Source organism: Miniopterus schreibersii, assembly GCF_964146895.1.
Source record: "Miniopterus schreibersii genome assembly, chromosome: 19".
NCBI lineage: Eukaryota > Metazoa > Chordata > Mammalia > Chiroptera > Miniopteridae > Miniopterus > Miniopterus schreibersii.
The window spans coordinates 10,197,709-10,269,797 of NC_138119.1; the positions used below are offsets into that span (position 1 = coordinate 10,197,709).

A 72,089-nucleotide genomic window follows, 5' to 3' on the forward strand; every position below is an offset into this window, starting at 1 on the left:
ACTTGGGAATGTACTCGGGGTTTGCCCAGGATGAACTACTACTGCCCATTGCTGCCCTGGTTGCAAGCCTTGTGGGGTCCTCTAGAATTTAGGAGGTGCATTCCTATGGGGAAAGAAAAGAGGGAGAAGGAGGGGAAAGGCGAGGGCGTTTCTTCGAGGAGGTCTCGGGAGGGTCTCAATAGAATATCAGCTTTTCAGGAGGTCCTTTCAAGGTCATGGTCTTCACTGATTGGTCGGTGCCTGGGCAGGATTTATTAACCAACGCAGCTGGTCCCTATGTCTGCCAGGGTGTCTCCTGGAGCTGAAATACAACTGAGGCCTAGACGTTATATCCAGGGAGGTGACCTTCTGTCTCTGGTTGTAAATTGCTTGGCTAGTTTTTTCAGCTGTCTGTTTCCCTATTCCACTTGCCAAGGAATTTTCCTAGTTTCTTACTAACCTGCCTCAGGAAAATCAACTGAATGCCTGGAGTGTTTAGCAATAGCTCTCCATTCTGGATGGTCATAGCTTCATCTCTCAGCCCCGTGTGATCTGTTGAATATCCACTTAATTCAGCGATCCCTGAAGTTAATTTCTGCCAGGACTTGCAGAATCTCTCCATGTATACATTAGTATTCAGCCAAAACTCAAGGAGATCTTTATGTAGATTTCTAGAGTTCCTTTTCTGGATGGCTCCCTCCTTTAAAGATCTGCCCTGCAAATTTTGTCTGTCTCCTAACTTCAGTAAGATTACTGTGTTCTCTTTGGGATGTATTTTCCTGGGACACCATCTGGAAAGTGACTGTGGGCAGAAAGCTGGTGTGATTTGAAGCTCACCTCATTTATATCCTTTCAGAGATCATAGTCCTGCATTGCATGTGTTTCAGTATCTGCAAATTGTTTCATATATCTTGTGCACTTTTATAGCTATTTATAGGGGATAGCTAGTCTAATACTAATTCTTTTGCTTTAGTTGGAAGTGGAAGACCCTGTTTCCATAAAAGCTGAACAAATGCAAATTGTTAGGTCTTACCTACAAAGACCCTGATTAAATTTGTTTGTAAAGGGACCCAGTGCCTTCCCCTTTTCATGATAATTTTGATGTAGGTAGAGTGTCATACCGAGATAGAGTTAGGATAAGGGAAACAATACCTTCTGAAATTTATAGTTATTGTAATTAAAGTCAGATTGGAGGCCAAATGTCAGCATGGCCATAACTTGAGTAATTCAGATAAAAGTCAAGAAAGGAGGCCAGCAATGAGAGACACACAAGCCTTTTAGAAATTGGTGGGGTCTGATTAGAATCTGGGACCGCAGAAATAAAAATGCAGTTTGAAATATTAACTGGGAGTAACTGAAAACAGAAGAGGAGAATCTTCCTGCCAGATGGGGAAGATGCTGGTATATTCACAGATTAAGGAGGCTTTGTTCTAGATTTGGCCTCTGGTCACTCACGACATGGCCCTAGAGTGCAAACTAAAAGTACTCCTTCTGATCTCTGGTGCCACATTTCTCACCACAAAACTTTGCAGCCAAGTATTTCCCATGCTCTTAGGAGAACTCCAGATTTTTCTAAGCGGAGCTACCATGCTTCCTGGCAGATAGTACTGTTTATGTCAACCTGGTCTCAAGAGCTGCCTGAAGGAGCGAAGGGATTTACTGCTCAAAGGAGATGAAAGATTGGAAGAGGCCAAAGATCTTAGAGAGACCCATTAAAGATATTTTGCCTTGTCAGAGCCGGTCTGTATGCCAATTCTGTAAAAAAGAGCATATAAAGACAGAGATTTATAAAAAAACAGATTGGCAGGTAAAAAGGTGTTAGCAAAACTTGTTTTCCCCTAAAGATACAGATAGAATTCACACAGCTCTGTAGATTACTATACAATAATTGATTTTCTTTTTAGTCCTATCCTTACCATTCAGTATTGAGTTAACTATTTTTAGTAACTGATTTTTCTGAATGCTTGATTTTGTTGAGACTTCCACCTTCCCTTAAAGTCACCATACCCAACCTTAACTTATGTTTGGAAGACAAAGTTGAAGAGACAGGCCCTAAGTAATATTTTCTATGCTCTAAAACAGCAATTTTTCAACAGGTGGCCTCAAGAATTTTTAAAGCATGCAATACCTGACTCTTTAGTCAGGGGCACTGACCTCTTTCCCCTTAGATTGTCAAATAAAAAAATGACAACAGTCAACACAACAATAGCAATCGGGTGTGAATGAATCAAAATTATACCTATTTTTTTTGTCAGGTCAGCAAAAAAATATATATTTTTTGGTGTGCACAGAATTTTAGTAATTAGTTTATGTGTGCCATGAGATGAAAAAGGTACACAGAATGTCTATTCTTGCTTATCTGTGACTCCAGAGGTTAACCTTGGGCTTTAGCTCTCAAGTCCCTCTTGTCCATTTTAGGTTTTTTAGGTTAGTTCCTGTAAGAGCCATTTCCCAGTACATCATTGTCCTTTAGAGTGCTGCTATCAGATACCAGAAATGCTGGCATTACACTTTCCTTGTAGCATACCACCACCAACCCTGCCTTGAAATAGAGTTCTAGCTGCGAAATCTCACAACGGGGGACAAAGCAGGCAAAGGGGCACCAGGGTTGCTGTCATGCGGAATCACAAATGAAAGTATCAGGCAGCTTTAAAGGCATCAAATTATCTCCCTAGTTCAAATTGGCAGCCTCTGCCAAGGAGTGACATGGTGTTTCCTGATGTTTTGAAAGCAACACTGTGATGAAAGGAAGATAGTGCCCTTATCCAGCTGAAATTCTGAACTGGATACCCTGTGGGAGGTTTGTATACAGTTTTTGACTCATCATGATAAAGACTGGCTGCTGACAGCTCATCAACTTTGACTCCTGGCCAAAATTCCAACACCCAGCTAACTCCCTTTTTTCTTCCCCTCTAAACTCTCCCATCTCTCCTTTTTAAACTACTTCTACCCACCATTTAGAAAAGTTTCCCTGAGTCTGAAGGCAGCTCTGACCGTAAAGCAGTACTAGTCCACTGGCTCACTTGCCAAAGAATGCTAGTATTTGTAATGCATCTAATATTTACTGTTCACTCTGTTAGATGCAAGAGATACAGAAGAAACGTGGTTGCTGTTGTCATGGAAAACTTCTAAAAGTGTGTTCCTAGGGCCACCTACATCAGGATTACTTGGGAAAGTTTGTTAAAAATGCACATTTCTGGGTCCCAGTTAAAATTTATTGAGTGGAAATTTCTGAAGTTAGGTGCAAGAATCTACATTTTTAATGATCTCCCCAAGTGTTTCTTAAACACATTGCAGTTTGAGAACCACTAGTAGACACACAAATACAGATTTTAAATTTATGATAAAGTGACATGGGGAAGGTGAATTTAGATTGAAACACATAGGTTAAAAAGGGCCTAAGGAAGTGACATTTGAAACCAAGACTGGAGAGAGATAAGTGGAATTGTTTAGATGAAGGATGGGGAAAGACATTTTTCAAGCGGGAGGAAAACTTATGCAAAAGTTCTTAGGTGAAAACATCGATGTTTCCAAGCCCATATACATGCCTAGTGTCTTACCCTAAAGGAAATATCAGCATGTAAAGACTCAGACCTCGTAATCTGGGTTTAACTTCACTCTTTGCCTTATCTCTAGCCTAAAAAATTTTCCTGCTAGGACTGAGTTAAATTAGGTAGGAAACTTTATTCAATTTCAGCTTTACTAAAACAAAACTAGTGAAATTGAGTTTATAAAGTTTTATATAGGTACACATTCAAAAAGATAAATATTTATTTTCACATCACCCCTCATCTCATTCTTTTTCTTCTCAGTAATGAATTTGGTTTGTGAGCATGTAGAATTAAAAGAAAAAGATTGAATACTATATAGTTTACAGAGGCCCATGTGTATTTATATGTCAGTATTGCCAGTAGGAACTTTATAGTTAGATGTGAGAGGAGTCTTTTTTTATAAAAATATCTAATGATGAATTTCTAGAAAAATCCATTTCATGTGGAAATTTTATGCAGTCTGAACCCTGTAGGAATTTTGGAAATTCTGAGCAAGGTTCAATGAGTTATTGAACTAAATATTTGTGAAGAGAAATTAGCAACCTAATTATCAGACTGCTTTCCACTCCAGGATCTTGCTTTGCAAGGAATTCTTCCCCTCTGAAACCACTCAAGTTTCAGGACTCACTTCACATACCATCTTCTATATGAAGCCTTGCCTTCCACTTCTAAGTGGCATTGACTTTTTTCTCCTTCTGCATTTTTTCCATCATAGACTTAATCACAATTATTTTTTTGTATTTCCGCTCTTGAAGATTGTGAGGGCTGGTACTAATGTCATTTGTGTTTATTTGATAAGGACCTAAAACAGGAGCCTTTACTTACTTGAGTTCAATAAATATTTGTTGAATCAAATAATTGGATTTCTGCAATCTTCTACTCTCCTGTTATTTACATATCAATAATCACTATCGTATAATCTTAAGTTTATAAGTTTTATAAATGTTGTAAGTTTTGTAAGTTTTATAAATATTATATTCCCATATTCTTCTATCCCATTGCTGATCTTAGTGCCTCAAATATAACAAATATTCAGTAAACATTGGTTAATTAAAGCATTGTATTCCTCCAATACATGGCAATTTTAATTTAAAATATTCTTGAAACTATGCTATAAATAAAAATGTATTGTGCAGAATTTAATTTGCATACTATTTCAGAACAAGCCCAGATATAACATGAGGCACACTGCCTCACATATTAAAGTGTTGTTCTTTATTCTTTTGTGGAGCAGAGAATATGCATTTATTAGACACATAAGAGATCATTGTTCTTCCATTTTATGGTGTCATTTAGACTTGTACTCTAATATTAACTTCAACAAATGCATAGAATTTCTCATTTAGCTGCTAATTGACTCCCAGTCAGCTCTGTGGAAATTTTCTAGATTGGGACACACAGATGGAAAGGAACCAGAGAGGTTCTTCTTGCCCTTGCCATTTATGGAAGAGGATTTAAATCTCTTGATACAAATACATATAAATTCTCTTTGTGGGAGTTTAAAGGTACTCTTTCTCAGACCTTAGGACAGAAATACTTTACCTTGTGATAGTACCAGTGGTAAGCATGTTTATGATAAAGCAGTTAAAAAAAAATCATAATCCCAGTGATAGGTTAGGGAGTGGACTAACCCCAGGTCCCTAAAGTTTGACAGCTATACAGTAAATTCTCAGGTACATCTAGCAGCACAATGATGACAAGGGTTTATATAAGACTGAGGTAGGTTTCTTCTGGGTTGCATTCTATAGCCAGGAATTACGGAGAAACTTTGCCCTTGGTAATTAAGTCCTAATTGAGTAATTATTTGAATAGGAAAGGGTTAAAATCAATGACAGGCTTTGCATACTGCAGTTTTTCTATTTTCAGAACCTATCATCTTGGGGGGAAAAAAACACCAACACACAACTCAAATGCCCTTAGCAGATGGATCTGTATTATTGCAGAACAGGGACCTGGAAAGTCTCCATATACCAAGCTATAAATATTCCTTTGACATTTATTATCCTCACTTGAGTTCAGGTGCTTAAACACTTGGACTGAAGTCATGTTTGTAGCAGAAAAAGTTGATCTTTAAGCATACCTTGTCCCTGGCTAAATTATTAGCAACAGACAAAGATGGAGCATGAGTATGCCGGAACAAGGGAGTCTCCCACTTAAGAGAGGTCACAGAACCTTTAAGTCAAATTAGTTGAAGTTTAGATTCGCTTGTAGTACAAATTCCAAAACACCTCAGCTTAGACAATTTGATGGATCACATCCCAGCAACTCCCCACCAACCCCCAACTTGCCAAATATGTATCTACTAGTGTGGTATTCTGTGGTCTTGAATTTGCGTCCCAGCCCTGCCAGTTGCATAGGATTGTAAATTCAAACTCCTATGAATCTCAATTCATACTGCCTTAAGGGAAGTGTAGGATTATGTAAACCAGGAGATAACCCATATAAAATACTTACGATAAAATAAAATCAACCTGAAGGTGTCAGCATAGATTAACAGCCCTTTTCCATTTAGAAGTTTAGATTCCTCATGTGTGGTTATTTTATGGTTCATGCTAGGATTTAGCAATGTTGTTCTTAATTAGGGAATACTTAATTCCCTTGGGGATGATTACTGAGAGCCTGGGATAGGTTTCATTCTGAGAGGAAAAGATTCCATGCATGACTTTGCCTGGGATATTGCATAACAAAGTCTTGCAGATATATCCGTCCTAACGCTATTTCTAACCCTGCCCAGAGGACCCAGAACAGTGTGAAGCTGAAGATGACCATAGGTTTCCTCCTTCATCCTGTCTTTCCCCAGCATGAATGACCCCTCTGAGGCTGTCAAAAAAGCTGATCCAGTGGGATGCCATACCAGTACATTTATAGTGTCTGGAACAGGGCAACACATTTTAAAGGGACATTGTCAAATTGAATTGTCAGGAGAAGAGTGAGGGTCCTAGAAGTTATGAAATATAAATATAGTCAAAGAAGTTAGACTTCTTTTTTCCAAAGTAAACATCAATAAGGTATCAGTGGTAAGTGCATAGGCTCAGAGCCAGATTGTCTACTTTCAAATGTTGCTTTTTCCACCTAGTAACTGTGTGAACTTGGGCAAATTATTTAACTTTTATGTGCTTCATTTTCCTCATTTGTAAAAGGGGAAAAATAATAGTGCCTATCTTATAATGTAGCTATGAAGATTAAATGAGTTAATACTAAGGTGCTTAGAACAGTATTTGAACATAGTAATGGCTTTATCAGTGTTGTACAAATAGATGAAAGAATATAAAAGCTGTTTTCAAATATTTGAGGGGCTGTAATATAGAAGCGTAAGAAGGCTTTTATTCAAGCTGTTAACAGGTTAAAGGTTCTTAATTTCGGGGTTCATGGAAGGTCTCAAAGCAGCTCTCCAAACCTCTAAAATTACATGTGAGTTTTGTGCATATGCATTTGCTTTTGGGGAAAGGTTCATAACTATTCTTTATATTTCCAAAGAATACCATGACCTTCAAGAAGAAAAGCCATTAAGAAAAAAACTACAATCAGTAGATAAAAGTTTCAATGAGATTCACTTTGACTTAGAAAAGGAATTATTCTTAGGTTTTAATTGTCAAAGCCCAGTGGATCGTCTTGGGAACATCAAAAGTTCTATCTCAAGAATTGTTTCATCTGATGCTAGATGAACACATCTAGGGATCAGAGGGTAAAACTAAATAGACCCTCATTTTCAGAGATCTTAGGGCTGAGATAGATTTTAGCATCCCTGCCTGCCCCTATACCCCTCTTCCTCTTCCTGCATCACTCCTTCTCCATAATAGAAGAATATGAGAGTCTTGTGTGTCTTCGCATTTTTGAAGCTATAAGGTTACATACTTCACCCATAGCACCAATTACTCAATGATAAAGCCAGTCATATCACCCCCTTGCTGAAAATTTTCTGGTGACATTCCTACGCCTAGGTAATTCTTTCAGAAAGAAGTCCAGTTGTAATGTGACGTTATTCTACTCTTCTATCCGTATTTCTTACCTAATAGACTCCTAATCTTTCATTAATATCCAATTCAAATGTTATATTCTCTGTGAAGCCATACCTAAGTCCTCTAAAAAGAGTTAATTTCTCTGTGTTATGAATTCCTATGGCATTTTATTGAAATCTCTGCTGTAGTACTCATGATTGTAGCATATCTCCCATATTGTAATATAAACACATGAAAGGCTGAGGCTATTTATATCCCTATGGAAGATACTGCTGGTTACTTACCAAATATCTTTTTTCCACTCTTCCTTACTGAACTCTCTTGCAGCTACAAGTGATCATGTGACCAATATGATGTAAAAGAAAACCATGTGGTTGGGTTCTGGCTAAAGCAATATGAATGCAAATGCCATACCATGATGCTTCTACGCCTGGTCATAAAATCCCCAGGCATGATCCTCTACACATACTTTTCCCCTGTTGTTATGACCTTGACTACATGCTGAGGGTAAAATGGAAGGAACTTGGTTCTTGAATGACTACCTCATCCCCATGGACCACATTTTTTTGTGTGAAACTTCTAAGATGTTAGGGTTTATTTGTTACAGCAGCATAGCTTCGCATACTGTAACTGATATACAAAGGTAGATCAAGTGGAAACTGCAGAAGCCGGGTCTCTTGATAGCAATCTAGAACTCGTATTACTATCTCTGGACTCTCTTTGTAAATAAACTCCTATTTGTAATAGCTTTTTTATTATTTACAGCTGAATAAAATACCTTAGTGTTACTATCCTCAATATTCTTGAAGTAGTAAGCAACATGGTTCTAAGAAGGTATATAGTAATAATATTTCTAACTTTTAAAAAGTATCAAGTTAATTGAGAAATGGTAACATTTTAAGTTATTTAAAAAGAAATTAGACCTGAAGCTACAAAAAGAGTTGGTAAAAAAGGAAAGTAAATACCATGTAGGATAAGATATCGAAATGTGAGTTTGATACAAAATTAATTGGGAAAAAGGAATAATTAAAGGAAAAGGAAGCATGACAGAAATCACTGTTATGTTTCAAAAGTTGGATTCAGTTTGAAGATGAAGTTCTCATGAGGATAGAGAAGCTGCATGTATGTAAAGCAGTCAGTTCCAATGCAGCACCACTGTGAAAGGCGCTTAGGAAGGATCTGATGTCTAGGGTAGATACACGGAGGTTTTCAGTTTTTCTTGTACACATAGTCAAGTTTTTGTTTTTGTTTTGTTTTTTGCAAAGAACTTCAAAAACCATTGTTAAAGGTCCTTGTGAGATTTTAAGCATCAAAGCAGCCATAGACTGCTTATGAATGAAGCTAAATGTGATTTTTGAGGCTGTGAAACTCTGATCTTGAAATACAAACTGTGAGGCTTTGTCCCTCCATATAAAATTCTTTTAAACATGGAAATATTCAGAAATTTAGTTAAAAGACACTGAAGAGTTTAAAGAATAGAGAAGAGGCCCTAATTTGGGGGCTAAGGCTTACTCTCAAATTCGTTAAATTGCATCTTCCTATGAATTTATTGTAGAATCTAAGTGGACAGAACATGCACTTATGTGTTACAATGTCTGTCTGTCTGTATTACTTTAAAGCTCCATCACTTATATGAAAAGAGTCTAACCTCTTTGCACTTATTGAGAGAGCGGGCTGCTTCCTCAGCTGGATGATCCAGATTTTATGGACAATACAAATCTAAGTTAAAGAAAGGTGTAGCTGTTTCCTACATGTTTTTAGTGGTGAATCATCCTCAAAGTGGTATTTGTCACTTATTGTTGATACGATCTTTGAAAGAGGTACTATGGTTATTTTTAATGTTCTGTATCTAAATTAATTTTCAAATAACTATATGATGCCTATCATTGTCTTCTGGACAGTTTTTCTAGTGCTAGCTCATAGGTGTACTCATTCATTCATGCTCGCTTTCAGTGGTTATTTAGAAAACATAAGCTATAGGCTAGGCATTGCCATAGGACTAGGGCTAAAGAAGAGTAAGACAAAGTTCCCACCTTTACGGGGCTTGGGGGTGGTGGGGGTGGAAGTGATGCATGCCCACTCCTAATAAGGTGTATAAGTTGGTATACAACAGGCAGGGTAGCCTGAAAGCTTGATAATATACTGTACTTGGGAAGAGGACTGAGAGACAGATAGGAATTTTGATGATTTTCTGATGGTTAGATAGTCTTTACAGTTTACCAAGTGAGAAGAATGCAGAGCTAGGTGATGAGTCAGGCCTGTAAGCAGTTGCCCAAGGTGTCAATCTATAAAATATACTAAAATACTGTTATAGATCATAGTGATGGTGCCAGTTAATGACTCGGGTTTCCACATGCAATGACGTAAATGGTTTTCCAAGTAAATTGCTCCTAATCTTGATAAACTAAACAGCATGTGGAGGAGAAGTAAACACACCTCTTCATTGATGCCACCCTCTCCCTTCCAAGAAATGATGGGAAGCATGAATTCAGGTTGCAAGGGGTAGCTACATGTCTTGTCCCCAAACTTGAGAGCATCCATGTGAGTCACCAAAGGCCAGCAACGAATGTCAATACGATTCTGAAATTAAATTATGGCAAGGTGCTGTTGACCTGGAACATGTGTCTTATTATACTTATTTATTTTACTAGCAAAAATCTAAACACCTTGGTATGTCTATCAAGTGATTGACTGGCTGACAGAACTAAAAAAAAAGGGAAAATTTACAAAGATTAAAAAAAAATTCAGAACATATACTCTGCTTTGATGAGTGCAAATGAATTAGTTAATATATTTCTATTTCTCTTTTGCCAGAAATTTTTTGGATTTGAAGTGAAAAAATAGGGTTAACATTCAATCTCTGCTATGTCAGAAAATTGCTGTCAAGATTTTGTTACTGAATGTTGATTGCTTGGAAGTGTTCTTTTTGTAGAACTGACACTACAGCATGCACAGCAAAATAATATTTGACTAACTGCTGACATTACTATAATCTAGCTAGGTGGCCTATTGCACTTAATTTAGCAATACAGGACTAAATTATATTGCAGGGAATATATACAAAGATGAACAGTGAGTTTATTTATTCTCAAGATTCTAATTATAACTGATTCTATGTTTCAAATATTACAGCAAAAGTGCTAAGGAAATTTGTTTGTAAACCTGGCTTGTGGTTTTAGGAGCATTTAGCATAGCTTATTAAGATGAATTTACCTACAATCTTGTACAGATTCTAGATGGATAAAACATTCATTGACATGTTAACAAAGTTTATTTTCATAGTAATTTTGCTTTACTTTAAAAAACTCACATATGTGAAGAAAGAGTCTGGCTTATCGGATCTAGGAACACTCATGTCATATGCCATCTGATTTGACATTATCTATTTAAAATGTTACTAAAAAAGTCATAAAATATTTTGATGACTGTAAATCAGAAAAAACAAAAACGTTAAAACATTATAAAAAGACTTCAAGCATATCTACAATAGTTAAAGTTCTCCCTTATTAACAGGTCATTTATTTCAGAGGGATGGAGAACTATGAAATAAAAAAATTTCAAAAATATCAAAATGTTATTTTGTGTCAGGGATACAGTAAGGCATTTTATCATAAAGATATAAGTATGCAATATTTATTAAATCAGTCTCTTCCACTAGGTCTAATTAAATATTGAACAGATAATTAAAGGATATTAATTTGAAGGAGTATCTGAATATTAGCCTGACCAATGTTGGTTAAACTGGGGAAATGCCAGTTTTTAGAAAGAGATGATGAATCAGGTTTTGAACATGCTGAATTAGAAATACTCAAGGAACAACAAAATGAAGATATCAAGAATTTATATAATATAACAGTAGGACAGCCTGTTGGTTGACAACATAGCCTTTGGAGCCAGACTGTTTGAGTTCATGTCTTTGCTTTGCCCATTACTAGTTATGTGACTTTGAGCAAGTTATATAACCTGTCAGTGCCTCAAATTTCCTCACCTATACCTACCTTATAGGGTTGTTATGAGATTAGATTATAGTTTGTAAAGTTTGGTGCCTAGAACATAGAAAGCACTCTAAGTATTTACTAAATAAATATGTGGGATCTAGAACTTGGAAATGACATCTGGGCTGGAGTGACAAAAGCGGGCCAGGGACAGAATCTTCAGGAACACTAACATTTAAGGAGTAAAGCTAGTATATTCAGTAAAGGAAACCAAGAAGGAAAAGCCACAGATAGGAAGAGAGTATTATGTCAGAACTTATGAAAGTGAAGAGTAGAATTAGGAATAGACAACAGTGTCAAAGGCCATACAAATATACTGAAAGTGTTTACTGGGTTTAGCATTTTGAAAGTTAATATTAGAGTTATTTTATGGAGTGGGTTCAGTTGAGTGAGGGTTGGGGCTAAGATAGATTGCCAGGGGTTAACTAGTAGGAGAGTATGGGAAAGTAGAGATAGAAGTGTAGCTTTTGGGAAGAACTTGCTAAGAAGAGAAGCAGGGCAGCCACTAGAGGAGAATATTGGATCAAGGGAAGTACTCATTTTTTTTTTTTTTTTTAAATGAGAAGGACTTGAGCCTGTATATGATCTGTGAAGAAGTGACAGTAGAAAGGAAGAGCATACAACTGATGGAGCAGTCTTAAAAGAGACAGGAAGGGGTCAGATAAAGAGCACAGGTAGATAGATTGCTCTGAACAGGAGAAAGAACCTGTTCTTTGACACTGAAGAAGAAGGGAGAATGGGTGCAGATAAGTTTGGGAATGGGAAATTGAGGGAGTTCAGATCTCATCAATAACCTGTTTCCACTGTGCTAGCAAAGGCAATAACACCCAGTGTGAGATACAGGGCTGTGGTCAGTAGCTTACCATGGGTTCCTGAACTAGGTCATAGATAACCTGCTGTTGTTGAGGAGGTAAACTTTGATACTAGATTGTCAGAAGGGTCATCCGTGTACATAGTGAAGTTGCCTATGATGATGGCAGGAGGGAGTTGTAGTGGAAAGTGAAAAAGGTAATGACAGCACTGAGGAGTGGTAGAGGGGTGGCATAGTTGGATTACATAAACCTGAATGGAGGAAGGGTTTTTGTATAGAAGTGGAAACATCAGGTCTTCAGGGGTGTGCTGTTTGTTCTCTGTTTGCCCTTTTCCCCATAAAATCAGTCTTCACTCCCATTGAACTAGTTTGGGGCCCTTGTAAGCTGATACCTAAGGCCTGCATTACTTGGGTGCCTTATAGGTGGGTTTGGACAGAGAGAGACATGAGTAGGAGATTGGAGGACAAGAGACAGGTTGCCCTATTGCTTCCCTGCTCACTCTTTCATTTCAGCACCACTTCTAGTAGCAGCTGAATTCTTCCAAAACTACAGCTTCAGAAAGTATAGCCCTACCCCACATCTCACCCTCTCAGTAGGTTCTGTAAAAATGTTCCTTTCTGCCCGGCCAGTGTGGCTCAGTGGTTGAACATCGACCTATGATCCAGGAGATCTCAGTTTGATTCCCTGTCAGGGCACATGCCTGGGTTGCAGGCTCAATCCCCAGGGGTGTGTGGGAGGCAGCCAATCAATGACTCTCATCACTGATGTTTCTTTCCCTCTCCCCCCCCCCCCCTTCCTCTCTCTCAAATCAATAAAGGCATATTTTTTAAAATGTTCCTTTCCCTTGCCTTGTTGCCCCAAGGGATAGTAATGGCTCCCCATTTTTGCTAATCTCTGCATGTCTTAATATTCCTATTTCACCTCATAAATTGCCTACTTCTCTGTAAGTAGTCATTTCATTTAGCCAATACAAGTTTATTCTCTTGCCTTCTGGGTCCTTCTGTGATACAACAGGCAGTCTGGAGTTGTGAGAAGGTATTTAGTGGCTGCAAGTATGAGAAGTATGGAAGAACCAGCATCTTCCACTTCTGGGATATGCGTGAGTAGTGGAGTCAGTGAGCTGTTCCAGGAAAAGTCAGAGAAAGACATAAAAGTTGGAAATCATTTTCTAAGGAGTAACAAGATCAGAGTTTTAGAATCCTGTCTAAATTTTGGGATGATAGAGGCAGAAATAAATTAGAAGTGGTGACTCTAAAAGCAGAATGCCAAGGAAAAGCAAATAGTGCTGTATGGGTTAAAATAAAAATGAGTAATGACACAACTGAGAAATGTAAAGGAATAACTATCAGATATTTGAAGAGAATTAACAACAGGTGGTCTTAATCTGCTATGGGGTGGGAACTGGAAATTGTCTATTTTGTTTATCATAAGCAAATTATTTTGGCTAGAGACCAGAGTTAATTTTCTCCTTTCTTTGTTTGCTCAGGTTTCCCAGCCAGCGGGTTATTGTGAAAAGCTGTTTTAGTGTTTGCAGGCCTCTTGCACTCAAGAATGACAACAGAGTCAGGCTTTTGGTATGAATGTCAGGATATAGCAAAACAATGGGATGGCTTTCTTTTCTGTAAAACACTGGTGACAGAGCAGAAGTTAGCGAGTGTAGGAAAAGAGGGAAATGAATGCTACTAACTGCCTTCTTTTTCTTTCTTTTGTAAAAGGAGTAGGCAAAGTTTTATTTTAATTTCTTGTTTTGAAAACATAAGTGTGGAAGTCCTATCAAACACCTGTGTACCCAATACCTAGAATTAATGAATGTTAATATTTTGGCATTGCTTCAGATATAATATTTTGATATTTTTGCTTAGGTATACTTTATATATGAAAGAAAAAAATATTACTTATAAAATGAAGTCCCCTTTCCCATTCTCATTCTCTCTGTACTTCTCTCCAAATACTATTTTCATTAGAGTATATCATGCCAGTTTGTGTTTTAATATTTTACTATGTATTTAAATAATGTGCAGGAACAATATGCAATACTGTATTATGTTTTTAAATTTTACATGATTGTTTTCATATTATATGTATTTTACTGCATCCTGGTTTTTAAAACTTACTCTTTCTTATTTTGGGGCAGGGTCTATCCATGCTGATACATACAGTTCAAGTTCATTGAATTTAATTGCTGTGTAGCAGCCTTTCTCTAACAGTGTTCTTCATCTTAACCACACAAAACCCAGGACAATGATTTGAATGACTGTTTTCTCAATTCTCTCAAGGATGGTATCTAACTAGTACCATTTTAGATATATAGGAAGAAGTTAATTCAACACATATAATGAATGCTTTAGACCACTTGGGCTTAAGTCTCTGCTTGACCTGCACTTGAGAAAGCCTACCTTGTTTTATCACTGTGCTATGTTTTATCTATCTACTACCCTAACTGAATTTAAACGCTTCCAAAATGTTACTTGAACAAATAAAGTTCCCTCTATGTATACCCCAGTGCACATGTACAAGAGTTTCTCTAGGACATGAATCTAGAGATAAAATTGCTGAACTGTGGAGCGGGAACATTACCAAGATGGCAAAATTGCTCTTTAAATAGTTGTGCCAACTTATACTCCTCTAGCAGTGTAGAGAGCTCTTATCCCCCACATTCTTACCAACACTTGATATTGTCAGACTTTACTTCTTCCAATTTGATGGGTTTGCAATAGGAAGTTCTAGAGCAGTCCCCTCTAATCCTCAAGGGATGTGTTCTGAGACTTCCAGTGGATGCCTGAAACCATATATAGTATGGAACCTTGTATATATACTATATATACTGTTTTTTCCTATACATACATACCTATGATAAAATTTAATTGATAAATTAGACACAGTAATAAATTAATAACTAATAATAATGTATTATAATGAAAGTTATGTGAATGTGGTCTCTCTTAAAATATCTTCTTGTATTATACTCACCTTTCTTGTAATGATGTGAGATGATACAATGCCTATGTGTTGAGGTGAAGTAAGGCACTCAGAGCAGTGTGCATTAAAAAACTAATGAATTGTTTATTTCTGGAATTCTCTATGTAATATTTTTAGACTCTAGTTGACCATGGGTTACTGAAACTGCAGAAAGTGAACCACAAGTAAGGGGGGAAACTACTGCATTTGTGTGTGTTTTGATTATACATAAAGAAAAGCATGTTTGTATGTGTTGGTTGACTGAGTTTCTTCTATGACTTTCCTGTTCAATTTTTTGCCCATTTCCCCATTGGTTTTTGTTGTTGTTGTTTTTGGTATCATACGTTGTTGATACTGATTCTTTGTTATGTAAATTTCAAACATCTCATCTCAGTTTGGATCTTACAGTTTCACTATTTTTATGATTTTCTTTTATATGACAGAAGATTTGTATTTTTATATAACCAAATTAATTTTTTATAAGATGAACTTTCAGTGTCATGTCTAAAAAATCCTTTTCTACAGTAGTCATAAAGATAGTCTATATTTTTATTTCTAAAAGTTTTTAAAATGGTATTTAGGTCTTTAAAGCATAACACATTTATTTTTGTACATAGCACAAAAGGAATATGTACATGAGGAAGAGATTTATTTTTCCTGTAAGAAAACCAATTTTCTGAACAGTATTTGTTAACAAATTCCATCCTTTCACAATTGATTTGTAATGCTACTTCTACCACATATTAACCAAGTTTTATATAGAATAAGGGCTACCTCTGGGTTCCCTGTTTTGTTCCATTGATGTCTTTGTATATTCATGTAATAATAACCAAATAATCTTAATTTCTATTGCTTTCTAATGTTTTGATATCTGGTAAGCCAAATTTCCTGTGTTCTTTTTCAGAATTGTCTTGCTGTGTATTTTTTTGTTTAGTTAATATTATTTAGTGTCTATGTTAGACACTAGGGATGCAGCAATGAACAAAACAAAATATCTGCTCTTATGTATTCTAAATTCTGATGGAGTATTAAATACAGGAAAAACAAAACAAAAACAGATTAAGTACAGTATGTTAAAGGCTGATAAATATTATGAAGGCAAGTAAATGATGTAAGGAGATAAAGCATGACAGGGTTATGGGAGTTGTGTTCTAGTTGTAGACAGTTAATCTTCCTTAAAGATTTCAGAGTCAGTGTTTCTAGTTTCAAAAACTCTGTTGTAATTTTAATTGGAATTTCATTGGCTTATAGATTAATTTGAGATTTGATATATTAATACTGTTTAATCTTTCCTTTAATAAGCATTGTAGGATCAATTCTATTTTTCGAAAGTTGGAACAGCAGGGACAATCTTTATTTACCTGTTAAAACAATGGAAAAAACTGAGAAGATAGGAAATAATGGTTTTCAAGACATTGGACATCAGGCAGTGCAGGATAGTGGTCCCAGAGACACAGGAAATAAGTGAAGTCACCTGTGATTGCTCCCATCTTATTGCCTTGAGATCGTTCCCAGGCCACACAGCATAGAAAGGCAAGCCTGCCAAACTCTTGAGTTGAGGTGGCAGAGCTAAGGGTTCTGGGAGACAGAGGCAGCTAAAGCTTTCAAAAAAAGAGTACCAGAGAGGAGAGAACTGCACAGAGAGAACTCTAGAGCTCTGCAGAGGGTTCCACTTAGGTACTCAGCAGGATACTGAGCAATGCTTGTGTGTGAGGAAACTACCTGAGGCTGGAGAAAGAATCACCTGAAAGGATTAGTGAGATCGGTACCAGCACTTATAAAGGCCTGGAATAGTGTGTGCCTCTACCAGCCAGAATGGATGACCTCTTAATTCACAGAGCAATGGGGAGAGAACCCAGAGGACCTTGCCTCAGTAATGAGGCATAATAAGCCCCAGACAACATCCTATTCTTTCCCTACCTAAAAGATTTAAGTACAAGTTCGAAAGTATTGGACTTTTCCCTAGTAAGTTAACTGTGCTTTAGAACAAAGCTTCTATTTTTTATTTTATAGGAAAAAGCAATAAAAGCCATCCAGGTTGTAAATGTCCTTTTTTATGGCTGAATATTCCATTGTGTGTATATAGCACATTTTTAAATTTATCTGTTGATGGACACTAGGGTTGTTTTCATGTTTTAGAAATTGTGAATAATGCAGTTAACATGGGAGTGCAGTGCAGGTATGTCTTTGAGATAGTGGTTTCATGTCCTTTTAACATACACCCAGAAATATGGGAAAATGCTGGATGAAGTAGTGGCTCTATTCTTAGTTTTTGAGGAACCTCCATACTGTTTTCCATAATGGCTGTATCAGTTTATATTCCCACTAACAGTGTACAAGGCTTCCCTTTTCTCCACATCCTTGCCAACACTTGTCTCTTGTCTTTTTGATAGTAGCCATTTTAACAGGTCTTAGGTTAGATATCATTGTGGTTTTGATTTGCATTTGATGATTAGACATGTTGAGTATCTTTTCATGTACCTGTCTTTTTTGGCAAAATGTCTGTTCAGTTCCTCTGCCCATTTCTAAATTGGATTTTTTTCTATTGACACATTAGTTCCTTAAATATATTTATTATATTACATATGTTTATATTACAATTATATATATTTATATCAATCACATGCTTTGCAAATATTTTCTCTCATTCTGTAGGTTGCCTTTTCATTTAGTTGACTGCATGATTCTTTTAATGTGCTATTGAATTCAGTTTACTAATATATTGTTGAGAATTTTTGCATCTATATTGAGCAGAGATATTGGCCAGTAATATTCTTTTCTTGTAGTGTCATTGTCTGTCTTTGTTATCAGGATGATGCTAGCCTTATAAAATTAGTTTGGATGTGTCCCCTCCTCTTCTATTTTTTGGAAGAGTTTGTGGAGGATTGTTATAAATTTTTCTTTAAATGTTTGGTAGAATTCAACAGGGAAGCCATCTGGTTCTGGACATTTCTTTGTGGGAAGTTTTTGATTACTAACTCAATCTTCTTCTTTTTTTAAAATATATCTTTATTGATTTCAGAGAGAGGAAAGGAGAGGGGGAGAGAGAGACAGAAACATCAATAATGAGAGAGTCATTGATCGAGCCCGCAACCCGGGCATGTGCCCTGACCGGGAATCGAACCCCGATCGCCTGGACCCCAGGTCGACGCTCAACCGCTGAGCCATGCCCAGCCGGGCTCAATCTTCTTATTAGTAATTGTTCTGTTCATATTTTCTATTTCTTCATGATTCAGTCCTGGTAGATTATAGGAATTTATTCATTTCTTCTAGGTTATCTAATTTGTTGGCATATAATTGCTTATAGTATCCAGGTGATTCTTAATGCACTAAGATTTGAGGACCTGCGCCCTAGATACTGCGTGAAGTTTGGTGCCTTTTCTAACAGCTCAGCTGAAGGAAGTCTCATTGACTGATTATCAAGAACTTAGCAGGAATATCTTGGATGGATGTACAGCTGTGCAAGCATTATCATGAAATGGAGCTAAGACAAGGACAGGTGTAGTGAGTAGCAGAGGCCAGACCACAAGCCAGATCAGAATAGTAGAGAAGTTAAGTGTAGCTGTACTTCTAAGTATGGTTTATACCAGAATCAGTTCAAAGATGGAATCTAGACATTAAAAGACTGCAGTGCCTATTTTTTGCTGCTATGATAAAAGCCAGTCTAGGATGTAGATTGGCCAATTATGTCTGTCAACCAATAGGAATCATGCCCTGAGATGTACTGGGCTTGGGGTGACCAAGACAGAGTCCTTGCTCTCAAGGAGCTGACCATCTGGTGGAGAGTCAGTGGGCAACTTAGCCCCCAGTACTCTGGAGTGACACCTGGCAGCCAGATTCCGGTGAAGAGATGTGAGAAATAGCACAAGATTAGATGGAGAAGGAGCTTGAAGGAAAAGAGGCTACACTCATTTTCTATCACTCTTTAATGCTTTTTGTTTTTTTCAGCTTCATTTAACATGAAACCACAAGGGGAAATAAACTTGTTTTGAAAATGAAGAATATAGCAGACCTTAATCATTTGGATTTTATTGGTCAGAATTTGGGATAATTTGGACAGTGACTTAGCTGAAGTTTATCTAAGTTCATCTATGGAAAAACCTCCCCAAAATTTCCAGACAATTTGATTCTGTAAATTTGAGTAAACCTCTTTTTGAACATACTCAAACAAGTGTAAAGCTGATTACAAATCATTTTGGAGCTGTCCCTAGTGAACTTAGTATGTGGAAGCAGTTGTTTAACCTATTTTGTATTAACTCAGGTATCTTAAAGTATCTTAAGGTGTAACTGTTGCCCTCTGAAGTGGCCTGCAGTTCTTCTCCCTGGATTCCCCATATTAAGGCTGCCTCTCCTTCCCCTTCCTCCTCCCCTCTGGACCGCTTCATCTCCCTCTCCTCCTTTTCCTCCCCTATCCCCTTAGTCTTCTCCGGTTTCTTTTTCTCCTTTTCCACGCTCCCTTTCCCCATGTCTCTCTTCCCTCCAGTTCCACTTCGCTCTTCTCACTCTTCTTCCTGTCTCACTTCTGCTTCTAACTGGTTTGTAACTGAGATACTCATCACCAAATAACAAACTGGGCAGTCAGGATGTTTCTAAGGTGCTAAGCCTTCCTCTTTGAATTTCTTTGGGATGAGGCTGGTGGGCCTTGAAAATGTCTGTCCTCCAAGCAGCAACCTTCAAACTAGCTGCACAAGCTGCCTGACCACTGGTTTGGAGAGCTTGGGAGCCTCAGGGAGGCCTCTGTTTCAATTTTTCAATTTTTTTTACATCAGCCAGTCTGTAATTTAAATGACACACATTGATTACTGTGGAAACATCCACCAGCACATATTATAGAAATAAAGAATTCTGCTGGCAATTTATTAATGTTAGATTGCCTTTACAGTGCAGAAGGAGAAAAAGACTCTAATTTGCACACACATTCTTCTGGAATGAAAGGATCTTTACCATCATGAAGCCATTTCAGCTGTCTCATCCCTAATTACCATTTGGTATCTTTCTCTCTCTCTCTCCCCCTTGTTCCTTCCCTAGTGTTCTCTTTGTTTTTAATTGGTGATTCCAGCCATCTGGATCCACTAGCTTATGAAGGCTTGAGAGAAATAGAACATAAAAGAAAACAAACTTCACCCATTTCAATCAAGTCCACATCTGAAAGCTCCCATATTCCACAGCATTTCCTTTGCTATAGGAAATACGGTGTCAGAAAAAGCCAGACTGAAAGGATGTCTGGGGATGAATGCAAAGAGAAATGCTAATGTCCCATTAGTGCTAAGGCCTGGGCTCCAAACCACTTTAAGGAGAAGCTGCCCAGCATGTCAGTTTGCCACATGGTGGAGGAAAGGACCTAGGGGGGTTTATGATGAGAAGCCTGTGCCTCCCAATCAGACCCATCTGGGTTTGAACCCTGGCTCAGCCATTTTGAACTCTCTGATTTGGGGCAGGATTTCCTTCTTTACTATATTTCAGTTTTATGTCTGGAAAGATCAGGAAACAAAGTTGTTATTACTAGATGAAGTGAAATATGAAAATACTTAAGTGATATTTTTAAATGTTGGTTTAAAAGTTATAGTAGCATATATAATGGTTTTTTGGGGCCAAGGTTGTATAAGAGGGCCTTAGGGGTTGAAAGGAATTGTTGCAGGACTTTTCTCGAAGTTATATTTACATTTAAGTAGCACCCTATTTTTACCTAGATTATGTTGCTATTTGGGGTAAAAGACATTATGAATTAGGGACCAGGATACCTTGAAGCCACTCCTTTGCGCTGCTTCTGCATCTCATGATGACTACTACTAACAGTTTGGAGAAATTTATTCCAGCCTCCTCCCCATCCCCCTCTGTCAGGAGCATTTTTGACAAATCCTGTCCTCCTCAGATGTTACTCCATCTGCTCTTCTCCAGCTCTGCTCTACCCTAATCTGGACTGTCATCCTCTCATCGGAGCCACCGCCATGGCTTTAAGACCATCTCCTTTTCTCATGTTCTTTTCCATTCCTCTTACTTAAGCCCAAGTAATTTTTTAAAATTAAGTTTTTTCATACACCAAACATGCCATTTAATTTGTAAAAACTGTAATGGTTTTTCACTGTCCAAAGAAATAAAGCCTTACAGAAGTAAAGCCTCTGCTTGCTTCTGTGTTTCTTTGCTATTAAAAACCTAGTTATTCTGCTATTGACTTACAGTTGAAGCAGTGTGTATTTATGGGACTCTGAAGACTGAATGTGATACAAATTGATTGTGAGCATTCTTTGGAAAGCATTACATGTTAGATATATACAAAAGAGCATAGTGCTATTGTAACTAGCAAGGAACACAACCATCTTTATTTTTCGCTTCCCTTTCTAGTTTAATTCAAATTTGTTTCCATAGAAAAAGGGCACTAATATTTCATTATTGTTAGGGGAATTACATATCTCATTTAATCCCCACAGTAGTTTTCAGGGATTACCTTCATTTTACAGCCGAAAAAATTAAATTAAGACCCTATTTATAAATGGTATAATTTGAACCCAGGTTTGTTCCAGTCTAAACCCCGTGCCATTTTATCACACCCACATCTTCAGTACTAAGACTTAGAGTACACAACAGTTATGATTGGGTAGGATTTCTTATTCTAGGTTGTATAAATTGACATGGTATAAATGGTAAATTTTCATGCAATAGTCTGAAAGGGATTTCCTGTGAAGTAAATGTGACTGGGATTTAAAGATGGAGTGGTCCTTGGTGGAGAATTATCTTCTCTTGAAACAGGTTCACCATCCCTCTACAAATTCGTCCCAAGGGCTTTCTTCTACTCTTTCTGTGCTACTTGTTGCATCAGGCCCTGAATGCAGGATCCTCGGAGGGAATAAGCAAAGCATGGAAAGAGACAAGATAACTTTTGTCTATTGTAAGTCTAGAGATTCTGGTCAGCCTTTCAATAGGAAGCATACTAGATACCCATGTACAGAGACTTAAGAGACTCCAGGATGACCTTCTTATCAACAAATATTTCTGTAAGAGCCTTGGAATTGCATAGCTCTTAGAAGATTTTGAGGAATCCAAAGAGTGCCTAATATAAATAAAGTGGCTTTGGAAGGGCTGGCAACTCAAGCTGATCTTGATAGGGACCAGGATAGGAGCAAGAAGAGCAAAGTCCTCTTCATTAAAGAATGGAGGCAGAAAGTGACTGGAGGAACCAGTCCTCCATCCCCACCCCTGTCACTCTTGACATTGACATTGCATCCCCCAGTAAGGCTGTTGAGGGCCTCTTGAATTGAACAGCTCACCCAAGACATACCTGAACGAGCCACTCTTGAACAACTAGAGCTCCCTCTGAGGCCAGACTCAAACAGCCCTCTTAACTCCAGATTTTTCAAACAATCCTTACCAGCAGGGTAATGAATAGAGTCCTCTGGCAAGCACCTGAAGGCCAACTCCTGTCTTTCAGGCTCGGATTTCAGGAAACAGCTTGGGAGGATGCTCTCCAGGCCTCACAACTCCTGGGATTTGTTTTGGGATCCATGGGAGAGTAGAGGCTAAGAGGGATTAAAGCTGCCTGAAACCTTGTAGCCTGAGGGGGATTTGGGGACTGGAGAGGAGGGGGTAGATCAGCTCAGCTGCTTCACCTTCCCAGATAATCCATCACTGCCACTATAGCTGCAGGAAAGCAGTCCCGTAAACTGTCTGCCGGGAAGGAAGAATAACCTGCTGCTGGCTTTTATTTTCAGTTGAATTATAACACTTACCTTCTCATCTGGCCTTTCATCAAGGGGTTTAAGTGTTTTTCTTTCTGTGGGCCTTACTAGCCACATTTCCCCATTCATTATCAGCATAGGGGCCTGCCATGCTGAACCCATGTGCAGCCCTCCAGCCCCAACTCCCCATCCCCCAGGGGCTCCTTAGCAGCAACAATTTTCTAATTCAGAACAGACTCTCCTCTGAGCAATTGATCTTACAAGTACATTACAACTGGCTTTAACAGGAGTTACCAAAGGCAGGGATTTCAAAAACAAGATGTGAACTCCCCAAAAGATGGGGCACCATAAATACCTCCACCATCTTTGAGTTCACCTAGTACTGGACTATGCGTTTTGAAAATCCGTGTATCAGGGTCTGAGGGGAATGGGGAGGGGCTGCAAGTTTGGGATCATTTGAAAATTGTCATTAATAGACGTGTTAGCTTTAGGAGAGACTGTGGATTGTATAGGGTCAGTCTGGTAAGGGCTCTGAAGTTAGAATGTCTGTGTTCTAATCCTGGCCTGTCTAACCATGAGCAAGTGATTTGAACTCTCTCAGGATCAGTTTCCTTGTATCTAAAATGGAGTAACAATAATACCCACTTCATAAGATTGCTGTATGAGTTAAATGTCATGATCCATGTAAAAACTCTTAGCACAGAGTTCAACACAGTATGTGCTCAGTAAATGTTAGGCATCCCCGTATATTCCATTATTCATATAATCCTGAAATGGTTACCAATCATGTACTGTATACTTGTATGTTCTACGTTCAAAGTAGGTCTCAAATCCAACCACTCCTCTCCATCTCCACTGTTAATATTTTACAACAAACCATAGTCATCTTCCATCTAAACTTTTCCAGTAGTCACTTAACCTTCTTGTTCCTCTCAAATTCATTCTTTCCACAGCAAAGAGATCTTTTTAAATAGATAAAGCTAATCATGTCACTTTCATGCCTAAAACTTTTCAGTGGATTCCTATTGCTCTCTGATTAAAATTAGAACTTCTTTCCATGTCCTAAAAGGCTTGCCTGATTTTGCTCCAGCAACTTCTCAGTGCCAAGTTATTTGTTTTCTTCCCTACCTTCCTCTAACTCCTTTTTCTTCTCCTCTCCCCCTCAAACTTAAATGATTAACCTCTAGCCACACTGGCTTCCTATGTCAGAGACTGGCTAGTTCCTCAGCAAACCACTCCTCTGAGCTCACAATTAGAGTGAAATCCCAAGATGATGCTTCTCATCACCATGTGCTTTTAGGTGTGGCCATTGACTGAGTCCTGCCAGTGAAATGAGAATAGAGGCAACATACCATAAGCCTGGACCATAAAGAACCCCCAGACATAGTCCATTCTTTCTTCCATCATCTGTTAGCTAGACATTGATGTAGATGAAAACCTTAGCCATCAATTAGACTTTAAGTAAATGGAAAATAAATATTTACTCTGTCAAGCCACTGAGATTTTGGACTTTAATTATCTTAACAGCTAGCATTACCTTAACTGATACACCCTCTATCTGTTTCTCAAACTCTTCAGTTTTCACTCATTGCACTTGCTGTTCCCTCTGCCTGGAAAATTTATTTCCTAGGTGTAATTCCAGCTCTTAAAATGGCTGAGTCATGGCTTCTTCACATCTCAGCTCAGATATTAACAACATAGACAGGGTTCCCATAATCCCCCCACCTAAAGTGACTATCCTCTCTCGTCACCGTTATTTCCTTCAGAGCATTTATCCCAAGTTAGAGTTCCCTTTTTATTGTCTGTTTTATTCACCAGAGTGTAGGGAATGGGTTCAAATAATCTGTCTTGTTCAGTGTAGAATCCTCAGGGTCTGGTATATTACCAGGAAATAAATGAATTGAACGAACAAGTGAAAAAGAAAATGTTTAATTGACACTGAGCAGCATCTTGGGACTGAAATAATTTTTGAGCTATTTTTTGATAAGAAAATGAAGTTTCTTTATGACAAGTGTATTAGGATTCTCCAGAGAAACAACCAGTAGGTGATATCTGTATATCTACATATCCATGTTTATAGCTATAGATATATAGATAGATAAAAGATATATAGGACCTATCTTTTATATCATATATAGAACCAGTAGGAGATTACTATAATGCAATATAATGTAATATAATATATATGAAAGAAGATTTATTATGAAGACTTGGCTCAAGCAATTACGGAATCTGATAAGTCTCACCATCTGCTGGATACAAGCTGAAGATCCAGAAAAGCCAGTGATGTAATTCCAGTCCAAGGGCAGTAGAAGTGCAATGTCCTAGCTCAATAGGCAGGCAAGATGACAAATCCTCCCTTTCTCTGTGTTTTGTTCTAGTCAAGCCCTCAATGGATTGCATGACACCTGTCTGTATTGGGGAGGGTAATCTACTTCACTGAAGTCCACTGATTCAAATACTAATCTCATTTGGAAACACCCTCATAGACACACTCAGAAATAATGTTTAATGTGGACATCCTTTGGCTGAGTCAAGTTGGCACATAAAATTAGGCATTACAAGTTTCTGGAAAAAAAAATAAATATATGTATGTATAAAAGAATTTATAAGAAACATGAAAGAAAATGAGATGATGTATATTTAAAGGAAGAGTTGAAATATAGAGAAAACCTCACAAGAATCTATAAAGAAGTTATTAGTATTTTCATTTTACAGATGAGGATATAAGCTCAGAGAGTTTTCCTTACTTTGCAAAAAATCATACATCTAGTAAGTGGTTGAGTTAGGATTGCAAACTAGTCTTTTACTCCAAAACCTATGTTCCTAGCACCAAGATGCAACTTTATTTTCTATTCAAATCCCGCCCATCACTCAGTATCCAGTTTAAAGAATCACTTCCCCTATAAGATTTTCTCTGGTGTATATAATACAAACCTCCATTAATGAAGTACTGAGCAGTAAATGTACTGCTGCCCTGTGCAGCAATTGTACATTTATTTCTACCCTTAGTAGACTTGTCCTCCATTTGTTTATTCATGATTTCTGTTATCCATTTATTCATTCAATACATACTGTTTAGAGCCAATATCTGCTTGATGCTATGGCTAAAAAAGGAAATAAAGAATGATCCTTGACCTTGAAAAAATCACAAACTAATGGTAGTAATAGATAAGCAAGCCTCTTAGATCATGAGAAGAGAAGACATGGGCTAAGATAGTAGAGCTCAGTTCTTGAATTATAAACCATGCTTATCAGCTTGAAATCCCCATTTCTAACTTATTTTACAAGAAAGAAAAATTAATTTCTACATTATTTAAGCCACTTTATACTAATCTGTTTTACTAGTAACTTATTATTTCTAATTGATAGCTGGAGCTAATATAAAATATTTGAACAACCAAAAAAGTGTGTTCATTTAATCATAGTGTTTTTTTAACTCTATAAAAATATGTAAATCAAATGATTATGGAACCACACAGGGAAAATGATTACATATATGTTTCAACTGAACTGAATTGTATACACTAAATAGCTACTGTTCACATCAAGAATGTAGAGTTCCTATATATTGTTCTTTAATGTTAAGTTGTGTTTCCATGGTGTGGGAAATAGCGTGGAAGATTTTCATACCTAGCATATCCCTTTCACTCGGAATACCCCAGAGGGGCTCCAGAGGTGGAATTGATATGACTGGGTGCCCACCCTGTGAAGTCATTATATGAATGAGAGACACTCTGCTCTGGGAAATGGGCAGGTTTCTCACTAGTTCATTTGTATATTAATTCAAAATTGACATTGATTAGGGAAAAGGCAGAATCTTGGGTGTCTCTTGATGTAGGACAGATCTCCTGCTTTGAAAAGTGAAGACTTACATGGTCTGGAGAATGTAAAAGGGGAGAGACTGCAATGTCATTTTCCCTTTCAGTTAGGATATAGTTGGCAGGGGAGATAGAGCTGGGTAAGAGGACTCCTGCTGGTGCTTAGAAAGTTGTACATCAGTGTTTTGTGGAGGCTTTCGGTCTTGTCCCCTCTAAGTTTACTCAGCAATAAATCCTTCCCCTACCCTCTTAATTTCTAAGCCCTTGTTTATCTTACAGTACTGGGGGGGTGCATAAGAAAGTTGAACACATATGTTTACATTTAATTTATAGTTAACTTTTCAAATATGTTATCTTGTGAGAACTATTGGAGTCTTATTTCCTTAGATGCAGGGAGTTCCATTTTGTCTGAAATAAATAAGATTCCCCTGACATTCTAGTTGGCCTTGAACCTCTAGTATATTTGAACAGAGTTGTTTTGTAATTGGGTATTGGAATTGGACCTTGTTTGGAATTTGGTGCTCAGAAATAGATTCAGGTTGCTAGATTCAGTAGGTATTGTCATTTTTTCAAGAAAAAACAACAACTTGATTCCTTAGTTTGCTTTTAGAGGAATCTTCAAATGAGAGAACCAGTAATGAAGCTAAATGACTAATTTGAAAGATAGTAGTTTCAACTTTTTTGGGCTAAAGATACTGTTAGAATTCAGAATTCCCTTGAAAGTTTGTTTGAACCACAGAACTTTCTAGAACATTAGTTTACAAGCCTTACCTGAAAACCTAGGAACAAAACTGAAATAATTTAAAAATAGATAATGCCATTTAAACTCCCATTTGGAATAAATATTTCTTTTGATTTGTTAAATTCAAGAGAGATTCTTTTTGAGCTGCAAAGCTTTTTTTTACTCATCAGGGTGTTAAGATCCGAAGGGACATAGCTTGAGGTGTAACCTGGGAGGGTTTCTGTATCATGGGACTCCCCTTTTGCCTGGGCATCACCCTTTCTGATAAAGAGAAAGAGCATGGGGTTGAGGAAGGCCTGGTGGGGCAGAGGCAGTATTTCCTCTGAGTGTAAAGCAGAGCAGCTCTTCTAATATGGGAAGAGGAAAATGAATTCATCATCCTCAGGCAGTGAATGCATTAGTCTGTCCTAAAATCCATTTGATTGCAAGGAACTGAATGACTGACTCTGAGAAGCTGAGGGGGTAATTCTTTCCATGTTTGATATGTAGTTGTGAAGTAGTGTCCTCCTAAGTTTGGACAAAGAGGAACTTTTCCATGTGGGCCCTGTGGCAGATTGTATTTCCCAATTATTGATGGATATTCATTCCACTCCACATAGTCGTCTTATAATGTGACATTGACATTTCTCCATTGAGAAGCAAGATCCATGTTCCTTCCCCTTTAACCAAAATGGACATTTGTAACTAACTTGATCAACAGAGTGTGGCAGAAGTAATGTTACATGACTTTTGATACCAAGTTACAAAAGTGGTTTTCTTTTTCTTTGAATGTTTAACTTTCAAACAAGCCAGTGTGCCATGAAGAAGCTCAGACTAACTCACACAAAGTGACCACATGGATAGACCCCCGTGGAAATAAACTGAGACCTGGCCAACAGCCAGAATCAACTACCAGATTTGTGAGTAAGCAAGCTGTGAGATGCTTCAGGACTCTACCCTAAGGGTCTGTCCAGCTGATATCGAGTGGAGCAAAGATTAACTGTCCCCACTGAGCCCTGCCCAAATTGTAGATTTTAGAGCCAGATAAATGAGGCATTACTTTAAGCCAACAATTTTGGGATGGTTTATTACACAGCACTAGGTGGCAGGAACTGGACTGTTAAACGCTAATCTACAGAGTACTTCTAGTCTCTCAAGGATTTATACCAACTGCTCTTCTTATAGGTCTTAAATTCAAGCTCAAGAAAACTTAGTACTATTGTAATACATTTTTAGTAACCTCAAATTAATCTGTGTGTATGTGTGTGTTTTTGCCTGAATGTGTCTGTCTTATTTATTCTTATGATGATAAAAGCCAGGGAGGAAACAAATGTAATTACCCTTGGTGTAACTTATAAAAGGACCTCTTTGAGATGGGCCACCAGGTACAGTAAGAGAAAATAAAGAACCCTTTGGTAATTGTGTTTATACTTCCAGTAGCTACTTGCAAGCTGTTAGAGAGCCTGAGCTAATATTTCAATCATAAGCCTAATTTACTTTTTTGCAGCAAAACAACCTGGCTAGTTTTTGCCTAAAGGAAAGTCTATAAAATTAAAAAAAGAAGAAGAAACTCCTACTAACTCTAGCTTTACCAGATGCTTTTTACACAGTGAAAAATTTTTACTCCTAAAGTAATAAAGTCTATGGACTACCAACAGAAATCCAACTACTAAAACTAAGCCTATAAAGAAAAACCTGAAAAATAAAACTTATAAACAAATTAACATTGGAGTGTGAGGATAGTATGAGTGAAAGTGCACAAGAGAGGGTAAGAGACATCATAGTACAGTGACTTGGTCATGGCATAAAGTCATTGTTATTATCTGTGGTAAAGAGGAAACATGATGATGGTGAGGGTTACGTCCAGATAATTTTTAAAACTGTATTATCCTGCAATTATTTCTATTAAGCTTTACTGTACACTTAGAGCTTTCTACATCCGTTCCTTTAAGACAACGATTTTCAACCTTTTTCATCCAATGGTACAATAAACTACTAAAATTTTGTGGCACAGCAAAAAATATATTTTTACTCCTGAATATGTTTTTTGCTAATATGACAAAAAAGATGTAATTTTGATTCATTCATACCAGACGGCTATTGTTGTATTGGCTGTTGTCATTTTTTTATTTGACAGTCTAAGGGAAAAGAGATCAGCGCCCCTGATTAAACAGGTACTGCATATTTTAAAAATTCTTGCAGCGTACTTGTTGAAAATCACTGCTTTAAGAGAAACAGCCAGGGATCACTCCCTCCCCCCATCCTCATGAATCAGCTGCCATGTTTCCAACAGGAACAGGCTTTTGCCACCTCGTTCTCCTTTATGGCTTAAATATGTCTTGAACTCATACTTCATTTTTGAATCTGTATTTTAACGTTTCCTAGATCTCAGTTCTTAACCACTATATACAATTTTTTATACAGTTCATACTCAGACTTTAGATTTGAGGGATTAGTACTTCTCATTGGGCTCTGATTTTGGGCTTCTCTCTAGAGATATACTTTGACTTGGCATACTTGACAATGGTATGTCCAGTCCCTCTGGGTCTGGTCCAGATCTGTCCCTACTGTCCTACTCTTGGCATAGCTCCATGTAGTAGTATTTCTGTCTCTGCAAATGGGACCTAGTCAGGGACCAATTTAAGAATAATCTAACTGACTCTTATTTCAGATGTGAACCCAGGCCCCAAAAGTTGAGAGCCCTGCACAGAGTTACATACACAGTATTGGGGATCATAATCCCCAATCTCTTGAATCCACACATTTTCTAGTTTTCTCTTTATATTATCACTGTTTTCTCCTTTGCACTTGAAAATTGGTTTGTATCTGACTGCAGCCATTGACCAGGTCTTTGTAGGAAGATGCAACAGCATTGCTATAATGTCCCAATTAACTACTATTTAAATATTATTTCTTTAACCATTATTAAATATTATTAACAACTTTTAAGTAGCATTTCTTGTAGGTGTGTTCATGGTTAGACTTGATCATCTGTCTGTCTGCATGGCCTGTAGGTTAATCCAGAGTTTACTATCACTTTAGCAGTAAACTCCCCCAAATGTAAAAATAGTTAAAGAACAAAACTCCATTGTATACTGCAATCAGTCGAATATTTTATTCTGATAGAAAGTTAGCATAGACAGTAATTTCATCATGGTGAAAGGTCACTCTCTCCTAAATTAAGGGCTGTCTGTAATTGTTCTGACCATTGTACCTCAGTCCAGAGAGGAAGAGAAAAGCCACTCTTGGCAGCAAATACTCCAGGTTCCCTCCCAATGGTACACTGGTAAGGCATGTTTTCTTGGAGCTCTGGGATTAAACTGTTTTGTATGACTGCAAGATAGAGAGTTTATACTTAGTGCCTGTAAGTTGAACATGACAGATTAAAAATGCTATCCAGTTGGTATAAAATACCTTGATATAAGGATATACCTATTCCAAAACATACAAGCATAAGAGGGTCCTGAAATGATATAAAAGCCAGGTTTCATGTTAGTAGCTTAGAGGTCTCCACTCCTAAGGACAAGTAAAAGCTGAACAATCTGAAAAATCAACAACAACTCTTGATCCATCAGGAAAGTGAGGTCACAGGGCAGCCTGCCACCCCCAAAATTGGAGGAAAGACAGATACAGAAAATCACAGCTTACTGATACAGAAACTTATAAGCAGAAACCTCTATGGGAACCAGTGCCAGGGCTGGGAAACCTAAACTATGATTGATGGATTGCTGAAGGCTCAGTGTGGACAAATATGAGAGTTAAAAACTCCAGGAGGAATGTTGGGGGTGGGGTCCCACACTTTCATGAATTTTACCTCCAGGAGCTTTACCAGATTCTCATAGTGAATATTTTGGGGGTGGGGGGTGGGGGTGGGAATCATGCTTCTGGCACTGAGAAAGGAAAGGGAACTATCTTGAAATATGCCAGAGCACTCTGTTGTTCACAGGTTTCCTCAGGGGAAACTATTTTTTCAGAGCCTACCTGGAGGAAAAGGAATACTCAACTCTAGCTCCCTCTAGCCATCTTGTCTAGATGGCTAAACAGCATTAATGGAGTTTACAGTCCAGGGCACAGGCTCACCAAAAGACTGAGACCTAATCATAGGACTATGAAAAGATTGCCCTTACTCCACAGGTTACCACTACATTACTAAAAGGTCTGTTTCCACAGTTTTTCCCCCCCAGGACATCATATCCACCCTTCTAACAAAAAATTGCTACACATACTAAAAGGTAAAAGGACAAAACACGGTTTGAAGGGACTGAACAAACATCAGAACCAGAATCAGGGTATGGCAGGAATGTTGCAATTATCAGACCAGGAATTGTTTTTTAACCATAATTACTACACTAAGGCCTTTAATGGAAAAGTAGACAGCATGCGGAAAGGATGTTATAGGCAGAGAGATGAAAATTCTAAGAACAGCCAGAAAGAAATGCTAGAGATCAAAAACATTGTAAAAGAAAGAGAAAATGCCTTTGATGGGCTTATTAGTAGACTGGATGTGGTTGAAGAAAAAAATCCCTGAGCTTGAGCATGTGACAATAGAAACTTCCCAAACTGTAAATCAAAGAGAACAAAGATTGAGCAAAACAGAACAGACTATCCAATAACTGTGGGACAACAAAGGTGTTTTATTCCATAATGAGGGTATCAAAAGGAGAAGAAAGAAAGGAACAGAAGCAATATTTGAAGCAACAATGACTGAGAATCTCCCCAAATTAATGTCATACACCATACCACAGATCCAAGAAACTCAGAGAACACCCATCAGGATAAATGCCAAAACAAACAAACAAAGCCCCAAACCCTATGCCTGGACATATTCACATTCAAACTTCAGAAAATCAGAGAGAAAGGAAAAAACTTGAAAAAGAGACCATGGGAAATACATATCTGATAATTATCCCAAACATGCAAAGAGCTCAAAAGTCAACAATAAGGAAACAACCCAGTTAAAGAGACCTGAACAGAGACCTCACCAAAGAAAAAATTCTAATGGTAATTAAGCATATGAAAGGATGCTTCAGAGATCATACACATGCCATCAGGGAACTGCAAATTAAGGCAATAGTGAGATACCACCACCCACCTATTAGAATGACCAAACATGGAACACTTGACAGCACCAAATGCAGATGAGGATGTGGAGCAACAGGAACTCTGATACATTGCTGGTGGGAATGTAGTATAGTATAGCCCCTTTGGAAAAAATCTGGCAGTTTTTTTACAAAACTAAATATAATCTTACCATATGATCCAGCAATCACACTGCTTGCTATTTATCCAGATAAACTGAAAACATGTCCATGTAAAAACTCACACGCAGAAGTTGATCGAAGCTAATTATTATTCATAATTGCCACAACTCGGAAGTAACCAGAATCAGATATGGCAGGAATGTTGCAATTATCAGACCAGGAATTTTTTTTTAGTTTTTCAGTAGGTGAATAGATAAATTCTGATTCATTCAATCAGTGGGATATTATTCAGTGCTAAAAAAGAAATGAGTTACCAATCCATGAAGATATAGAGGAAACCTAAGTGTGTATTACTAAGTGAAAGAAGCCAGTTTCAAAAGGCTACTTACTTTTTTATTTCAAGTCCATGACACTCTGGAAATGAAAACCTGTGGAGGCAGTATAAAGATTAGTGGTTTCCAGGGTTTAGGGGGAATGGAGGGATGACTAGATGGAGCACAGAGGATTTTTAGGGAAGTGGAACTAGTCTGTATGATATTATAATAGTAGATAAATGTCATTATACATTTGTCAAAACCCACAGAATTTAAAACACCAAAAGTGAGCTCTAATGTAAATTATGGACTTTGGGTGATCATGATGTGTCAATGTAGGTTCATCTATTAGAACAAATGTACCACTGCAGTGGGGGATGTTAATAATGGGGGAGGATGTGGGTGTCTCGCTCTTCTACCCAGTTTGAGTTCTATGGAGGGGCTCCAGCTGCGATTTAAGAGGCTGAAAAGTTACTGGGCAAGGCCGGGTCTCAGGACTCTAGCGGCCAGGGAGAGCTGTCTGGTTGACTCGGTCCTTCTCTGGAACACTCTTTCTTTGGTTTGATGAATTTGACTAAGGCTTTGGCTCCAGTCCAGTGGTTTTTCTTCTTTGGAGCAGGATCATAGAACTTGTACTGATCCATGATTTTTTCTTCCAGTTTTTCCTTATGTCTCTGTAAGGCATTTAATTAGTTTGTATACTGCTTCTGCTCCTCGTGTACTGATCCTTGCTCTCCATGTTCTGCTCTAGAAGCCTCTGGTTCTGCTCGTTCAACATCTGGATGTGGCTTGCGAGGTGATGATTTTCTTCTTCAAGTTCCCCTTGAGATGGGAGAGAAGCTCGCAGTGGTTGTCCAGTTTGGTCAGCGAGATGTCCATGCTCTGGTGCTTCTCCTTCGTACCCGGCCTGCCAGAAGTTCACCTCCAGCTGCGAGTTGTTCATCGAGGTTTTCAGCTCCTTGGTGTGAGCGTTCAGCTCCTTGTACTCCCCCTTCAGCTGCTGGTGCAGAAAATTGACCCTGTCTAGCTCTCTCCAAAGCCTCTGGTTCTCATCAGCAGCAATGGCGTCCATCCTCTGCTCCTGCTACAGAGCCTCCTGCTCGGTGTTCAAGACCTTCTCCAGCTCCTCCAGCTCTGCCTTATGTTTCAGCATGTCCTCGTGCCTCTCCCTGAGCGCCTGTGCTCCAGCTCCAGGTTCCAATGCAGCGTCTTCAGGCAGTAGTGCTGGCCGATGAGGCTCTCATACTCCTGAGACTGGTGCTCATGGAGTGCACCCGGGCGCTCGTGGTCCTACTGCCAGGGCTGCTGTCAGCTGCTCCTGCTTCTTCTGCAGGTTCTCATGCTCTCCTTGGCTGCCTACTGGTTCTGGAGCAGTGTGTACTGTGCGGTGAGCAAGGTGCTCTGGGAGCTCAGAGTGGAATTTTCCACCTGCAGCCTAGCTGTCTGGGTCTGCAGCATAGTATTATGCTCCTGCAGGAAAGCCCTCTGCTTCTGTAGTGTCAGGATCTGACTGTTGAAGGCCATGTTCTGTTTCTCCCAAGTGCTGCAGCTGATCTTTGAACAGCTGCTTCTCAGCCTACAGAGCTACATTGTTCTGTTCCAGCTCAATGGCCCGCTCCTTCACTCAGGCAACTCCATGATGGCTTCCTTATAGCTTGGCCCTCAGCTCTTCTCCTGTGACCAGCAACCAATGTCCCCGCAGGGTGTTTCAAAGAGTTCTGCAGGTGCTTCTCCTCCTGGTTCTGCCTGAAGAGCTCACACTCCTTCTTCAGCACCTGGAGCTTCTGTAGCTGGTGATTCAAGCTGGCTTTCTCTTCCACTGGGCTTCTAAGAACATAATCTTTTCTTCTTTCATGGCTAATGTCAGTTCATTCCTGCCCTCTGAAGTCGTATATTTTGTTTCGCTGTTGCTGTTATCCTGCAGCAGCAGCTCCTTGTGGAGGCCAACCTTCTCCAGCTCCTGGCTCAGTTTGTCCAGCTCACTGGTCAGCTGCTGGCTCTTCAGCTTCTCCAGCACCAGTTCCTCTCTCAGGGTTATCAGTGTCCTTGTGTGCATGGTGACTTGCTTGGTGAGGTCCCTATTGCCCTTCTCCAGCTCCTTCAGCTTGGTGGCCACATCCCTGCAGTGGGCCAGCTCCTTGTCCAGAGCACAGCTCTTCTCCTCAGCTGAGGACAGCTTGGCGGTGATGTTGTCCAAGACCTCGTCGTTGAGCTCCACCTGCTGCCACAGCCTATTCACCTCCTCCTCCAGCAGCTTCTTTTCTTTTTTCCAGCTGGGCCACCTTCTGCTCCAGGGCCCTCTTGTCCTTCTCAGACACCTCCAGCTGCTTGTTGTCCTGCTCCAGACCCTCAAGCTGCACCAACACATTTTGCAGGGTGTCCAGAGACTCTGCAGCATCCAGTTCTCCAGCGTCAGGCCCTGGCTCTCATGCTCCAGGGTGTCAACCTTCTCAGTAGCCATCATCAGGGAGGTGACCTCCTTGACCAGCTTCTTGTTCTCCTCCAGCCAGTGCAGCTCCTTCTCCAGCTACTCCACCCGCTCCACCTTCTCCACCTGCTCTAGGTCCTGGTGCAGCTGCTGCTTCTCGAACTCCAGCTTGCTGAGTTTGCTGTTGGACTCCGTCCCTGCCTGATGGAGGACTTTGTTCTCCTTCTCGATGTCCTTCACGTGGGCCTCACTGCTGACCTGTGACCTCTCCTGCAGCGACCACACCGTTTGATTGAGATGATCCTTTTCTTGCTCAAGATCCATGATCTGCCTGGCTTTGTCAGCCTTCAGGGTCTCCATTGTCACTGTGCAGCTGTTCTTTCTCTTCGATCAGCTCCTCACTGAAGGTCTCCAAGTCCTGATTGCTCTGCTTTTCTCTGTCCAGATGGATCTGCAACTTTTCAATATTCTTGCTGAGTGAGCTGCTGGTTCTCCTTCTCCAGCTCCCCACACTTGAGGCTGCTTTCCTCCAGTGCCAGACATGCATCCCGCAGCCCTGGATGGTGCTCTGTAGGCTCTGGTTCTCCTTCTCCAGCTTCAGGATGCGGCTAGAGGCACATTCATTCTGCTCAAACACAAACGACTTCCTGGAGGCATCTGACAGGTCTGCATTCTTGGACAGCTGCTCTAGCTCCCAGTCCAGGTGGGCGGACTCATTCATGCTCTGCTTCTGTGCAGTCTCAAGGACCATGTCCTCTTCCAGCAGCTCCTCAATGTGTTTCTTGTCTGTGTCCCAGTCCAATTCCAGGTCGTGAAACTTAGGTTTCAGCTGCAGATTCTTTCTTGAGCTTGTAAAGTTTATTGACCCGTGCCTGAGCAGCAGTCAGCTGTCCCTCCAGAATGGATTTGGTTTCAATTAAAGTGATATTATCTTCTCTCAGCTCCTCCATGCGGGCCTTGTAGAAGTCCACGTCTTTCAGCTTCTCCCTGAAGCGCATCAGCTCCATCTCCAGCCTCTCCACGTGGTTCCCCTTCTCCCTCAGAAAGTCCAACTCATCAAGGTCAGCACAAGCAGACTGGGTGCTGGCTGCTAGCTGGATGTTCTGCCTGAGCCTGGCGTCCACATGCTGCTCTGTCTTCTCCTCTAGCTCCTGCCTGACGTGACACAGCCTGTCCTTGGTGTCTGCCAGCTTCACAGCCAGGTGCTGCTTATCCTTGCTGGAGAGCCTGCTGGTCAGGCTGGGTGTGGACTCGACGCAGGAGGACTTGAATGGGCTGGGCAGCTGCTGTTGCTGCGCTGGATGTAGTCCCACTCCTGAGTCAGGTCCATGATCAGCTTTGTGCATTCATCTTGCTCATCTATGAGCCTCCTTAGGTGAAACACCTTGTTACTCGAGAGGGCCTCCAGCTCTTCCAGGGCAACGTCTGGAACCTCCAACCACTGCAGGTCGAACATGTTCTTCTAGTTGTGGATAATCTCATGGATATGGGCAATGACCCTGGCTTGGGTCTCAATGTCCAGCTGTTTGATTCTGTTAATAAACTCCCCTCCCTTTTCTTTCACACTGGACAGTACAACCAAACACCAGCAACAGCACCTACTTAATTTCCCCCATACTCTTCCTAGACAGGGGGTCTATGCCAGTCACCAAAACATTGGGCAAATTCATGACGATCAGCTGCTGGAGAACTTCGTGGTAGTAGGTCTTAATGTTTCTCACCAAGATCAAGTTCTGAATGCGAAGGTTTATACTGTTGTTGGCATGCTGGCTGATGCATTGATTTGTAGGTGTGGGATCTATTTGCAATGTGATTTGATTCAAAAAGATTCCATCCACCAAATTCATGTACACAAGTTGTCATGGGTGGCACTTTCAAATGGACCCAAAGTTTTCACCCACGTCACTGGTAGGCTCTGCAGAAAGAGCTCCATGAGCTCCAAGATGGTAACGTCTATCCTGAGGCTTTGCTCATTGCCTTAGTGTCCCACATGCCCTGCACTGCATCACAATGCAGCTCTGGCAGCGGAATGGTGGGTGCAGGTGCACTGGGCTGCCATGGCTTTCACGGGGAGACAAAAGGCAGGGAACAAGCCCATGTTCCAGGGCTCCTGCAGCCCCAATGCCCCACCCAGGGGGTAGCTTCTTAAATCCCTAGTTACAGAACTTTCATTTAGCTAGATTTCAGGTGGTTCTGACTGATGGTGGTTCTGTCATTTAGTTGTAATTTTTGTTGTTGTTCTGCTTTGTTAATCCCCACCCAAGGATATTTGTTCCATTGCTTTTTCAGAGAGAGAGTGGAAAGGTGGGGGGGGGGGGGGAGAAAGAAGAAACACCAACATGAGACAGGCACATCAATTAGTTGCCCCCCAAAAGTGTCCTAACCGGGGCCAGGGATTGAGCCTGCAACAGAGGTATGTGCCCTTGACTGGAATCAAACCCAAGACCCTTCAGTCTGTGGCCAATGCTCTAACCACTGAGCAAAACTAGCTAGGGCTTGTTGTTCTACTTTTAAATGTGACACTATCATATATATTTACCTAGGTAGGTATATTTTCTTCCTCTTCAACCGCTCTTTTTAATATTGTTTCTGTATTTATTAAAATATAATTTGTATGCAGTCAGCTGCAGAGATTCTTAAGTGTGCAGTTAAACATTTTGACAAATGTATATGCTTAGTGTATACAGAAATGTAAACCACCCTCTCAATCAAGATATGGAATACTTTCATCATTGCAGAAAGTTTTTTCATGCCCCTTTGTAATAAGTACTCCCTCAATAAAAATTTAGTTTTGTCTTATTTTGTAGGAGTTCTTCATATATTCTGGACGAAAGTCTTTCATTAGCTACAGGTATTGCAGATATCTTTTCCTAGAATGTGGCTTGTCTTCTTTCCGTTTTCTCGATGTTGGTTTTCAAGTGAAGACATTTTTACTTTGATGAACTGTATATATGGTAGTGCTTAGTATGCCCTATGTAAGACGTCTTTGCCTGTCCAACAATGACAAAGAAACTCTTCTATATATATTTAAATTTTTATTGTTTTAGCATTCATATTTACATCTGTAAATCATCTCCAGTTAATTTTTGTGTATGGTGTGATGTAGGGATTAGAAATTTTTTATTTGGTATCCAGTTGTTTCAGCACTCATTTCCCCCATTGAATTAGATTGGTTCTTTGTTAAATACCAGTTTTGTGGTTGTGTGTGTCTGAACACTCTGTTTTCTGCTTTATTGATCTGAGTGTCTGTTATTCTTCCAGTGCCTCAATGGGTTGATTATGGTAGCTATGTAAAAAATCTTGAAATCAGGTAGTGAGTAGACACTAAACTTTATTCTGTATTTTTCAAAACTGTGTTGGTTCTTTGCAACTTCATATAAATTAAGAATTAGCTCTTCCCTTTTGTGGCCATCATAAAAGCAACAGTGGTCAAAATGTGTTCAATCCCTTTGTGACTTCTGACTGTAGGAAGAACTGTAAAAGGCATTTCAATGCACCTTTCCACATTCACAGGAAGATTATTTCTCCTCTTTCCAAAGAGCTGAGACAGAAGTACAATGTTCAGTCCATGCCCATCCAAAAGGATGATGTTCAGGTTGTGTAAGGACACTACAAAGGGCAGCAGATTGACAAAATAGTCCAGATTTATATGTCATCTATAGTTAACAAGTGCAGTGGAAGAAAGCTAATGGTACAACTGTTCATGTGAGCGTTCACCACAGCAAGGTGGTTGTCACTAGACTAAAGCTGATCAAAGACTGCAAAAAGATCCTTGAACACAAAGCCAGAAGTTGCCAGTAGGAAAGGAAAAGGGGAAATACAAGGAAGAAACAATTGAGAAGATGCAGGAATAAAGTAATCTTATATGCAGCTTTCATTAAAAACTTAAAATGAAAAAAAAAAACAGCTTTAATTTGAGGAGAACTGACATCTTAAAATGAGTCTTTTTTTACTTCATAAACTGGCAAATATATTAGATCATTTTTATGTTCAGCAGTATTTTGAAGTTTTCTATGCATAGAATTTTTATATCTTTTGTTATTTCTATTTGATGCTTTTTAGATGCTACTATAAATGGTAATATTAATATCTCTTACCATTTGTTGCTATATATATATATTTTTTTTCTTTTTTTACTGTTTTGACCTGAAATCTTGTAAGCCTGCTGACTTATTTTCGTAGTTACTTTGTAATTAGGATTGTTCATATGTTTATATGAAACAATCATATTTGTTCCTTTCTAAACTCTCTTTTATTTTTCTTATTGCATTGGCTAGGAATTCCTACAAAAGATTAAATGAAAGTATTAGAGGTGGATTTTCTTGCCTTATTTTTTATCTTCAGGGGGAAATGTTTATTTTTTCCCATTAATTAAGGTATTAGTCATGGTTTCTGAGAGTTGTTTTTTTTTTTAAATCATTAATAGACATTGAATTTTGTCAAATGCTTTTTCTAATCTATTGAGATGATCATGGTTTTTTTACAATTAGTTTGCTAATATGAATGCATAGATTCGTTTTTTGAATAATAAACCAACCTTGCATTCTGGGATAAACCCATTTGGCATTATGTATTATCCTTTTAATGAATTGCTGGATTTGATTTGGTAATTTTTAAAAGCAGTTTGTGTTCATAAGTGCTATCAATCTGTAATTTTAATTTTTGCAATGCCTGTTAGTTTAATATCAGGGCTAGGTTGACCTTATAATAAAATCATTTGGCAAGTGTTACCTACTCCGTTTTGTATAGTTAAGGTATTCAGTAAGTGTGGAATCAATGTCATAGTTTTGGTAGAAATAAGCCTTTTTTCTGCATTGTTTTGTGTTCCATTTATGTTAACTTAATGCATCTTCACTAGTTTCTGCAACAAACAGCCAACCAACCAAACATCCAAGAATTACAACTCACAGAAAGTATTCATGAATATAGAAAATGTTATTTAAGAACTTGGACAAGGGGAGATCCCACAGGAAAGGATCATATTATACACTAAAGAAAACCCAAAACACTGTCTAAAATACTGTGTTCTCAGTTATCCTTTTTCAACCCCTGATGATGGTGTTTTCTTGGTTCTTCCTTCATATGGCACTTTTCCATTTCTTTTGCTTTTTGACTTCCACCTCCCTTTTTTTAGGAAATAAAATTCTTCTTGTCCAATGTAGAGTAATTGTGTCATTTTCTATGAAATTTTGATCCCAAAGAGACATAAGTCCTTAATAGCTTACCTTCAATTCCAAGCACATTTTCCCAAATAGAGATAGTTCCTGTTTAAAAAGAATTCTATTGCCAAATGATAAACACTTTATTATATAAATAATCACCTGAAAGAATATATGTGGCATGTTGATGTTTGAGGAAATGTCTGCTGGAATCCCCCCTTCATACCGACAGTATGTGCCTGGGAGAAGAAAATAGCCTCATTCTACTCTTCAAAAGCTTCTCACTTTTTGATGCCACTGGGACAAATTTTAGATAATCCCTGGCTTCTCAGCTGAGCACAGAGTTACTATCGACTATAGGGTACAGATTGGTTCTGAAGATTCTTTGGTTATTCCCAGAACAGAGTGGCTAGAATAAGGGCTAGCATTTGGAGTCTTGGATGTCTTCTTACTGTAGTGGCAGTATCTCTTAACTGGAGGACCCAAGCCCTGGGTTCTATGCTACTTCTGCCATCATTCTGCTATAAAGTCTGGCAAATTTCACCATCCTCTGGGCCAGGTTTTCTCCGATGTGAAGTGAAGCAGGTGGCTTAGATATTTAAGTTTAGAGTCTAAATACTCAAAAGAATATCCGGTTCTAAAATCTTATGTGCTTATATTAGGAAGATACGTACCTCAACCTTGTCACAATTTCTACGCAAAAACACTTGCATATGTAATAGTGAGGAAATAAAATCCAGGAAAGGCTAGAGTTTTCCTCTTAACTATTGAACGGAGTCACTCTTGGTTCGTTCTTGTCCTTTACTCACTGCCCCCCTCTTTTTAAGCTGACAAACCCAAGTTGATTTGGGGTATACTTAATTTAAGTAGGGAATGGTTCTCCCTGTGAGCCATCTTTTCTCATTACGTAAGCGCCTGTTTCAGTAACAGCCTCTTTAGTAGGAAATAGCTGGAAAATTATAAAAAATCCAACTAGAAATGTACCTAAACACATCCATACACTGTGATATAGCAGAATGTTTGTAATGAGTACTGATTTAGGACCAATTCCCTGCCCACTTTTTGCCACTTGTGGCCTACTCTCTGCCTCATGTTTGAGAGGGAAGAATGGGGGGAGGGTAGTTTCCTGAGAAAGGCAGGCCATACTAGTGGGAGTTACCTTGCAGCCTGTCAGACCTGGGCTTGAACTACTGTACTTGCCTGATCCTGGGCACATTATTTGCCTTCTCTAAGCTTCTGCGCTCTCCTCTGTAAAGTAGGCTTAATAGCATCTACCTCAAACAGTAGCAACAAGGAAAATTTATCGAAAGGTGCTTATTATGATGTGTAACATATAAAACAACCAATACATTTTGGTTTCTTCTCATTCTTTCTGCTATGGTCTTTCATAATGTGGCTCCAATGCAGAATTCCATTTTTTTAACACTTATTGAACATCTGTTATATAACAGACATTGCTTTAGACATCGACTTCCACCTCCCTTTTTAAGGAAATAAAATTATTATTCTTTTGAGGTTTCAGAAATAAGGCAGGAACTCTGATCTCAAACATAGTTTGTAGGAGAGTTGCATATCTAAACAAAGCTGTACCCCAGTGTGGTAAACACCTGTGCCAAGACAGAGGCAGTGCAAAGGGGAGAGGATTAGCTCTCAACTTCCTCTACCCTTTTGCTTTTCCCTCTCTTCCTGCTTAATCCCTCTCCTCCAGCCCTTCCTTTTCCTGCAGCCCAAAGCGACAGACGGGGAGAAGGAAAGGCTTCCAGTTCCTTTTTCTTTCCACCTCAAGCCCAGCGTATGGGAACATTACACAGGGAGCCATAAAAAAGTTCTTTCTTGTAGCACGTTTCAGGGTTTTTTCCAGTGACATCATGGGCCATCTGGATTTGAAGACAGCAGCTTCATCCAGAACACACACAAACACTCTCCCCAGCCAGGCCCTGCAGGCCTGCTCTCCAGGATCAGGAACACTATAAACGTCCTGTAAAGCTGTCTCTTTAATAGCCTCCTCAGAAGCAGTCTGAGGAGGATGGCCTTTTCCTCCTGCAGGCCCACATGCGGCAGATAAAGTGGATTCTCAGCATAGAGGCCTTGGAGAAGGTGAGAAGTGAGATTCCAGGGCGTCTGCAGAAATATACTGCCTCCTGTTGGGATGAAGAAAGCCATTTTCCAACAGGAAACCTGAATTAAATCTCCTCAATATAAAGGATTCCGTTCGGATTAGGTACACGTATTTAATGCTGGAATGTTTTAGGAATTATCCTGGCATTATTTCAGGAAAATAGCCACAAAAGCCACAGCGCTGGAGCTTGATCCTCACATTTGCCTGAATAGAGGAGAGAAATCAGACGTGGAAAAGATGAGGCTCATATCTGCTCTGTCCCGGAACAAGCTCAAATCCTAGGCATGATTAGAATGCCCCTAGAACTAACTGTCTCTCGTTAACTAGAAAACATGAATCCCTCTTCTGATGTGGTATGTCCCAACCCATTGAATTGGTTGGGTTTAAATCCAAAATACTGACCCACTTCTGTCTCCAAGGCCACTTTCCTGATCCAGGCCTTCTTGTCTCCCACTTGAAACAGAACTCCAAGATACAGAAAGGAATTCAGTGAGACCCTCATGGGAGGACCCAGGTAATCCATGCCTGGACTCCTGACTCACAAAAAATGTGAGATAATAAGTGTATGTTGTTTTAAGCTGCTACATCTGTGGTAAGTTGTTATGCAACAGTGGAAAACTAATGCACTTCTCCCTGGGCTCTGTCAAATCCCTTCACTAGTTCTCTTGACTTCTTGTTTTCTCTAGAACCTTATTTCATTAATTATCCTCTCATTTTCCTTTACAGTAGAACTTTCCTTCTAAATTGGTATAATTCTCCCTCAACAAATATCTCACCTCTCACAAATAAATGGTTTTCTACTTAAATATTTATCTAAAACAAACAAAATAACTTTCCTTGAACTCCTCAACTCCTTCTCTTGGGAAGAAACTGGCACAGTATTTCTGTGTTTCGTTGAATGTCATACTGTTTAAAGTAAGAGTCTTTCTGTCTTCCCCTTTCTCACTTTCTAGCATTCCTCAGTCCACCGACGTCTAGCTTCTGTTCTCACTCCTCTTGGGAAATGAACTCCAGACATATATATCGCACTGCCTAATCGCTAACTTTTAGATGACCCTATGTACCTCAAACTAAAATCTCCAACATAAAATCATCTTCATACTCTGTATTAGTTATTTATTGCATAATAAATATTTTCATAACAAATTACCCCCAGATTTAGTGGCTTAAAATGACAAACATCTCATCTCATATCTTCTGTCAGGAATATGGACAAGCTTGACTAGGTGAGTCATACTCTCTCAAGGTTGAAATGGAGTTGTAGACTGTGCCTGCAGTCACCTCTTGACTGAGGAAGGATCCACTTGCAAGCTCATTACTTTGGTAAACCTCAGAAGATTCACTTCCAAGCTCACTCATGTGAATTGAGAGGCTCAGATTGTCTAGAAACATCAGTTCCTTGCCATCTGGGCCTCTCCAATGGGTTTCTCTTAAATGGCAGCTGGTTTTGCTCAGAGAGGGAGGGGGGGAGAGGGAGAAAGAAACTGATAAAGAGCGTGAGGAAGAGAGCATGAGAAAGACAGGAGTCACAGCCTTATATGTAACCTAATCTTGGAAGAGACATCCCATCACTTTTGTCATCAAAAGGTTTCGCCTTGCCCATCCAGCGTGGCTCAGCTGTTGAGCATTGACCTATGAACCAGGAGATGGCAGTTCAATCCCTGGTCAGGGCGCATGCCTGGGTTGTGGGATCGATCCCCAGTGGGGGACCTGCAGGAGGCAGCTGTTCAGTGACTCATCATTGATGTTTCTATCTCTCTCTTCCTCTCCTTCCCTGTCTCTGAAATCAATAAAGATACATTAAAAAAAAAATGTTCGGCCTTTATTTCCTCACTCAGGAGGGAGGGGATGAATACCAGAAGGTGGAGATCTTTGGGAGCTATTATAGAGGCTGCCTACCACACATTCTAACTGTCCTTCCAGTCTGTCTCTCTGTGGAACCACAATCCTTCCAGCTGGCTCATCCAGAACCTTGAGAATAATTCTTGCTTTTGCCTTTCCTCTACTTTCCCAACACTATTTGACTTCCTATCAAAAAAATTATATCTTCATACACTCCCTTTAAATTATTAATTTTTCTCAATTCTCACATCTCATCATAGTATCAGCTATCTTTGAGTATGTGTGTGTGTGTGTGTGTGCATGCGTTCATGCATGCGTGCGTGTACATGCATGTGTTTACTATATATCCCTAGAGTGTAAGGACTATAAGAATGTGGGCTTAAGGGATGTCCTATTTACTGATATATCTCCAGTGCCTAGTCCAGTATCTGAAACATAGTAGGTATTCCATAAATGTTAAATAAATGCAGGGTCGAGTTCCAGACATGTTTTGTACTGTTTACATACATTATTTTTCAATCCTCACAACCCTATGGAGTAGGCATTACTACCATTTTATAGATGAAGAACTAAGTTATGGAAGTAAAATAATTTGCATGAGAACCTTATGTAACAATATATTTTAAAGGGCTTTATAACCTCTAAAGCACTCTACAAATGTGAGTTGTTACCATTATTATCTTTCCTTTTGTTTTGAGCTGCTTCATCTCCCCAGCCTTCTCCCAGGTTACTCAAGCTTCATATGGAGACAGGAGGAAGCACAATTCCAAGAAAAGGAGGGAAAGTAATAATATTAAATGGCTGCCAAGGGATCTGAGCGATGGATTCAACAGGCTGGATCAGTCCAGCTCACCAAGGTGGCCATTCCCTAACTGGTCTCCTGAGCCCACAACATGCTACTTTACGGCATCAGAGAAGCGATGACACAATTTAGTGTTGGTGTTCTGCCTCATAAGAGACATGGCATTGTCATTATTCACTTGGAGACAGCCTACAGTACAGAAAGAAATCACATCAGTCAGAAAAGGAGAGTCTTTCAACATAGCATTTTATCCCGAGGGGGAGAGAAAAGGACCAGAACAGAACAAGGGGGCGTTACTGACTCTGGCTTCACTCCTCATCGGCGTCGCTCGGGCTGATCCTGCGCTGCCACCCTCCATTCTGGGAGGAAGAAGCAGTGGAAAAGTGACACTTTGCATTACTTCAGTGATTTCCAATTTTTAAAGTTCTTTTATATAATCTTTTATAATCCCCATAATTAATCATGAAGGAGACAGGGTAGCTATAATTATTTTTATTTCACAGATTAGTATTCTGGGATTTTTTTTTTTTATAAATATATCTTTATTGATTTCAGAGAGAGGAAGGGGGAGGGAGAGAGAGAGATAGAAACATCAATGATGAGAGAGTCATTGATCGAGCCCACAACCTGGGCATGTGCCCTGACCGGGAATCGAAACCCAATTGCCTGGATCCTAGGTCGATGCCCAACCGCTGAGCCACGCCCGGCCGGGCTGGGATTTATTGAGTTGAGGGGCCTGGTTAATATGAAGTGAAATGTATTGTGTGCCTCTTTACAGATACTATTTTTTGCATATATGATTTTATGAACTCACCATAAAACTGTCAGACATTATTATCCTCATTTTTCAGATGTGGGAATTAGAGCCTATGGAACTAAAGTGTCTTACCTATGGTCATGCTGCTAGTATATGGTAGAGCTCGATTTGGAACTAAAGTCTTTAACATTTTTATGTTCCAAATTCTTTCCAATAAGCAAGTGATATACTTAAAGAGAATAAGTTCGGAATGCTGAGTCTGGTGACAGGGAAGGGAAGGGGAGGGGAGGGGAGGGGAGGGGAGGGGAGGGGAGGGGAGGGGAGGGGAGGGGAGGGGAGGGGAGGGGAGGGGAGGGGAGGGGAGGGGAGGGGAGGGGAGGGAAAATGAGGAGTTTATAAAGGATTAGCAAGAAGGAAATAGCATGGGGAAGACAGAGGCGAATGTATCATTTAGGAACTCGTTGGCATCCCCAAAAATCATTATTTTGGATTTAAGTTCTCAAGACAGGATAGATAGGATGATACTCCCAGGTAAAGCATGAAGGAAGTCTACTGTTCTATTGTTCAGTCCCTGAGTTATAATCTCAGAGGACAGTCCCAAAAGGGCCTACATGGAACATGAGGCCATGAGAACAATTCCACCAGAGAATCTCTAAAACACAGAAGATGAAATGTACCTTGGGTTATCTGTTCACACATCCAGAAAAGGTGAAGGTATGGGCAATTACACAGTTTTTAGTGCCTGCATTTACCAAATAAATGTAGGGTCTAGCTCTCCCCTTGCTTCACCCCTCGACTGTTTTCTTTTTGTTTAAAACCAGCCCAAGAAAAACCTGCAAGGAAAGACTTTATTTTGTTTTCAGACTTTAAACCCCAGGGAAGACAGAGAGAACTTGTGCAGACTCTTAAGGCTCTAAACTATAAGTGTGAAAATAAAACAGCAGGTCTAAGTGTAATCATGTGCTTGAAACTAAGCAAAGGTCAAACTGAAAGCTTTTAAAGTCAAATCCCTTAGTGCAGTACAGCTCAGAAACATCCCAGCAGGTCATTCTGTGTTCTTCAAAAATATTTGCTATAGGCTTGAAATCAAATCTGAAAAGTTGTTTCTCAAACATGTAATGATGGAAGAATGTTTAAGCTACCTGGCCTGTGTGTTTGAACGTTCAACTAGCTCAGCTTCTCTCACTAAGGGACCCCAAAGACTCTGCCTTTGCCTTAACTCACTGCCACAGCCCCTGGGAGTGAAAGATGATACCCTGCCCTCATTTGCTGATGAGGAAATTGAGATGTGGGCCCATTAACTACCCAAGACCACACAGCAAGTCTACAGAAGAGCCAAGGCTGGAGCTCCCTTAACCAGATCATGCTCCCAATCACACTCTGAGACCAAATCTCAGGTTTACTCACCTCAAAAAGGAGAATTTAAAGTCAGCCTTTCCTCAAACGTTTCTCCCAGGCCACCCTTTCATTTATTACTCCTTTTGCTTTTCTGAACAAAATTATCTACTTCCTGACCATCCGCAACATGCTAAGTGCTGGCTCAGGATTCGGAGGGTGTTATGGGCTGAGTTTTGTTCCCTAATCTCCGTATTCATATGTTGAAGTTCTAGCCACCAGTACCTCATAATGTGATTTTTTGGAGACAGAATTTTTTTAAAGATTAAGTTAAAAAGAGGTCATTAGGGTTGGTTCTAATCCAATATGACTAGTGCCTTGTAAGAACAGACACAGACGCGGAGAGAAGACCTTATGAAGAAGCAAGGAGAAGAGAGCCATCTACAAGGAGAGAGGTCTCAGAAGACACCAGCTCTCTGACATCTTGATCTCAGACTTCTGGCCTCCAGAACTGTGAGAAAATAAATTTCTGTTATTTAAGCCTCACAGTCTGTGGTACTTTGCCATAGTAGGCCCAGCAGATTAATGTAGATGCTGAGATATTATAGTATCAGTAGGAAATGTGCATGGGAAGGAAGCATTGTCCAGATAACCCAGATCAAATGGAAATGCAATTTTTTAGTGTTATTTGAGCCAAAGTCACTCTTAGGGGAGTGAAGACTCTGTGTGTGTGTGTGTAGTACTTTCCCCTCAACTGACATTTTAATCTTGGTATAGTAGGTTAGAAAGAAACTTTGACACAGATTTGGGGGGAAAAAGAAGTCACAAAGGTAGCAGTAGTGTAGACAGAAGTGATCCCTCAGATGAAGACCCAGGGAGCTGATAAGGTTCATCATGCCCCAGAAGGCTGGTGTGCTTGCCTTCTCTCACATACTTCAGAGGGAGACAGAGCACTGAGGCTCACAACTACTGCTCTTGAGTGGGCACGGATGTGAGTAGGTGCTACTATTGACACCATTTTACAGATGAGGAGACTGAGGGAGAGGGGTCAAACAACCCGCCTGCACTCACATAACAGTGGCAAAGCCAGGACTAAGACTTGTGTCATCTGGTTTCAGAATCAGGACTGAAGAATAAAGTTAGACTTATGCCTGGGCAAAGCGGAAAGGGTGCCATGGCAAAATAATGACTGCTTAAAAGGCCAGGCACACCCAGGACAAGAACTGCATTATTTACTGTAGCACCCAGGTTTCCAGCTTCTGTGTATGGAATCATTACCCTTAGGAATTTGTTTCACCAATTATTATTCATTTTCTTGGGGAAGGTTTTGTTCATACAGATCCTTGTAAGGAATATAGTCCATTGAGGGTGTTGAGGAGTCGTACACTAGAAATTATCTATAACCACAGAACAATCTTGGTTCTGAGTTGGCATTGAATATGCTGGTTTTACCCTAGCAAAAAGAACTCAGGTGTTTCATAAGAGATATAGTCAACCTTAATGGAACTTAAATATATTGTCTGTAGGTATTAAGACAATAGTCACAGTTGCATCCCAATAGTATCTGTATCATTTTCTGTTACAGGGACATTTTACTTCATTTATATATTGTAAGTAAGTTGTATTACTATTGACAAAGTTAGTATAACATATCTTTATACTGTTTTTCAAATTGGCTGAGCTAGCAATACCCAGATGAGCTAAGTTACATTTAGAGTGTTGATTATTTCTAATAAAGCCTAGACTTAAGCAACTATTATTAGTAAGAAAATCACAATGGGTTAAGTTAGAAGCTGGTAAAGAGGAACATTTGCACCAAAAGGAAAGTTAGTAAAAGCATTCACATGAGTTTGGAAATCAGAGGCTTCAAAGTATCTGGACAGGGGTTGGCCAGTTATGAACTGTGATCTAAATCTGGATCACTACCTGTGTTTATAAATAAAGTTTTATTGGCACACAGCCATGCTCATTTTGTTTATGTATAGCATAGCCTGCTATACATGGATGAACTGAATAGTTTTGGTAGAGACCTTATGGACAAAAAAGCCTAAAATATTTGCTGTCTGGTCCTTTCTAGAAAAAGTTTGCTGAACCCTCGTCTAGCCTAATTGTTCCAGTGGTCCTGGGTGGAAGCTATCTACTTAGTGAAATCATCGACTTGTTCCAAATATACTGGTTTAGTAGTCAACTTACATTTTGCCCAAGGCCTCAGGAAATTGTATTTCCAAACTACATAATTGGAAAAACAAAGTTTAGTGAGTGAACCATCTAATGACCAGGTGATATTAAACAATTACAAGTTTCTTGGCACAATCATCCTCTTATGTATTCAGGGAAATAGTATTAATACCTGTTACCACTCCATGCTTGGGGGAGGATTAGAGTCTGTTAGTGGAATTTGCTCTGAGCTCTCTGGAAGGTAAGTGCTGTGTAAACACCAGCTGTTAGGTTTATTGGTTCATTGGAAGTAGGCAGGAAAGGTTAAGAAATACTTGTGTCAGGAGTTCCTCTCTTAGAGTTGTGTGCATAGGTGGTAGTTGTAAGAGGATAGGCTCTTCTGGGGAATGAGCAGTAGGGAAGAGCAGCGACTGCAGTGCCCAGCAGCTGATCTCAGAGCTCCACAGACCAGGCTGCAGTGAAGGGGGCAGAGCCATCCCCACTCTGGAGAGCAGCAGGTCCTGTCCCACTGACAAATGATTGCAGGAAGGAAGGCTGCCTGAGATTTCCAGGAGAAATAATCTAGTCCCCGGGAAGAGGATCGTTTTTTATGGTCCGGAACACCCCCTGACAGTTGTCCCTGGGGTGTCATGAAGAGGGATGAGGCTCGAAGACAGGCATCCGGGCCTTCGCCCTTCCCATCAGCAGCACACGATGGAGTCAGCAAAGTTGAACCCCTACCTGGGTGCCTCTTGTACGCCCCCTCCTGGGGATCGAGCCCACAACCCCGGCATGTGCCCTGACTAGGAGTCGAGCCGCCATCTCCTCGATCATAGGTTGATGCTCAACCACTGAGCCACACCAGCTGGGCAAAACTTCATTCTTAATTATTTAGAAGGGGCATGCTGTTGGCAGCTCCTAAACACCACATAATAAAAATATGATATGCTTAAAACTCTAGTTGTTTAGTTTGGTCTTACATTGACTGTTTCCATACCAGCTAGAAGGTAGAGAATAGCTATCAGAAACATAGTGTAGAGTAGAGAAAATCCGTGACTAAAGTGTAATTGGAAGTGTATGTTGCCATGGAAAAGTCACACAATGAAAAATTCACTTGGTTATCAAGAATTAGCAGTAAAGGACATGGCTTCCTCTGGGAAACTTATAATAATGAATAATTTAAAAATACAGGAAGTAATTCCTCTTCACTAGAAGAAATTTTTGCATCTTACTTGGGTTTTTCCCTGAGGGTAGAAAAGTAGTACAATAAAATCTTCATTATTCAGAATTTATGATTACTTGCCCAAGAAATGGCCTAATGTTCACCTCTGTCCTCACTATCATTGAAGAATAAATTGGGTACAAATGTGATGGAAATATCACTTGGAAATATTAAAATTGTTTGAGAAAGTGTTTTGAAAAAAATGTTTAATTACATTGAAAAGTTTATTGTAAATTATCTTTACCTCTTTGTTATGCAAAGATTCTTAGGAACATAAGTACTTGGAATAATTTTATGTCTTATTAGAAAGAATACAATTATGCACTTTGAAAAGCTTCTACAGTTTAGCCTTCTCACTATCAAATTAGACTTCCCCAAATTAGCTTGTCTTTAATGTATTTTCCAGCTCTTCCCAAACTTAGCTCAGTTTCATAGCAAATTTGAAACTGGTAAAAATCAGGTAATGATAGTAATGGCGATGATGCAAATAGCCCAGAGAATTGCCCTATCTCACCTAATTATGCTTGGAAATTATACTAATCTTCTTATTTTCTGATAATCTGATTTCTTTGGGACTGCTATGACTTTTTAGGATGGTTGATTTATAGAATTAATAAAATAACCCCGGGACTTGTGTAGCCTGAATTCCCTGCTCTTTATAAAGGATTAGAGAGTTCTGCGTCCTTGTGGGAGAGCTGGTCCAACTTCATGTCATGTTGGACGGGAGGCTGGTGATAAAGAGGGTGAAGAAGGAGGGGGTGTAGATTTCATCGGTGCCCAGAATCAGCTTGAGGAGGGGTAGCTTACAGCACGCAGCCACCCAGAGGCTCCGAGATCAAAGGCTGGCTGCCATGTATCCCGGAAGCGTAGGACTGTGCAGGCGAGGAGAGGAAAGCAGATGTGAAAATCAAAGAACTCTGAAAAAGGGCTGGTAAATGGCTCTAAATGGGCCACAGGGGACACCTTCATAGGAAACATCGAGAGGACCCTGACAGGTTTGGGAGATGAGTTGATTTCCTTTTTCTCATCTCTTTCTTTGCTCTTCACTCTACTTCTACTGCCCTCTCCCCAAAGGACCAACAATTAATTCACTAAACCACAAGAGGTCCCTGGGTAGATGCTGACTTTCATCACTTCTCCTTCCTCCTCTATCAGTTGGGCTAAAGATGGTGGCTACAATGAAAAACAGGTTCTGCCCTAGAGCAGAGGAAGAAAAGTAAAACTGCTGAGAGAGAGAGAGGGGGAGAGAGAGGGAGGGAGGGAGAGGGATGCAGCTGGCATTTAAAATCTAACAATATGTCCCGAAACCTTTCCTAAGAGTGTGTAGATCTCTCTGAGATCTACACCGAGATGCCTCTGGGCATCTGTGTTCCAGCCCTCTCAGAAGTTAGCTGGGAGTCCTAGTGTGGAAGGGGACACTCTTCTAGTGTCAGCTGCTCCATTCCTCCCTTATTGCCCTGCCTCTGAAGACGAGGGCAGTGCAGGCTGAAGGAGCCTGGTTTCCGTGCCACACACACCTGAGTTTGAATCCAGTGCTAATGCTAGCTACATGACTCAGAACAAGTTATTGAACATTTGCCTCTCAGTTTTGACACATCTATCCTTCAACATTGCTGTGAGGATTAGACGCAGCATATAAAATCCTGGCACAGTGATGGCAGCGTGCAGGTAGACAGACCTTGGGAAGATGACGTAGCTGCTCTGTCAAATGGCAATAACAGTGGTACTAATTTATAAGATGACTGTGTAGATTAAGAGACAGACAGCATGACACAGGCTCTGGGATCAGACTGAAGTTCAAATCCTGGCTCCGTCCTCATTGGCTTTATATCTTTGTGCAAGGTATTTAATCTCTTCCTGCGTAGACTTTCCAATCTGTAGCATGGGGATAATAATAGCAATTTATGGGGTGGTTACATAGATAGAATTAGATGTTAGTCTTAAAACACCAAGAACAGTGCCTGGTATATAGTAAGTGCTATATAAATGTTTGTTTAAAAAAAAAGATACAGTATATAGCTTACTTTAGCACAGTAATCTAGTACACAAGCAGAACTTCAATATTAGTATAATTAGCTAGTGATTATCTATTGCACATGGTTTTAGTTTAATGTTAAGTAATTTCTTCTCACGTGAGATTTTAAATCCCCTGCAATAAAGCAAATCACAGAATTATAAATCCCAAAATGGTGGAACTTACCTAAAAGATCTTTTTGCGTGGTGGTTATAAAACACCCAAAATTCTTCGGCTCTCATCCCATCAAGAGGTGGAGTTTGTTTTTCCTCCCACTGAATCCAGGCTCTGTGGCTCCTTACATGCTCTAATAATCTGGAAGTGACGCTCCAACTTCCTGTCTCTTGGGGTGCTTGCTCGTGGAGCCCAGCCGCCATGCCCACGTGGGGAGGGCCCGATGCCCTACTTCACTGAGCTCCCAGCTGACATGTGAGTGAGCCATCTAGAACGTGCATCCGTTTTCCCCCAGGCTGAGCCACCAGAGCTGACACTGTGGGGAACAGAGAATGGCTGTGCCTGGTGAACACTCCACATTACAGGCGCGTGAGCAAAACTTTTATTGTCATGTTCAGCCATTAGTTCTGGGGTGTGCTATGCAGCAATAATTAGCTGAGACATCTAGTTTGTTTTCCCACTGATGCTTGCATCTCCTCTACATGATCACTTATCTAACCTCTGCTTAACTAGTTAATCATTCAGCAAATATTTATTGAGTATCTATGTATCAGACATTTTCTAGGCACTAAAGGATACATCAGTGAATAATAACAAAGGTCTTGGCTGCAGAATTCCTCACATGTGAAGGGAGAAAGATGAATAAATGTATAATGTGATGTCTAGCACTGATATGTGCTGTGAAGGAACGGGAGACGATATAAAGAGTGATGAGACATGTGCACGCGTGTGCGCTGGGGACAGGTGCTCCAATTTCATGTAATCCTGGTTTCTTTAATAATTGTCATGTACGAGTGATTTTCCATTCCCTTTAATCAAGAGTGTGACTCTTCTCAGAAGGGCTTCTAGGGACTACATCTAGTTATTCTGTTGAATCAATAATATCAGGTTTCAAAGCAGCGAGTTCAGCTGTAAATTTACTTTAAGCATCTCTCTGCATTTCTGTGCGTACGGGTTTGCATGGGTTGTACAATTCTTCTATTTACACTTTCCAAGAATGAAGCTATGAATGACCTCCAGCTGCATGTGTGCTCTCTGTATATGTGGGATGTCATAGAAGTGAATAAACACAGCTGCCCTTATTAAATTGTATGACCACACACACACACACATGTGCGCACGCACACATATCCTCGCACACACGAAGCATTCAGATGAATCCCGTCAGGGTGTTTATTTGAAGGGGTTATGGTGTGGTCACTCAAGTATGTCCTTTCGCTTGGTTTCCTGGGCTCTTGTGTTGTTTGGTGGCGTAAGCACTCTGCCCTAGGTTTGCAGGGCCCTTCTGCAGCACCGTCCTTTCCCTTGGCCTTCCACGCTGCCGCCCCTTCTGCTCCAGGAGACCACATCACCCCACACAAGTCCCTTGTGCAAACGCAATAGGCCTTAGCTGCAGAGCAATTAAGCCGTCTTTCCAATGTAAGACTACTACATGTAAAACCATTTACTGCGTTAGGTTCTCTTTTAACAAATATTGTATACAAATTGAGGGAGGAAAGAACAGGTTTTGACGTTCTTCCTGAGCCGCTGACAGTTTTCAGCTGGGTTACACTCCCGTGGCGAGGAGTGGCTGAGCTCCTGTTATATACATTTCATTCCAACGAGCAGATAATGAGTTTACTACATTGATACCATTTACCGTTTTATGCGCCTGTCCTTCCTGGTTATCACCAGTTATCATAATAACTGGTGCTTCATTCATCTGTGTTATATCTAGTAACGAGTGTAGTTCCTGGCACAAAGTAATTGCGCAATAAAAAACAAATGTTACCCTAAAAATGAATGAATTTCACTAGGATCTCAAAGCCAGCTCATGATAGAAGTTGAGAGCAGAGGTCTGTACAGAAAGTTTTTGTCTCCACCAGTCTAATGAAGCTGCTATGTCTTGTCAAAGTGACCAATAAGTTTCATCACATTAAATCCAATGGCAAATTATCAGTCCTCTTTTTCCCCAACTCCTCCTACTGTTCTCCCTGTTTCCAATGTTACCTCCACTGCCCCATGTCTCCACTTAATAATAGAGTTTTTCTTCTAAAACACAAATCAGACTCTATCAGTCTTCTCAAAACCTTTCAAAGGCCTCCCAGATCACGTAGAAGTCAGTCTGGAGTTCTTACCATGGTGTTCTTCAAGGCTCTACGTTTTTTGCCCTGAGTGTCTTTCTGACCTCAGCTGCCACATCTCTGAAGCTCCCTCGCTTGCTCCAAACACACTGATCTCTACCGTTCTCTGGGCTTGCCAAGCATGCACTGACCTCAGGGCTTTGCACATGTCATTTTCTGTTATTTCTTTTTTCCTTCAGAACCTACATGGCTTACTCCTTAATTTCACTCAATGTTAAGTTGTCCTTCTGTGACAGCTTCATCTGTCTCATTTGTTAGCCCATTTATTTTCATAATCTCTACCACTACCTGGCATTAACTATCTGCATATTTGTTTTTTGTTCATCTTTTCACTAGAATGTAAACTCCATGGTTGCAGGGAGGTAGTCAGATTTATTCATTGCTGTTTCCTGGGAGCCTACAATAGGCCTTTGGCAGATTGGAGGCACTCATCATGTTTGTTGTACCAATAAATAAAGTATAAGTCTATTAGCCACTTATTTTCCTGGGATATGGTTTAAGTGGTTCTTTAAAGCCTCAAGAAACAGCTTCTCCCAATATCTCTTGGTTACACAATGCTGAGTCTTGGGGAGGAAATGGATAAACATACATAGAATCAAAAATCTCCCTGGAAGAAGAAATGAGACTCATTTGAGGTTCAATACTACCATTAGGAATAACCCTGATTAAGAGTCACTGGAAGAAAAGTACATCCAGGGGCCCAGAAATAAGTTCAAGGGAGAAGAAGAAGATTCTGTGATGGCTGGGGTTTTTGGAGGAAGCTGATAAAGATCCAGCTTGTGGCTGAAGCTAGAAACTTGCCTAGGTCCAGGTATCCTTGCACAACTGATATGCTCAGGAAGAATGGCTAACTAAGCTCGCGCACATAAGCTAAAGACAACCATAACCTTAGAGACCCAAGCATATTACGTTGCCTAACCAAGGAAGGGGACAGCCACAAACAGAAACTCATTAGACCATGTGGCAGCAGCAGAAGCAATGGCAACCAATCTTGGTAGGCATCCAGTTCTTTCTGTTTGGCATTGGGAAGCAGGACTGATTCCTTTGAAATAAATAAATACACAGGTTTCTTGGAAATTTTGGGTGGGAGAACTTAAAAGACTATAGGTGCATTTCTATGTTTGTTTTTATTCCCCCAAAAAACTTAGAGCCAGAGATGATGCCCAAATATTGGAATCATTTAAGACACCAGTGCCTTAAAGGTCTTTTAAAAAAATTATTGTAGTATTTGTGTGTTTTTTTTATGTTCTATTTGTCTGGCATTTCAATCTGTAAGTCAGTTAAATCCTTTATGAAGTTACCAGCATACATATATACTTGATAATTTAGATGATCTCCTCACCTTATGATTTTATGGTTTTTCTCTAAGTCAAATGGGAAGTCAATGGCAGAGATAAAAATCAGATTTTATGTCTCTTAAAGGAGTATGAATTTAATGTCTTTTTCTGAACTTTTATGTGGAATTCCAAATCTGCATAAATTCAGCAACTTCGATTGACTACAAAACATTTTATTATACCACAACAAGAAGCTATTGAGAAATGGATAGCATTTCTGTTACTGCAACATAACACCTATTGCAATAGAAGCCTTGTGTATTATTAGCAATAAATCTTATAGCCTTGATTTCATAACTTCACAGGCATGAAGAAAAATGGGTTTTTATATAGTTTTTAATGTGGAGACCACTAAAATGGCCCTTTAAGATTGGGAATGTCAGCTACCAAGGATCAGACTATTCTGAATGAAGGGTCTTTATAGAAATAATAAGGCCATATCTATTCATTGCAACAACATCATCCATGGAATAGTTGATTCAAAACTCAGACCATCTTGTTGATAGATTGGTGGTCAATTGGTGGCATGTGATAATCCGTGTGACCCTCCAAACCCCCAGAGTGACCAGATTGTCTGAAATGTTAGCCTTTGTTGTTATCTGGTTATAATCAACTTGAATAAAGCAAAGGTGTGCTGTGCTTTAGGCGATGATAAAATTAAGTAAGTAAATGTAAGTTTTGGCATGAATGCAAACGAAAGCGAAAGAAGAGGGTACCGTCATAGAACTGCACTTGGTCATGTGGGTTCTGAATAAAAAGACAGATGGCTGGGCTGGAAGATGAAATAGCAGGATAAGGGTGAATGAAAGAGAGAGAGAAATGAAAGAGAGAGAGGGTGTTACAGAAAAAACTGCCATTGATAAAGAGTGATAGGCTTGAGGCCTTAGTCAGTTACATCCCCCTGGGGTAGTACTGCCATTGGCATCCTGTTTCCCCAGGCTTCTGAAATCCACCCCCGTTTCTAGTTTAATGTCTCCTTCATGATATTTGCCTGCTCTAAATAACCTTTATTGAATAATTAATTGCCTCTTTTAATTGCCCTTTTCAAAGTCCTAAAAAATTGAATTACTTAAATAATCAGCAACAGTAATCAATTACAGAAACAATCAGCAGACGTTTTAGAGTCTGAATACAAAAATTAAGAAGACATTTATTCAGGAGATTTTGTTTTTCAAGAAAACTAGTAAATTAATTTAATAACGTAAATGGGTAATATTATGCAAACAGTTTCTGGAGTTATCTTCTGACCTCCCCAAATAATTCAGTTGACTACTCATTAATTCATTTGACTATTTTTGAGCATCTGCTCAATGGTAAATCCAGTGTTGAATTCTGAAGGGTACCAACTATGACCTCTGTCCAATGGTCTTGTGTCTAGCGGATGAGGCAGGCCTATAAATCATTAAAGAAATGTAGCAGTTCGAAGGGCATTTTTATCTTTTAAACAGTTATACTAGTGTCAATTTTATCGGAAAAACATGCTCTTTAAATGAACTAGTTGTTTGACTGACTTGCCCTATGAAGTCAATCAAAATCATTAATCAAGTAGACAGCTATAGATAGAGCCATACCTGAAATGTTTTAGTAATTCCAACAATGTTAAATGTGCAACTATTATCAATTAAACTTATCAAATCATAGTTATTTGGTAAATATTAATAGGCACTTGCTAAACAGGTGCTGAATAAATGAATGAATGATAATTTCATTCAATCATTCATTGAATAATTAGTCATGAAATTATTTCATTCATTTTCAAATTTTAATATACATGTGAATCATATGCTAATCTTTCAGAAATGCAGATTCTGATTCAGTCATCCTGGAACGGGGCCGGAGATTTTGCATTTCTAACAAGCTCCTAGGAGATGCCCATGTTACTAGTCCATGAATCTCACCTTTAGTAATAAAAATGTCCTCAATAGGCAACCATATAGGAAGCTACTAAAGATCACGGCTTCTGCAATATAGTGCATTTCTGTTATTTATCAGTGGTGTGATCTTGGGAGAATTATTCTCTTTGCATCTTACTTTACTCATCTTTTAAGTAGGGAATATTATACCTGACTGATTATTATGTGAATCACATGATAAAATGAGCATGAAAGTTTTTTTATAATTTGAAAGTGTTCTGCATGTATATTAGAATTTTTATTATTATCATTTCCTAAGTAGAGGTGATTAATTAGGAGGATATTTCTTTGAATACATAGTAACTTTATTGGCAAACTAATGCAAATGAATATTCTGAGATGTGAAGCCTTAATGAAGTGCTTACAAGGACATACAGGTGTACACATGTGTATCATGTTTCTTAACTACCAAAGCTGTTAAATATGTGACCCAATTTTGCATGGTTTACAACAGGATACTCTTTCATTGTAGGGTATTAATTATTATTTACAAGTTCATTATAAAAAATGAGATGTCCTTGTATAACAAAGGCTCACAGCCAATATTTTATGGATAGCACACAGAGAGTTTCAAGATTGATGATTTATAGATCAGGAAATAACAGTTAATCAGCTTTCCCAACTTCCCAAGCCACGCTGGGCAGTTTTGCACCACCTTGTGCTTGTCAGCTGTGCTTGTATTAATGGCGATACCTTTTCGAGCTGAAACAGGATATGCGCACTCCTGGAGGTGCTGTCTGGAAATTCTCCCAGCATGACTGGGAGGCCAGGGGCAACTGCTGTTGCCCATCCATCAGAAGCATCGTGTGCTCTAACCTCAGCACATCCACGGCACTCACTGCCACAGGAAAAAGGGTCCGACCGCATTCCCATACCAGTGCCCACCACACTCTACCTGGCGCCGCATTCACTTGAGAAACAGTTACTCATTAATTTTTGCATTTACAGTGGCTCAGGAATTGGACTCTGGGATTTGAAAAGCTCGGGAATGATTTCAAAAAAGAGCAGTAAGTGTTTAAAGATTTGAGAAGATTTCTAAGAATAGTGAAAGAGAAAGAAAAGCCAAGGGCATCATAACACACCTTACTTGACACATTTGGAATTAAGCCTCACCCTACATTAGATCCAATTATGGTTTTGTTTATACTCTTCTAAGAATTTGCTTGGGTTCATCTTATAACATGTGCTTAAGTCTATCATGTGTGTAGTTATTTATTTCCTATTTAATTTCATCTCGCCAGTTGTTTAGGCACATTCCTTACTCATCCTGTTATCTCCCAGAGTGCCCCCAATAGTGATTTCTTTCAGCAGATGCTTGCTGAATAAATAAATGGTAAATAAACGAACCATCGCTGCATACACGTAATTAGTATGGATTTAGGAATTCTCAAGTGACAAGGCCGAAGAAATTGTGTCAGAAGAGACAGGAACTAAGCGCTGTCTACAAAAAGTCTCACATCCTGGTGGTATGACCGGCGTGTGGACTAACAAAGAGATTCAGAAGCATTTATTTACTGAGAAAAGCACAACATATACCTGGAAGAAAACTTCTTTTGCAGGCAAGTTGAGATTCTCCATTAGGTCAAGAATACAAAGTTATCTCTGTATTCACGACAGCAGGACGTCTCTGCCCTCCCCATGCCTGGCATCTCTGAGCACATTGCTCCTAAATGGCAACAGGCTCTCCAGGGGAATCCAGTTTTGATGTGAGAGCCACTAGCTGGTCATCAGCAGCCTCTCCGGGCAGCTGAAGTTCGAGGGGCATGGGTCGCCGGTTTCCATCGCCCTTTTCACACTGAAGCTGGTCTGTCAACAGTCCCTGGTGATCACAAGACTGCTAAGTCTAAAGGACACCTCTCAGACTTTATCTTACTTGACTGATCTGTAGCCATTAACCTGTAGGCCACTCTCTCCTTGAAAAGCTCTGTGCACTGACTTCCTGCAACACCACCCTCTCCTGGTTTCCTGTCCTTTCAGACCACCCCTTTTCTGTCTACTTCTCCTTCGCCATGCCTTAACTATCGGCGCTCCCAGGGGTTTGTTGTCCCTTCTTCTCTAGCTACACACTCCTTGCGGTGCCCTCATCTCTCCTTATGGTTTTAAGTATCATTTATTCCGCCTTCTTACATATTGTGGTGTTTCATAGGGACTGCTCTCCATATTTAGCTGATAATGCATTTTCAGTTTCTAAAATGGAGCTAGTACACGCATGCGGAAAACTCAATGTCAAAATCTGAAAAATAAAAAAATACAGGCACACATGAGTTTGTATTTGGAAACCATGCATCCAGCTTTTAGCCAAGGTTAGAAATCCATACACACTTGCTTGAGGATCTGCCCACCATGGCCCAATACCTGTTCTTTCCTCTACCTGGCCAGCTGCGATCCATGCCCTCTGAACTTCGCCTCGACTCCACTGTTGGGAATTTCAACGAGCACTTCTTTTTGGCCAAGAGAAGTTGTCATCAGGTTTTACAGGCAAGTTTTCACCATTCAGAAAGAGTTTATGCTTTACCCAAAGAATTCACCTTCAGGCCCTTTCGGACAAACAACTCTCCAAGGAAATTTAATATCTGATTCAACTAATCAAAATTAGATTTACATTTGGAAATCATGTCTATTATTCTGTCACACTTTATGTAACTGGTGTGTCCCTGAAATATGTACAAATCAGATAGTTGTAAGCGGAATAGTTCCAATGTAATAATCAATTTGATAAGGAAAACAAAAATACTGTAATAAATCAGTTGTCAACCAAGAGTATATGGATTTCTAACCATACACACTTATAAATAATAAGTATATAACATATCTGTTGTGTAAATTTGGACTTTATGTATTAAATGTACTTATTTTTTAAAGGCATACTTGTGTACAGTAGAGGGAGAAGGTGAGGTTAACACTTGTTTAGGACCTTCCAGGTGAAAGGCATCATGCCAGCAACTGTGGCCTGCCATGATCAGAATGCTTTTGTTTTGGATTGTGTGATAGGATATAGATTAGAAGAGCTGTATTTGTCCCATAGTCAAAAATGTTTTTGCTCCCCCAAATCCAAATGCCTTTGAGTTTGCTGTTTTCCCCACTGCCACTGCCCAGGATATTCACACCAGACAGACTCCTAGGTGTTTCTTTCCACTCCATCTCTTTCTACCTCGCTCCTTTTCCTAAGATATCTCAAAGGGACAGATCTCATGGCCAAGCTTATTTACTATAAGGTGAGTTATTGATATAAAAATACAATTAAATACATATGGTATATTATATATATGTATATATATAGATTATATATAAATTTTTTTTGCTTTGGCTAATGTAAGCTAATTTAAGTGATAGTAACTACTTGAGGTCCCTAGGAACTGATTCCTTCCGTGTCTGTAGTTAAGTGCAAGCCTTTTACTCCCACCTGGTTGCTGGGAAAGCCTCTTAATTCCACTTGTCACAAGGATGGGGGCCGTCTGTGGACCACAGCTTCCACCTCTTTGACATGAGTTTCTTAACTAGAAGTGTAATGAGGTGGGAAAGGCACTGGAGAGCTCTTAACTGCATTAACACTTAGAGAACTCAGGCCCCACCCTCCACTAGGGATCACCTTCCCCCCCATCTTCTATTGCCCCACCCCCACCCCACCACTCTTATGGGCCTGTAGATATGAACAGCAGCACTTGTGTTAACAACTTGGCCACCGCAGGAAGCCAGACCCCAGGAAACAACAAAATATTTCCCTCTGGGAGGCCCTGGCTTGGGGCTTCTCTTCCTTTCCTGTGTCAACAAAGCCTATGTTTCCTAACTCACAGGCCATAGAATTAGCCAAATTCCTGGTTTTTTTCACCTTCCTTTCTGGATGGAAAGGGCCCTATTAGACAGAATTTATATAGCTGCGTTGTGTTGATTTTACTCTCATTAATGGCCCCGACTCATAAAAAAAAGCATTGGGGATTTTAAAAATGTATCCGAAAAATAAACAAATACACGAACTCTAGTTCTTTTTCCAGAACACGACGCAAACAAAATACTCTGAGTAGGAGTGCCTAACTGCATTTCACACGGTATAACGAGTCAATAAATCACACAGCAGCTACGTAAACATGTCTAAACTCTGCGGAGAATAGTTAATATCCCAACAGCTAACATAAGTGGATGTTTATTACATTATGGGAACTCTGCATTAATACCAAATAGGCTGAACATTTCTATTTATCTATCTTCAAGTTCACTGATTCTTACTTCTGCTATCTCTAATGTTGAGTCTGTGTAGCAAAGTATGATTTTGATATAACACTTTTCAGGTCTAGAATCGCCATTTGTTTCATTTTTTTGAGATAGTTTTAACTCCTTTACTGATCCCCATTTCAAGTCTGACGCCCACTGCTTTCTGTTCTTCCTTAGGGCACCCGGTCTGCCACCTCGTCCTGTGCATCTGTGCTAGAATAAGGGGGGAAGGTGGCAGGAATGATGGGTCTGGGATTCCCATCCTACCCAGCCAGCCACTTGGCACAATGTCTGGCAAAGAATTAACCCTCACAGGTGAACGAGGGATTAAATTATGGCCTGCACAGAATTCATTAATATTTACTCCCCTACGTTAGCCCCTAGGCCCTTTTAGTATCAAGGCCACATTTCCGACCAATACGACTAGCTCTGGGAATTAGGCAGGGGGGTAAATGTTTATGTTGAAGAATTATGACCTTGGATGGTCTTGAGTGTAACAGTGTTGGCAGTAATCTAAGACTGAATTTCTCCTTTGGCTGTATCCTGCTGGCACATTTCTGTTCATTTTCATTCATCATTGTGGTTGGAGTATCCATTCTTCTGATGGGTGGAGTCGCCTTTATTAAAAGTTGGTGCGGGGCTTGTGGAATTTGTCCTGGTCTCTTGACCTCTCAGAGTCTTCTTGAAACTTAGTGCTTAGTTTGCGATGTCCTCTGAAAGTTGGCCCTCAGGATGTTATACTACACTGAATGAAAGTTCAGCCATTGGGAGATGCTTGCATCTTTCTCATTTTTCCTTCTACTTTTTTGCTTTTTTGTTCCAGTCCTCCATCTCCTTAGTATGACCTTCCTTCTTCTTTTGACTCTAGAACCCAGTCCCACATCTGCCTCCCTCTCTCTAGCGAACTACCATCCAACATGCCAGGAGTGAACCACGTTCACATCTCTGCTCTGCTCCCCTGAGAGAGCACCCTTTCTGCAGCTCAAACAACAGGCATCTGGCTTATCTTTATTTTTATTTTATTTTTTAAAATATATCTTTATTGATTTCAGAGAGAGGAAAGGAGAAGGAGAGAGAGAGCTAGAAACATCAATGATGAGAGAGTCATTGATCGGCTGCAGCCCGGAACCCGGGCATGTGCCCTGACCGGGAATCGAACCCTGATCGCCTGGATCCTAGGTCGACGCTTAACCGCTGAGCCACACCCGGCAGGGCTGGCTTATCTTTAAAAAGAGTCTAGGACTAGGCTCTCAGAAGCACTGCTCGTGGGAGCATGTGGTCTTGCTGAATGATATGACTGGCGCAGAGAGACTGAGATGACGACAAAAGCTGGTGCTGGCTTATCCACGGTAGGGGGAGTGTTATTTTTTTCCCAGTGCTTGTCCCCTTTATCCCATACACATGCACCTCATTGAGCTAAAGCTGTAGAAGAGTGCAGCCTTGATTTATGAGGGCTGTGTTTCTTCCCTGATCCTGGCTGGCACAGTGCTCAAGGCTTTGCTTTTATGTGTCCATGTTAGGGGGCAACTGGCGACCAGCTGTTGGAAACTGGTTAAAGAAAATAATAAAAATAAAAATACTCACGGACTATCCTGTCATTCCAGCTTTCTGATACCTGCCATCAGCCTTGGAATAAATAAGAGAGTCTTTCCCCCTTGGAATGAGATTTCTCTATGACAAATAGATTTATATTGTGCCGGAATGATTGGTAGGTACCAAGGGGGTCTTGCCCAAGGGCTAAGTTAATAATTGAGACTGTTAGAAAAATAACTCACATGGTTCCCGCCCCCTTTATCCCTGAAGTGTCCCCAAGTACTGCATATGTAATGTAGTCCCAAGCCGGGAGCTCCTGCTAAATTCAGCGGTGTCTGGGGTAGAAGGTAGCACCTGAGAGAGACTGGGTTCAGGGAGTGCCAGCAGCCTATGGGGTTTGCCATCTGGGTGAGAGGTTATCACAGGGGCAGGAGCCGATGGCAGAAAGAAAGAGGCAGATTCTTTTGCGGGGAGTGGCACCCTCATGTTCATTGAGCACTGTTGTAGAGAGTTAAGGGGAAGAAGTCTCGTTGAAGACCATGATTCTCTGAATGTTCTGAGTCATGTGTCCTTCGTAAATATTTTGCATACTGTATATGTGTTACATGTCACCCACCTCAGGGCATCTGTTTCCTTATTTGTTTAGAATTTATTTGTTGCATACTTTGAAAGGAAGACTTGAGATGGCTTATAATAAAATACATGTAGAACAAGACAGCTAATATCTAAAACGAAGGTGAAGATCATTTAGACTAAGGAGAAAATAAACACAGCAAAACCTTAAGCCAGCAGTTGTCAAACTATGTTGCTCAGTCAGTTAGTTCCGCTGGTTGTCAATAGGTATTTCTTGAAAAAGTTGTTCTGTAATCAAACAAAATAAGCAAACTCTGGGTGGAGAAAAGCTAAATAGGTATGTTTTTATTGCAAAACTCCTCAGATCCTTTAATTTGTTAAAAAGTACTATAAACTTCCAAGAGAGCGATACCACTACATGTTTTTTTTTTTCATGGTGTTCTGCAGAACACACTTTGTGAAAAATGGACCCATGCCAAAATGATTTCTGAAACGAACCAGCAATGTAAGTTCCAAGCTCCTTAGGCATCAAGGCCAAAGGACATTTATGATGAAGGAATACAGTGTAACTCTTTAGATGAGAATAACACTTACTTTTGAAAATAAACTTTAAAAAGGGACTTATCCCACAATCATTCAAAGGGCACTACATAATGAATGGTATTTTCACAATCAGCGGCTTTGTAGAAAAGGTCCACTTGGTTTCATTCTGGCAATTTCTTATTTTGACCCATAACACAACATGGACAACATTGGAGAGGGCATCAAATTAAAAAAATACAAGTTCCTAGATGGTGGGGTTGCAGATCAAGTACAGGACACCCAGTAAAATTTGAATTTCAGATAAACAACAACAATTACGGAGAACATACTAATACTATAAAAGTTTTCATAAGTTAAAATTCAAATTTAACTGGATGTCCTGCAGTTTTATTTGCTATATCTAGCAGCCCTGCTAGAAAGTGCCAAGGCCTGAGTCATGCGTTTGACTCACCCAGCAGCCCCCACTCTGCAATAATCACTGCCTGGCATTGCCATGGCCCCCTTTCAGTTGACCCACATTGATTGGAAAGTCCACAAGTTGTCAAATCTGTCTTCACCTGCCCTGACACCAAATCTCAGGAGTTTCACCCCTTATCTTTGCATTTGCCTGGGAAACAGTTCGATCAACCCTTTAGAATATTCTCAAGTTGGCATTTGGCCCTTTGGGTCCCTGAAGTCAACGGTTAGCTTTTATTTGGTTGTCAGGGCCAGCAACGGTTTCACCTCCTAGGCAAGCCCCCCAGTATTTATCACACTGTCTCTGCACTTGTAGTATATTATTAGCCTTTTCTGCCTTTTCTGTCACCTGTTGAAATGAGAATGCAAGGTCTCTGGGCCTCCACAGCCCTTTCTCTTACATTAACTTAAGTCACACCAGATGTGGGCCTTTACTGCTTAGGAAGACTAATTGATTTCACCAGTCACAATACTCCTATTGTTTTATTTTTTTTTAACACAAATAAACACTTCGGTGGATTTTCTCTTCCTTCTCTCTCTCTCCTTTAGCCAAGAGAGCCAAAGGTTGTTCAATTAAAGGCATCCAGAAGTGTGACGAAAAATTCATGGACGACGTACATTCACTGTTAAAAAAAAAGGAAGGAGGGGAAGGGAGGAGAATAGAGGGTTGCGGGGAAGAGGGACGGCCGCCTCTCTGGGACCCGCAGTAACTCTGACGGACGGCTGGTATGTGTGAGACGTTGTTATTTGTTATGTGAGTGTAGGGAGATGGCAGCCGAGCAGAGCAATACACCTGCTGGGCTCCAAGAAGCCAAAACAGCTGCGCACATTGATTTAGAAGCTTGCTACTTGGGGCTCCAGGAACGAATCAAGCGACAGCTCGTAAAAGAAGAGGGTTTTATGATTTCCACCCCCTCTCTGTAAGCAAACGGCCACATCATATGTTTTCCTAACGCGGTCATAACTCAAAATTAAATCCCAGCCCAAGGTGTCAGCCCGGTGCCATGTCAGGATTGTAACGGCTTGTTTTAGAGGTCACCATGGAGATGGCAGAGAAAGGATGGGGGGCAGGACTCGGGAGGTGAAAAGGGGCACAAAGTGCTCTTTGCCTCAGTGTGGCTCTTAAGGCACTTAAGGACAATTAGCTGTAGGGTTTGGTTTTGTTTTAAAGAAGTGAGCTAACTAGCAGTGTTTAGTTGGTGATTTTCTGCTAATTACAATCTCACTTGTTAGTGTTAAAATGCAAAGCACTTTCCCACCTAGGGAGCGACTCCCGCCAAATTAGCAAGGATGAGTTGTGCAGCATGTGAAGCTGAGGTGAGGCTCTTAGGCGAAGTCTGCCCCCTCCCCCTTCAAATCTAGTTAGTTGTTGATTACACAAAATGGCATGTAGTCAAAATACTTATGGTAAATGATGAATGAAAGTGCTTGGTCATGAAGAAAAGAAAAGCCCTTCAAAAGGGTTACCAGGCCTGGCCCAGCGTGGTCAGCGGTTGAGCATCAACCTAGGATCCAGGAGATCCAGGTTTGATTCCTGGTCAGGGCACATGCACTGGTTGCAGGCTCAATCCCCAGTCTGGGGCCTGCAGGAGGCAGCCGGTCAATGACTCTCTTGTCATTGATGTTTCTATCTCTCTCTCTCCTTTCCTCTCTCTGAAATCAGTGAAGATATACTTTAAAAAAATGGTGTAATGAATATTCACCAATGGACAAATGAATGAAAGAACAAGCGAATGAAAACCATGGATTCATGCCTTATTGCTGATAGTTCCATAACAAGTGTAACCATGGCAAGAGAGAATAAAATAATGCTATTCTTCCAAAGCCCAAGTCTGTATAATCCCCAAGCTTCAGACATCAGGGTAGCCTTCTACCTTGGCGTTTTTGCTTGCAGAGAGGTCATCCATCACCCTGCTCCCCAGCATTGCTCAGAAGGCAACATATCTCCAACCTGAACTCTCCCCTGAATTCTCTTTCTGTAACTCTAGTTGCCTATAGTACATTTCACTTAAATGTCTTGTGTCTCCCTGCTCAATGGCTTTACTAGAGTTTGTTTATTAAATATTATGATAAAAATTAGTTATCTATCAGGTTACTGAGGGGTTTTGGTATGAAATGGGCACATTCTGTTCAGAAAGGGAGGAAAAGGAATGGTAGGCTTGTTTGCATGGGGTGCTGCCAGGAAAGCATGGTTCTAGGGGTACAATATGTGGTGAGCAGCAGTCAAGACAGCAAAGGAACAAAAAGAGCCTGGAGAGTAAAGATACAGGCAATGGTTGCAGAAACAACATGGTAACAGATTCCAAAGACTTATTTTCTCTATTTTATTCCCTCTTTTTGTTAAATGAATCACTTGAGCATTAAAGCTTTAAATTAATTTAAGTCAATCAAATATGTGTATCCTGAACCACATATTCCTTAATTCTGAACACTCAACTCTTCTATCTTCGTGCAGTGTCTGGACTCAGATGAATATTTCTATAATTAGTTGGGTGACAAGATGATATTTTGGTCTTTATGTCATTTGGTTTCCTCAATTACAAAACATAAATATGATCATAGAAATTTTATAAGTAATTGATACAAAATATTTGACTGCATTTTGCACATATAAAATACTAAATGCTATATAAGTGAGTTGTATGTCTATGAAAATGTTATTACGTGTTTTCTGTTGAAGATTGACTTTTCCCTCAGGATACTCCTAAAATTAATCTGCTACATGAAGAAAATTATTAAGTTGTATGTCCACATCGGGGCTTATGAGGCTGCCAGATTAAATAAATTGATGAGTTGTTTTCCTGTTATGATTCTCTCTAATTATAAGCATTTTGTTCTGCATTTTTAATGGTTTATATTCCACAGGGGACATTTTCAAAGTAACCCATCATCTTGTCTTAAAACTGTATCCTCTCTTAGTAATAAAAATGAAGCCTATAGTTTCCAAGGCCCAGCCTAAGAATTTTCAGTCCCTGCTTTTTATCCATCCATTGATTCAACCATCATTTATAGAATGTCTACTATATGTCAGAATTAGAGCTATGTACTGATGACAGAATTTGCTATTTAATTACTTTATTCCATCCAGTCCTAGGTACAATTTTTTACCATGTTTTTTGTTTTGTTTTATTTTTTAGTTTTTTTTAATTAAAAAATTTTAATGTTGACATTGCAGGAGTCCCCCTTTTCCTCCCTTTTGCCCAGCTCCACTTACCCCATCTCCGTGTCCCTTGGCCTTCACCAAACTATTGTCCATATCCATGAGTTATGCATATATGTTCTTTAGCTAATCCCTTCACCTGTTTTATCCAGTAACCACTCCCCCCCCTTGGGCACCGACCAGTTTGTTCCATGTATCCATGCTTCCAGTTCCATTTTGTTTGCCAGTTTATTTTGTTCATTAGATTCCACATATTAGTGAGATCATATGGTATTTGTCTTTCTCTGACTGGCTTATTTCGCTTAGCATAATACTCCCCAGATGCATCCATTCTGTTGCAAAGGGTAAGAATTCCTTCCTTTTTATAGTTGAGTAGTATTCCATTGTGTGAATGTACCATAACTTTTTTATCCACTCATCTGCTGATGGGCACTTGGGCTGTTTCTAGATCTTGGCTATTGTAAATAAAGCTGCACTGAACGTAGGGGTGCATATATTCTTTCTGATTGGTGTTTCAGGATTCTTAGGATATATTCCCAGAAGTGGGATCACTGGGTCAAATGGCAGTTTCATTTTTAATTTTTTGAGGAAACTCCATACTGTTTTCCACAGTGGCTGCACCAGTCTGCATGCCCACCAACAGTGCACATGGGTCCCCTTTTCTCCACACCCTCGGCAGCACTTGTTGTTTGTTGAGTTATTGGTGGTAGCCATTCTGGCAAGTGTGAGGTGATATCTCACTGTAGTTTTAATTTGCATCTCTCTGATGGTTAGTGACCTTGAGCATTGTTTTGTATGTCTATTAGCCATCTGTATGTCCTCTTTGGAGAAGTGTCTATTCAGGTTCTCTGCACATTTTTAAAAACATGTTTAATTGATTTTAGAGAGAGAGGGAGGCAGAGGGAGAGAGAGAGAAACATTGATGTGAGAGGGAAACATTGATTGGCTGCCTCCGGTACGTGCCCTGATTGGGGATCAAGCCTGCAACCTAGGTATGTGCCCTGACCAGAAATCAAACCCACAGCCTTTTTTTCGGTGTATGGAATGAAGTTCCAACCAACTGAGCCACCAGCCAGAGCTCTTTTTCCAAATTCTTAAGTTAAATACTGAACTTATTTTTCTTGTTTTTTGTTAATATAAATATTTAAGATAATCAATATTCTTATGATCCCTGTTTTATTTGCTGTCCCATAGTTCCAATATGTAGCATTTTAGGAAATTCTGTTTTTTAGATTCTCTATAATTTGTATTTGAGCTTTCTCTTTAAGAATTCTTTAAATATGAGTTATAATAACCAGGTCATAAAACTTTTTGTGTTCTGACTTGGTGTTAATTTCCAGTTTTATTATATTGTGTTCAGAGAATATAATTTGTACAGTTTCCACTTTGGGGGCTTTTTGAGGTTTTCTTTGTGCCTAATAGTTGGTTAATTTTGGGAAATGTTTTACTGGTTCTTCATCTGTCATGGTCAGAGAGTCATAAAGATGGATAATTAAAGTCTCTTATCACTAGTTCATTTTTACCAATTTCTCCTTTTCATCTCCTACAGTTTTTGCTTCATGATGTTGATTTTAAACTATTTTAAACATTTACAGTCAAACCTTGGTTCTCGAACATCTCCCATTTCAAACAATTCCATTCTTAACCAAGTTGTTCACAGAAAAAAATGTCTCGTTTGTGAAACAAAACTTAGGTTCTTGACCAGACAACCCTTTCATGTTGATACTTGTACGATCAGTCACACATCTCTCAGGGGACAAGCAAAGGCTAGAGAATGGGCGAGTATGAGTCAGTTTACCACTAAACCTTGAATTGTTAGCATCTCAAGAAATTGTACTGTGAATATTTTCGTGGTTTTTTGCTGCTCATTATTATTAATACATACAGTAAGTCACCATGGGTCTTAAGAAGGTTAGTGATAATGGAAAATTGAAGAGGGAAGTTGTGAGAACAATGATAGAGCTTAAAAAGAAAAACAGTATAACTTTATATTTATTGACAAAATTCAACATTATAAAGTGCTCTTTGTTTTCTATGCTTTTTTTAAATGCTAAAATTTTTAACTTTATTTTCACTGTTGATACTATTACGGATGTCCCCATTTCCTCTCCCCACCCTTTGCCCATCTCCACCCAGCCCCAGCTCCCCCTTCCCTCTGGCCATCACCTCACTGTTGTCTGTGTCTACCAGTTATGCATATATGTTCTTTGGCTAATCTCATCACCTTGTTTCATCCAGCCCCTCCCCTCTGACAGCTTTCTATGTGTTTTCTATGCTTTTTTTCTTTTAAATATATCTTTATTGATCTCAAAGAGAGGAAGGGAGAGGGAGAGATAGAAACATCAATGATGAGAGAGTTGTCATTGATTGGCTGCCTTCTGCATGGCTCTGACTGGGGATTGAGCCCACAACCAGTGCATGTACCCTGACCGGGAATCAAACCTGGATCTCCTGGATCCTAGGTTGATGCTCAACCCCTGAGCCATGCCCAGCTGGGCTTTGCTTTTTAACTTGAATGTAATCTTGTGATAAATTGTTTGCATCCACTTAGGATATATTTGCACAGTATTTGATTATCAATTTTTTTTAAGTCTGAACCTTGTAGTTTGTATAAATGTGAGTTTTGTTTTGTAATCCGATTGAAAGATTTTGGGGGGGGGTATTTTTAATTTTTTATTTATCTTTATTGTTGAAAGTATTGCGGGTGTCCCATTTTTCCCCCCAATTGACCCCCTCCACCTCTCTCCCACTCCCTCCCAAGGCCTTCACCCCATTATTGTCTGGGTCCATGGATTATGCATATATGCATATAACTTCTTTGGTTAATCTCTTCCCACCCTCCACCCTCATTCCCTCTTCCCTCTGAAATATGATTGTCTGTTGCATGTGTCAATGTCTCTGGATTCTTTTGTTCATTAGCTTCTTCTTAAAGAAGACCCTTCAACATTTCATGTAGTACTAGTCTGGTGGTGATGAACTCCTTTAGCTTTACCTTGTCTGAGAAGCTCTTTATCTGACCTTCAATTCTAAATGATAGCTTTGCTGGGTACAGTAATCTTGGTTGTAGGTTCTTGTTTTTCATCACTTTCAATATTTCTTGCCACTCCCTTCTGGCCTGCAAGATTTCTGTTGAGAAATCAGCTGACAGTTGTATGGGAGCTTCCTTGTAGATAACTAATTGCTTTTCTCTTGCTACTTTTAAGATTCTCTGTTTGTCTTTAACCTTTGGCATTTTAATTATGATGTGTC

General features: G+C 39.8%; 2 pseudogenes across 2 annotated transcripts; one reads left to right on the forward strand and one right to left on the reverse strand.

The window, feature by feature from the left end:
* Positions 1–33,475: 33,475 nt before the first annotated feature.
* Positions 33,476–38,340, reverse strand: LOC308549331 (protein Daple pseudogene; annotated as a pseudogene). Its single transcript has 2 exons — positions 38,262–38,340; positions 33,476–37,389 (listed from the first exon to the last, which is right to left on the reverse strand). The product of its transcript is annotated as a protein Daple pseudogene (transcript).
* Positions 38,341–38,691: 351 nt separating this feature from the next.
* Positions 38,692–39,266, forward strand: LOC308549332 (large ribosomal subunit protein uL24 pseudogene; annotated as a pseudogene). Its single transcript has 2 exons — positions 38,692–38,702; positions 38,833–39,266. The product of its transcript is annotated as a large ribosomal subunit protein uL24 pseudogene (transcript).
* Positions 39,267–72,089: the final 32,823 nt, after the last annotated feature.